The sequence below is a fragment of the Ostrinia nubilalis genome, chromosome 3, assembly GCF_963855985.1.
Source record: "Ostrinia nubilalis chromosome 3, ilOstNubi1.1, whole genome shotgun sequence".
In the NCBI taxonomy this organism is placed as follows: domain Eukaryota; kingdom Metazoa; phylum Arthropoda; class Insecta; order Lepidoptera; family Crambidae; genus Ostrinia; species Ostrinia nubilalis.
In genome coordinates this window covers 14,013,460-14,074,407 of record NC_087090.1, presented here as the reverse complement: position 1 = coordinate 14,074,407, position 60,948 = coordinate 14,013,460, and the positions used below count along the sequence as shown (strand labels likewise).

Here is a 60,948-nt window from a genome sequence, read left to right as displayed (position 1 = left end):
AGATTGAAATGTTTATGTAAAAAAATATAATATGAATAAGCGTGTATTATGTCTTACAAGGCAATAATAAAATACTATAGTACCTTCATGATAAAAACTCTGGCATACTTTTTAAAATGAATTGTATTTTAAATTTTGTCAATCAATCGTGGTCAAATCTACACCATACACTCCATGGTGGAAAATCAACGCCTAAAGTAATATTAGTAAGTTTATACATTGCAGATATTTTGTTCGTGATTGTACATTATATTTGATCATTTATGGACACCTACATCTTAAGTGTTTTTCAATGTGTCATCAAGGCTTCATCAAGCCAATAAAATGGGTAATCATACCAAAGTATTTTTTTTCTTTTAATTATTAAATTTTCCCTCTACAAGTTCGGTAGAAATATAACCAAAGTTAATGTAGAATCATGATCAAGGTTCATCTTTTAGATTTGTGTATTTTTCATACAGTTCAAGCCTTACCATGCCGGAGGTTATATCATGAAGGCACATTTAAATACAAATGCTTTAGACCGAAGTTTCAGCTGACGTACTATTTTTCCTAGAGTCAACCTTTCTACTTCCGCTCCACGACTCCTTGCGTCTTACTTCGTTCTGAAATAATTCCATATAACTTCAAACTTAATGTTATTGTAAGCAATTTAACGTATAACCACATAAAAGTATTTATAAAATGTAATTTCGGAAGCATGCTTGGGTGAACACATTTTTCATGCGACAAAAGTGATATCAAAAGTTATTTATATTATTTAAGATACACATTTAAAGCGCTACATATAAATATTTCGGAATTTTAAAAATTGTTTAAAAATAATACATAGTGTGACATAACTACAAACATCGAAGATGGAAAGAAGGAAATTAAGAAAATACTAGTATTTTACTAATTTACTTACATCATAAGTTTAACGCTGCTTTTTCACTTATATACATAATTTTATTTAATCTATATTAGTATGTCTACAATATACAAAAGAGGATACTTATCTAAAAATAAACAGAAACATTGAAGAATTGCTAGCTAAGTCTATGAGAAAACATTTAATATTTCATTAGAATCGCGATAGGAGTAAAGTAGAATATAAAAAGTTTTATAACTACAAAATACTAACATAATAATATGTATATTTACCTATACACAGGAACCTAATAAAATACTAAGATCCGTATTATGAAATATCACTTAAAGGCGGTAATCTACAAGACTGAAGTTCTAATTCAACCAATAATTTTGAGTATTATTTTATAATACCGACCTAAGTATGAGTAGGCACCGAACGTTTGGATCGTAATATTAATATTATATGAAAAGAACTAATAAAAATATGAAAAGAAGTTTTAGTGAAAGTTTGGTAAAGTCATAATATTGATAATTATTTACAGCTGCTAAGTACGTAGGTACACTGTTGAAAACGTCTTTTTTTTTTCATAAATTCGTTCTCTAATAATTTCTCTATAAAAGAACCTGCATCTCACCTGATGGAAAGTGATGATCAGGCTGAAGGTGTAAGCCAGCTTCACCCGGAATCTGGTATGTGCTTAGTGCCTAACAATGTAAGCAGGTATGTTTTACATTGAGTTAAAAGAAGCTGATAAAAAGTAATCGTCTTTTGTTTCCAGATTATAAAACTATAGAGATTTAGAGTAGGCGCACACCGTTGATTTTTCGTCAGCCGATAGTTTAGTCGGGCAGTTGATCAGCATGGGCATATATGGGAGTGCGCACACTACGCCGATTCGATTTGGCCGATTCTTCATACAATTTAAAATCGGGCACAACTATCGGCCAACTAAAAATCAACGGTGTGCGCCTACTCTTACTATGACTTGACCAACATTTCCCATAAATCTAAAAAGGTTCGCTTAACTTCATGCACGGTGTCGGGTGGGTACCATGCGTGCTCATCAAAACTTGGTATCATTGACGCACACCTTCGTGGAATCCTCTTCATCCGCCTCATCCATGGTTGATAGACGCCTCTCAATCTCGGATAGTGTGGTTTTGGACATCAGTTTCTTGTGCTTGATACTGGAACATTGAAAAAGGTATAAGATTTTTGCTTTTCTTCAGCAGCAAAACTGTTTTGCAATCAAAAGATCCATTAGCGTTTGAATAATTGGATTTTAGATAAACAGTTTAGCTCGTCATAATTATGCTTTATTATACTTTTCTGGATACATTAACTTTGCTGTGATTCAGAAAGGACAATTACTTTGTAATGATAACACTGGGGAACAGTCATTTTGCGGCATGGTAGTTTAGAGTCAATTCTGTATGCGACTAGTGTGCTGAATACTAGAAAAATATTAGATTTGTGAAATTGACTCTAGATCTTGAGATAAATACTATTAACTATTTATATGAAAAAACCAAAATAAAAATACCAATCTGTATAAAAAAAATATTTACACTAAGATCCGATTTAAGAACGATATAAAAATTAAAAATGTATTTGCTTTTCATCAAAATAATAGAAAAAAAACCTACAAAAAGCTTTTTCTGTAAGCTTTTATGTTATGGTTTTGGTCAGGAAAATTCCATAATTATGGCAACAGTAATCAGCCATCATCTGGCGGTCGCATTGACCGTGGATATAATTCTTCCACTATCCTGATGTTCTGGTAGAACCGCTCTGCTTATTCCTCACTGTAATCACCTAGATTATGGGAGAACCTGTCCAAATGGTTATTGTAAAGAAAATACTCAAATAAGCTTCTTATGTGTAAAATTTTTAAAACAATTATCAACCATTGTTTCGATAACGCTAACAACATTAATTCTCATTTCTTAAATGTACCTGGGACCAATACCATTTCAATTTCTCAATTGTCATATTTTGTTCATCATCGCTTTGACGATTCCAAGCCACCATTCACGCTGTGTCCTGTTATGGAGTTTGAGGTAGCAAAATATATTAGCGCCATTAAATCTAATGCAATTGGTAGTGACGGCATCAGCAGGGACATGATCGTGCTTACTCTACAGCAATCGTTACCTGTTATTACCAGTATTATCAATAGCTCAATAGCGACAGGGGTATTTCCTCATCAATGGAAAAGTGCACTGATAACCCCATTGCCGAAAGTCGATCACCCCGCCGAACTAAAGGACCTTCGACCGATAAGCATTCTTCCATTTCTATCAAAAATATTGGAAAAGGCAATACACGCGCAACTGGTTAAATACATAGAAGGCAATAGGCTCCTTCCGTCCCATCAATCTGGTTTCCGAAAAGGCCGTGGTACTGTCACGGCACTTCTCGATGTGACCGATAATATACTTGCCGATCAGGATGATGGACGGGGCACTTTGATGGCACTGCTGGATTTCTCACGTGCATTCGATAGTATAAGCATCCCATTGCTTCTTGCCAAGATGTCTTACTATGGTTTCGACACTCATACAGTTACATGGTTTGCGAGCTATCTGAGTGGCCGGCATCAATCAGTCAAACTTCGAAAGGAAGACGGTTCATACTCGATTTCGGAGCCCAGTGTGGTCAATCGTGGGGTTCCTCAGGGTTCTATATTGGGTCCACTCTTGTTTATTTTATATAGTGCAGACCTGGTACATGTAATCAAACACTGCAAATACCATTGTTATGCAGACGATGTTCAACTTTATATCGCCAGTGACCCAACTGAGATACATGCTGCCTCACGCGCACTGAACGATGATTTGGACGCTATTGCTATCTGGTCAAATGACAACGCTCTGTCACTGAATCCGACTAAGTCTAAGCTTATGGTTCTTGGTTCGTCAAAGTTGACTGAAAGGATTGTGAACGCTGATCCTGTAGTAAAAATTATGGACACAGTTATTGAGATGGTTAAGGAAACGAGAAATCTGGGCATCGTTTTTGACGCTGGTTTGCGCTTCGAGAGCCATGTGCTGGGTCTCGTCAGAAGCTGTTTCTATCGACTGAAGATTTTATACAAGGTCCGTAATCTTTTGTCCGAAAAGTCGCGTATCGTACTCTGCGAATCGCTGGTATTGTCACGACTTAATTATGGTGACCTCGTGTACGGGCCACGCCTCTTGAGTAAAACGAAACGCATGATACAACGTGTGCAAAACGCATGTGCCCGTTTTTGCTTTAATATACCTCCACGAACACATGTATCACTGTTTCTAAATAGTGCGTCCATGCTGAATATGGAATCCCGCAGAAGGCTACATATGGCCACCCTTATGTTCGATCTCGTTTCGCTAGAAAGTCCCGAGTACCTGCATGCTAAACTGAGGTTTTCTGATTTCCATAGGCGTTACGGGCCTGGTCTGCCCAGATCTGCCCGTGTACCCCTAGCGATGCACAAGCACAGAACTGTAGGTTTCACAGGCAGTTTCCGCTACCAGGCTACTAAGTGTTGGAACAATATACCACCTCCAATAAGAGCAGCCAAATCAAAGCATGCATTTAAGACTCTGCTTAAATCTGCATTATTGGAGTCGCAAAAACCTGTAACCCGATTGCGCCTTGGTAGTGGTTTCTGATCTGGTCCAGTGGTTTCATGCGTGGTTGTTTTGTTGAACCCTGGCATAATTTGCATAATTTTTATTTTTATATTATTTTTATCAGTGTATTTTCTCCTTTCCTCTTTATCATAAATATCTTAATCTATTTAGTTATATTTATGTACTTAAACTCACCACACCCCAACCGTCACGTTGACGTGTTACGCGCGTTCTTTCGTCCTTAGGCTATAGCTGAAAATCAGTGGTTTGCTTTTAAGTAAACCAATTACTGAGCTATTGCCGTTTTGCATTGCTGCGACACACATTTCTGTATAAAGTGTGTACCTATATTGTATGTCATAATGATTTTTTTTCTTTTTATTTCTGTCTTACCATACCATGTCATATTGTCCTGAGGGTACTACTTTGTCCTACTTTTGGTACTTTCTGTTTGTAATGTGTGTTTCTGTTATGCAAATAAACGTTTTATCTATCTATCTATCTATCTAACCAATTCTGAAAAGTCTGGTGCTCTATGCCTCCCCAAATATTGTTTGACTACTAAAACAAAGCTTGGCCATGCTTCAGATTCAATTTGTGTTATGTGGTTTACAAATGCAGTGTCTTTTATAAGATTACGGATTTGCGGTCAATCGAATTTATTTTTTCCGTATTCAAACGGACGTTTCAGGACGTAAAGGACTTTAATTTGGCTGACTTTTGATCATTTTAGTGATTAGAAAGCTCAGTTCATATCTTTGGCCTTCCAAATTGAAGTCCTTTACGTCCAGCTTGGCTCCAGTATGGCAAAGAGTCTACACAAGGCTTGCAGACGATATTGGACCCCCAATATTTATTATTTTATGGAAGTTTTATACCAAAATATGTTTGGTAGGTTTTTATCACTACCTCCGTGATCTTATTTCTTTGCTTTTGTAAGTTACAAGCCAAATATTAACAAAAACTGTTGGGGTTGTAAACGTAAAGTTTTCATAATGAACTCATATTTTTGAGACAAAAAGCTCTTTAAAAATTAATTTAAAAGACACAAACTGATAATTTCAAGGTCTAGTAGCTGATTACTAAATTTTTGTAACTACAACTACATAATCAAATTAATATAAGTTTAGGGAGGGTCGTTTAATTTTTTTCATTGATTTCTTGCGTCTCGTTTATCTCAAGAACCAGAGTCAATCCAAAGAAAGTAAATGCACACCATTTATGTCTAATACATGTGTTTACAAAAACCATTAACAAAATAGATGCCGCAGATTTTTTATTTTTTTTGTTCCGCAGTGTAATAAGTTGGTAATTCAAATTGTTATTCTATCTCAAAATATCTATTCATAAAGTTGTCAGTCCATCTAATTTATGATAAATTCTGTGCAAATATTCTAGTAAAAGGAACAGCTTTTACTTTAAAAACATACTTTTTCTTCCCTCCTTTGTGTTTGAAATCCTTCGATTCGCCTTTTTTGTTCTTGTTATCATTATTGACTTGTTTCCATATTCCCGTCTTGTTTACCTCTTCCGATATGTTTATTGACGCTAATGGTATGTTCATTATGTTACCATTGATCAACGGGATTTGTAGGTTTTCCTGGTACGGCGGAGGATTGCTTTTGTTCGTTACCTACAAGCAAAAATCCTGAGCGACACATTTAATCACAAAAAAAACAAAAAAGAACTGGAAAAATTGTGACAAAACTTACCTGTGTGTAAGACTAATAAAGTGACAAAATAAACACTGGACATGGAAAAGAAAACTACAATGGCAAAAATAAAAAGCTCATAAGTGAATAGTAACATACAATTTATTTCGGAGACAGCGAAGTGTACATGAACAACAAAAAATTACGCTAGTAAATGGCAGGATGACTAAGGAAAGAAATGTATCGCCTGATTGATTAGTTGCGGCGGAAAAGGCGCAATATTTTTACATGCCATCCCACCTCTGCGTCTCCCAGCTCCCGTAATTCGTCCTGATTCCGCTTGGTCATTTCTGGCATTACGTCATCCAGGATCTTCATTTCTCGTCGAGTGAAAAAGAAATCCAAAGATTTCCTGATTCCGATCATTACTACCAACATGAGCGGGAACAGAATGGAGGTGGACGAGAACGATTTTATCACCCAAAGGCAAATAAGGCATGTCAATTGGATTGCTGTGAAAATGTGGACTCGACGTATTGGCACCTGAAAGATTGAAAACCAAGACATAAGTGTTGACAAGACACAATGATCAATACATACAAGACTGGGCGTTTTATCAGTTCAGAACATGGAAATCACAATTACCTGTCTCAAGAACATGTGATCAGGTTGATATTTTTGCGGCATGAACATGATCAGAATTCTGTCAAAGAATTGAAGCCCTTTCAAAGATGCAACCCCCATGTATAAGAAAACTCCAAAAAGTACAGGCATCGGTATATGGCTCAATATTGGAGTCAGCACAACTGAACAGCCTATTGTTAAAAATATCAAAATATGGGTCACTCTTTGTTCTCTTACTCCTAAGAATTGGGGCTTTTCTCCTGGAGCTGCACATTCAGATTCTACTTTCAAGGAGTTCACGTGGTTGATGCTTAGAACTGTAGCCGCCACAAACCATGGCAACCCCATAATCGAGCAAATCTGTATCAAGATCGCTAAGACGAACAAGTCCAAATGGTAACCACATCCTTTCTTCAATTTATTCTCTTTCCTATTGACTATCACAGCAGTTATTTGCTGGTCCATGAATATTAATATTGTGCCTAAAAGTGCTGGTAATATAGCAATGATGGCGGACCAAAAAGGGTTTCCATTAAATGGTGTTATGACCCATTCTCGTGTCGGGAGAGTAGGCTTAAATTCAGACGGCACTTCAAGTTTTGGTGTTTTAACACCCACTTTGTAATCTAAGAAGGACATTGATAGGATTGCAATAATTACAGAAAAATCACTGATGACACTTCGGATCTGAAATCAAAAGGGTGAATGTAAATATTCATCATTTTAAACCCAAAGTAATGTAGAAAATATATATTTTACCTTAGATGGGAAAAATAAAGAATTTTTGAAGTCCTTTAAAATTATTGATATCGTAAAAGTTCCCAAGAATAAAATGATCGACATCAAGTATACGTCCGGCACGTAAACTTTCGTATCACATCCTCCTCCTGCCAGAGTACCATTATAAAGCTGAAATGAGTACGAAACATAGTTGTAAAGTTAGAGGATAAAATGGACTTTAATTTGGCGTATAAACTTGATTGGCATACTCAATACTACCTGACAAGACTCCTTGTCGACTAACGACCAATTAAACTGCTCGGGCACTCTGGAGTAATTACTTGGTAAACAGTAGCACTCATAATTGAGAACTTCATCAGGGCGTGTCTTTAGAGGGTATTTCTTGCCGATAGAAATAACATTTTCCACTGCCTGTAACATAATAAGTAAACAACTTAAATGAAATTGATATTTCCGAGCTAGGTCGTAATCATTTTAACTTGTCATTTTATTTTACCTTGTAAATAAATATAAACGCGATTAAAGTAGCAAAGTTTTCTTCGGTAAACCTCGTGATGTAGCAGACTAATGCACTCGCATCTATTGCTACCAGAATTATCAGTATTATAGTTATCCATGTTCCAATACAAAACCTAAATGACATGTAATTCCAACCCAGCTGTCGACAGAATTCAAACACTATAGTTTCGAATACTAATACAGGGCCTGTAGATCCTAAAATTGTCAAAGGTTGTCCTGAAAAAAACCCATAGCCCATGCCGCATACGAATCCTGATACGAGAGATTCCATGGCTGCCATGTTCTTTCCAGTTGCCTCTCCTAACAAACCTCCAAAAGTAATGATAGGAGATAGACAGGCAAAGTAGAGGAAAATCCAGGAAGCTATACATTGTAATGCTAATGCGTCTTTGAAATCCGACCAATACCAGGGCCTTTTCCTTTTTAGATCATTAACTAATCCTCCAAACAGTCTTCCAGTTCTTGCTAACCCTGATTCTTCTCTCTGTCTCTGTTCCTCTTCTTCTTCATCAGGTTCGTCTTTTGGATTATTATCATTTGGCCGTTTTCGGGGGTCTTGAGAAGGGATAGCAGCAGGAGGTTCAATACGTATTGCTGGATCCCATTCTCCGGGAGGTAAGACCGTTACAGCATCCAGAAACTCGTCTATACCAGCTAGCAAGTGATCTCTCTTTTTTGCGCGGTAGGCAACTTCATGAAATATTTCATCCGACATCAATGTAGCCATTGCCCGTCCGATTTCGTGGAAACTAGAATTACTGTTCGGTGGTCCTAATAACACGAACATAAATCGAGTCGGTACTGGTACTTCTGTAAGATCTCCCATTATAGTTCCAGTTTTAAGTCTGACGAAAGCTGAGAGAGTTTTTTCAAGGAAGTCTACTTCACCGACTAATATGTTAGAAGCTTCAGCCCCCGGTGGTATCTTACGCATAAAATTCACGTTGCTTTTGTGGTTTATATCACCGTTCATTGGTAGATCACCAGAACTATGGTTTCTTTGCATTGAAAGACTACTGGGGCTTTTCACCATACCTTCATCATGGCCGGAACCTGGAAGAACATAAAAGGAATTAATGTCAAATTCATTCATGCAATAAACATCAAAAAGCTTGCTGTGGTTTAAAATAATTGTTCAACTTAACCGTGTGCATTCGAATTACGTAACTGTGGTATAAATAATAAATTATTAAATTACACATTGTGATGATTGTAATGTGTCCTGTGTTGTTCAAAATGAAATTAACCTAAATAACTATGATACCGTGAAATATTTACTTAAGGTAGCAATACAACAATTTCAACGCTTGTAGTCAAAAATCCTAATCTAAATGAGATCTATAGCCTGACCAGGAACATAAAAACCCTCGCCATGTTGCGGAAAACTAATGGTACTAATTTCTTTTAATGGCAACAGTAACTGAAAACTTCATTGACATGTCACCTTGCATGTCAGTCTATTGCTGTCAAAGTGTAAACAAACTTTATTTTAAATGTGCGCAATTGATTTTGTGAATTAAATTGCTAAAATCTTTTTATAGTCATGAAAGAAAAGTGGTTCACAATGTGTTAAAGTATTTGTCGAAGAGAAATACTAAGGGTTCGGACAATATTTTCATTGAATAATGTTTTCGACAAAGGTTGTCAAATTGACTGACATGTTTATCGTATAGTACAGTCCACTATGAAAATTAGCTGTGGTTTGTTTCAACTACCTATTTTAAAGTTTTTTGTCACTTTCTAAGTGTTGAATTTTATGGAATTGGGAAAGAAGTACCGAGTTTGAAGCGTTCATGAGCAGACATTGCAGTTGAAAATTCAAGTTCTGAATTTGATTATTGATGAAATAATGATAAAATAAATCCTACTAACTCGATTGATGGTTTCATTTAATTTATTTAAACCAGGTTACCTATAATAATATTTTTTCGTTAATTTATGAAAATAGTACAAGTTTTACAAAACAATAAAACTTGTATTATTGAGCAGAGACGATGCACAGCATCTGGTGAGAGAGATGCGTCTACTTCCGGTGTAGTTTTTTACAATTTTATACCTTGAATGACGTCATTTCCGCAATTATTTAATAGGAATTGATTTGACTTACTCCCGTTTGCCGCCATTTTAGTCACCTGGGGGCGAGCTTGCTCAGAGTTCTTCATAGAGAGCTCACCAGGAGGCCTTCTTGGGATGCTGTGCATCGTCTCTGCTCAATAATACAAGTTTTATTGTTTTGTAAAACTTGTACTATTATTCGGCATGTGACGATGCACAGCATCTGGTGAGAGACTTGTTTATTAGCTCCTGGTGACTACTTACCAATGGCGCTATGTGATGAAAGTTTTCGAGTTTCTGTAACAGAACTAGATTAGAACATGATTAATTTCAGGGTATTAACATGTTTTGTTCTAAATGTCCAGTGAGAGCAGCACTAATATCGCAAAGTAGGAGGGTTTGTACTTTTGTATGTTTGAAATGAATAAACTGGAAAGCTACTGAACTGAATTCAGAAATTCTTTCCTCATTAAAATGCAGATTGAGTGTGTATTGATATAATTTGCCCGCATGGCAGTAAGATTCATGCGAGTCATCAACATAAGTTTATAATACAGGCGTACGATGTGATTGAAGAGTATCCAACATGCATTAGATCTGTTGATTGAAAGTTATTAATTAAATAATATGTTATTTGGTGTATCGGTCGTAGATCAGTTAATAAAAGTGTCTGCCTTATAATATTGCTATTATTGTTCTGCCTACGCCAATATCTCGTCAAATAATTTCATCTATGGCTAAATATCAACCCAAATTAAAGATGCCACAACGAAGTCAACAATACCAGGAGAGGTTTTAAATCCAACAACCTTTATACTGTTTTTATCCATGTAGATTCCTAGTATTACTTGGTGTTGAAAAAAATAAATAATGTGTTATTATATTCCGCTGTTCGCCTCTGCTCGCCTGATTCCAGTAACTTACGCAACCGTAGCAAGGGCATACATAATAATATGTTGTTTTTTGAGATTTGCTGTCATTTTTCCCAGTTGTTTGTATGATGCCGTAACGGTGCCGAACTTACTCGTAGGTCAAGGTTTATTAACTTAATCTTGAAATGATTCAGGTGAGACTATGTTTTGTCATGTCAGCAGCTGATGTAGATGGTAGGAGAAAAATATACATAAGCTAGTCTACGAGAAGCCTCGTAAAGGTCACATTTTAGATACCTACTGTTGGGTTTAAGGCCTTTATCAGGAAGTGAAATTGGTTAAGCTTTTATGCTTAGTAAGAAAATTAAAGTTATCTTTAATATAGTTTTAGATTAGTAATACCAGCCCCCCTAGACAAGTAGCACTTTTTGATCGAATCGAAAATTGGATACGTTATAACTTCATATAGGAAAAAAAAGAAGGCTAATCGACCATCCTTCGACTGGTTTGCGATTTTAAAGTGAATTTTGTCTAGACCCACAGGGCATAAAGGTAGTAGAAGAGTAGATAAACGATTTAGTCTAGCAAATAAATCTTGCTGTCGAGCTTCAAGAGGTAAGTATATAGCTACGACTGTTTTCCTTAGGCCATTAGTTTAACCACCAAGGCCAGGTTATTTTACAAGTTTTTAAAGTGGATTTTTGCCAGGTATGTTTTAGGAACGATACCTTATTACCCCCAACTCAACAAACTAAAAAATTACATGTTACCTGATCCTGACGTGGAGGTCACCATGTGGTAAGAACATGGTGGAGATTCTGTATTTTGAGGGTCGGCCTCGAGCCCTGCTAAGAAAAGCCAGAAAGGTCACTTCGAGGTGCTAAGCAGGTACCTTTTGCTGTGGTGAGAAACGGGACAGCAAAGATTTAGCCTAGTTTACCCACCATAGCCACCCTGGTTGAAGTCGTTGCAAAGGCTGCTGGTGAATCTCTGTGGGGTCTCTGGATATCCAGTTTCCCGAACTTTTGGAATATATACCTTTGGATTTGAACCCAGGAGATGCCACTAAGTAGGTTGTTTTCCCCGTAAATCGACCTAGATCGTCAGATAAATTTGATTGAATCGACCTCCTGGGAGATAATATTTTGCGCTGTCAGAGCTATTTTTACCCGACTGAACCGAAAGGAGGTGATGTTTTTCAAGTTGAAAAGTTAGAGAGACAGTTCCAATAGAGGCTCTGAATGTGCCCCTTCCTCCCTTAGTTTCGAGTATAGGCTATGCTTTGATTGTCCGATAGCAACATTAGTGAACGCACATGAAATGAATAAAAGAATGAGAAATCCCACATCGCTGATTATGATTTCTGATATTTTGTAGACATCCAGATGGTTGTTAAGAGATGCTGAGCTGGAGTCTTGTGTATTGGATCGGTTGTGTGGGGTCGAGTTGTGATGAGCCCTCACTGGAGAACAAGCTTACCATTATAGGCACTTGTTGAGTCGTATAGATTTCGTATTTACCGACAAAACCCTTAGAGATGACGACTTGTTGAACCTGAGTTCACGTAATTGACAAGGTTTAAAGTGTTCCAGAAGATAAAATGTTTCACACTAACCTTCCGTTTTAGTAGTTGCTGTCTCGTCTGGTTTGTCAAAGGTGACGAGGTTTAGTAAGTAGTTTGTGATTGTATCAATGTTTTTCGGTATGCAGTAGAGAACGAGAGATTGATAATTTTAGGGTACCTTGACAAGACATGTGGAGAGGCCGGCGGTGTCTCTGTGATCGGTATCTGCATCCAGATTTAGAATTTAGCATTCAACTACTTCAGATCGGATCAATACTTACATAATTGTATCTACTGATTAGGACGTTTAATAGAATAGGTTGTTTGGTCTGTCCTTCTTGCGAAGGGAAATTGTGAGGAGCAGGCTCATGCTGAGCGGTGCCTTATCTGGTAATTTCAGCACCTGTTTTAACAGGATTTCGGTTTATTTGGTCAGCGTTAGACAGTCAAGAGTGTTAGAACGCTGAATAAAGCACGGCGTTGAAGGGACAAGCACCGGCTTGGAGGTGAATGGCAGACGCATCCCTGGAACCATTGTCAGGTAACAGGTTGACCTCCGCAGTCTGATGACGCCTGCCACTGCCTAAGATACGCTCAAAGGCAGCCTCCGTAGAATTTGCTGAGTGGAAAGTCACTTGACTTTGCTATTCTTATTTGGTCAGCGCTAGACAGTCAAGAGTGTTAAGACGCTGAATAAAGCACGGCGTTGCAGGTGCAGGGGCAAGCACCGGCTTGGAGGTGAATGGCAGACGCATCCCTGGAACCATTGTCAGGTAACAGGTTGACCTCCGCAGTCTGATGACGCCTACCACTGCCCAAGATACGCTCAAAGGCAGCCTCCGTAGAATTTTCTGAGTGGAAAGTCACTTGACTTTGCTATTCTTATTTGGTCAGCGCTAGACAGTCAAGAGTGTTAAGACGCTGAATAAAGCACGGCGTTGCAGGTGCAGGGGCAAGCACCGGCTTGGAGGTGAATGGCAGACGCATCCCTGGAACCATTGTCAGGTAAAAGGTTGACCTCCGCAGAATGATGACGCCTGCCAATGCCCAAGATAGGTACGCTCAAAGGCAGCTTCCATAGAATTTGCTGAGTGGATGGTCATTTGACTTATTGGTCGTCAAGGGGACCTGAAGGGACTGATTTGGAATCCTTGGCTTTTTGTTTTATTAGTATTTGACGATTTGTAAGAACTAATTGTGCACAGCACAGGGTGATTTTGCCGAACAAAAATCCAGCACTGGGAGGGTGCTCCTCGCACAATGCTTATTAGGAATTTTAGCCAGGATACGCTCGTGACATGTTCAAATTCAAATTCAAAAACGTTTATTGCATGTCACATTACAATTTATATGTTGTTGCAAAATAGAAGTATACATGTTCGATGCACTTAGCACATTTTGTCATACTTATTAAGCTTCTTGATTTGCAAAAAACATTAGAATTTAATAATTCAAGCTGTAAGCTGGCTCAGTGTTGGGGGTGGCCACCCAGTCTACTAATAGTTGTAGTTTAAAGTGCTTTGTTGATGTGGTAAAGCATTTGTGGGTGCTTTATTTTATGAGCACAATGAGCCTTTTTAAATGGGTATTTATTAAGAAACTCGTACCAGAAAGAGTTATCGTTCGATTGTGGTGATGCTAACAACGTATTTTGATTGGTAATGTTTGCGATTGGGGCTGACGGGGCCGCCGTTAAAATTGTATAAGATGGTTGTGGGTACGTTATTCAATCTATTTATACAATATGGAGATTCGCGAGAATGCTCATTTGATCGAAAAGAGTGTTAAAGCTATCAGAATCCCACGTACCTCGTTTCATCCGTTTTGAATCTCGCCGGGGTCCGAGTTTCTCCGGTATCCGACGCTCTGGGTCCACCTGCTCGTCGTCCGGAAGACACTCGTCCCCTTTGGCGCCAACCACCATCACGTACATGTCGTTCGCGGTCACACACGCGCGGTCAATTGCACTTTTTAATTTTATTTAATTTTAAACTTAGTATAAGAACGTTGAGAAATAAATTATTTCAGTAAAAATCTGAGCAGAGTTTCTGCTTACGATGTTGCTAGTTTGGAAGTTAAAGACGCTATGAAGAACTCTGAGCAAGCTCGCCCCCAGGTGACTAAAATGGCGGCAAACGGAAGTAAGTCAAATCAATTCCTATTAAATAATTGCGGAAATGACGTCATTCAAGGTATAAAATTGTAAAAAACTACACCGGAAGTAGACGCATCTCTCTCACCAGATGCTGTGCATCGTCACATGCCGAATAATATCAAATTAGCCCGTAATCCTGAATCCTGATACTATTAATTTAACACAGGTACGACTGTACTCAGTGTTGCACTATCAAATGCAATTGAAGCGCCTCTATGCCAGGGTTTTTATGTTCCTGGTCAGGCTATACCTATTGAATTGAACCTAGTTTATTGAACAAATATTCAAGCATGAGCAAAGCTTACAAAAGTGGCAGACTGTTTGAAAACATAACGCAATATAGCTGTAAAATAAACACATCGAATGATTAATATCAGAGGTTGAAATGATTTGAAAGAATCCAATGACACAAAAAGTAAAAAGTAAGGAAAGAAGAAAAACATTGACGAAGACAGTTATAAGGATAAGCGGTTACCCGCATTGGGGATGCCTAGGAAACGATTGAAATCTCCTTTGTGGGAGTGTCCACTTGTAGAACCGCCTTCATCCACTGCAATGGAATACAATGCCAATTTTCAAGAATCTTATATTAATAAAAAATTGTTTCCGACAAACAGTACACGTGGTATCGACACAAACATTATACATATACAAGATAAATATTTAGCGTTCAATGCGTGCGATTCGTGAAGTTTTTACAAATTGGTGTGGTGGGGTTTCTGCACACATTTTACCGTTCCAATCGCTCGCCTGACCGGGCACTGCCAGATACGAGCCTCTGGCATCAGATGCTTGAAGAAGAGCAGTATGGGGCGAAGAGGTGGACCCCCGACAACTCCTCGCACTGGAGCGTCGAGAGCCACCTTCCTGCAAATCTGATAGGATACCGCCACAATACCCATTTAAAATTTATTCTGACTCCATTCCCGGATTTGTTTTGATTCTCCAAAAAACAAACATACTCACTTTTACAAGAAGAATGATTCCGTCCAATGTCAGCAAGAGACCTGATCAAAGGTAGTCGTGACATGTTATTGTGATTTCGCCTCTCATGTTGATGCCTATGTCTTCTTAGCAAAGCGTCTTTCACTTTCTCTCTACTATCATATCCTAAAGATCCGTCAGCTACCATGCTGTCCAGAACATGATCGGCTACTTGTTCTAGAGAATTCGCTTCCATATCCAAGATAACTGATCCGTTTAGTATTAGGCTTCGGAGTTCGAAGAGTGAGTGAAGAGATAACGTAGCCACGTGAGGCTTCGACCATCTATTGCCACCTTCCTCCACGTCTTCTTCAAATTTAATCCATCGTGCTGTTTCTTTCCATTCCAGTTCATCTCCATCCTTAACCAGCTCTTCCATCTCAGAAAACAGGGGATGTGATTCGAGGGTGCCATCATCAAGATCCTCACCAAGTATAAATTGTACTCTTTGCGCTGGTGGTGTTACTGTAAAATGAACACGTAGTTTAATATCAAAATCAGTTCTAAATTTATAAAATGCTGACTCACATTTATAAATCTATCTATCATCTAAAAAAGAAATAAATTTTAAAAATAGATAGAATTTTAAAACTAATTCAGTTGGAGATAATGAAAACCAAAATTTGGAATGGGCAGACGTTGTTTCTAAACATGCGACGTTGATTTCCAAAAGTTCATGCTTATCAGAGCTTCAATGGAAAATATCTACACCACCATTCTATTGCGAAAGATAATATGCTTTTAATGTTTGAACAGTATATTCGCGGAAAAAGTTGCAAGTTAACGTTAACTTAACGATGGTTTTGTATACTGTACAAAATCGTATCCGCAATAGAATGGTGGTTTCAATGAAGACTTAAAACTTTTAAACACAAAGATGGGAGTTCAAATCAGAAATAACGCTAATCTTTTGGTAGTTTCCTTACATGTTTCGCCGTCATCCGTGACGCTCAATCTCCTGACGCGAGCCATTATAGGGGGTCCTACGGATTTTAATAATTTTGCATATTTTCTGGAAAGTCTACAAATTAACATACAAATAGTGTAGAAACTAGATTGAAGTTGAAAGTATGAAATAGGTCGGATCTGCTGCGAGCAGGTACAAAAGATTTCCGATTGAGTTGACTGATCACAATTCAAAATATTGTGTATTATTTACGTAGGTATATTTATTACTAGCGGCCGCCCGCGACTTCGTGCGCGTGGATCTCGTTTTACCCCCCCTTCATCTATCTTACGCGGTTCAGATTTTTTCATACAAATGTTTTTTCCCGCTAACTCCCGTTCCCGTGAGAATTTTGCAATATCCTGTTGTAACTAAGCTATAAGTTTACTAAGGTACCTGCATGCCAAATTTCAAGAGTCTATCTTACGCGGTATAGATTTTTTCATACAAATGTTTTTTCCCACTTACTCCCGTTCCTGTGGGAATTTTGCAATATCCTGTTGTAACTAAGCTTTAAGTTTACTAAGGTACCTGCATGCCAAATTTCAAGCGTCTAACTTAAGCGGTTTAGATTTTTCGTACAAAAGGATTTTCCCGCTAATTCCCGTTCCCGTGGGAATTCCTAAGTATCCTATAACCTGCCCAGGAGTATGAAGAATAATTGTACCATGTTTCGTTAAAATCTGTCAAGTAGTTTTTGTTTCTATAAGGAACATACAGACAGACAGACAGACAGACAAAAATTTTACTGATTGCATTTTTGGCATCAGTATCGATCACTAATCACCCCCTGATAGTTATTTTGAAAATATATTTCATGTACAGAATTGCCCTCTCTACAGATTTATTATAAGTATAGATAAACAGGGACATAGGTGTTGAAAACATAGTAATTTAAACTTTCGTGTAGAGCTAATTAAACGGGCCTTATTTATTTGGTAGTACACATGGAATTTGAAATCCCCTGCAAATTGAGTATTTCTAAGGACTCTTTAATTAATTTACAAGATCATAATATCAATTGCTTTGAACCTTACTACAAATTGATCACCTTTGTTCTCTTCTGAAAAATCCGATCAAAGAGCAATCGCAAACCTTTATGGAAATGTGTAATCAGAATTCGGTTGCTAAGATCCTCTTAACTTTAATTCCTTCTCACAAGGTTATCTACTAAGTATAGAATTTTCATTATTTTGAGTAAATAACGTTGCAACATCAAAGAGTAACGAGCTTTTGTGTACGTCAATAGACCTAATTTACTGTAGAAATCCTTTACTAAATATTCAAGCGGCATACCATAGGTAAAGCAAATGTTTTACATTTTAGGATACACGACACAAATCACATTCCTAAAGAAATCCCTGTGTCAACTGAAATAAGGTTTAATCGTATCAAACTAAACACAATTTCCGCTCCGAATATCTGTGTAGATAGCCCTAAAATTGGTACCTAATTGAATTTTACGCCTTGCTTTCATTCGAATACCGAAACGAGTTTTATTCATAGAAATCTGGGTAATCGATTAGCTCAGGTCTTAGAAGGTCTTGTATTTGGGGCACTGATCATATTTAGAACTTCGATGATTAGCGATATAAATCATAGGCCCATTGGAAGAGAGTTCCAATTGCCTTTCAGGTTATGGTATAATTGGCTGAACATCCAAATCTTGTAAGTAAATGATATCTCACAACTTTAATATTAGTTTATTGTGTTAGACCTGTCATAAGGGCTAAATTGAGACTGATTATGTTTCCGGATAGGATCAGGGTCAGGACTTTTAGGGCTTTGTCGAGACGCAAAGTCTCTTAAGTCTTTAAGTAAAATGATCGTTTAATCCACTGCGGGATGAAACCAAAATAAAGTGATCCCTGGTCCATTACTCTTGTTTTGATAATAGCTAGGTCTTTGATCGAAGAGTGTCCTACTCCTACCACATTGGTCTGATATTGTCTAGGATCTATTGAGGACTTCTGAAAAGACTGAAATGTTTCTCTCACCTGGCCTGTCAGCATCCTTATCCCCATTGCGGTGGTGGTGCTTGTGTTTCCTATGGGAGTGTCGTCGGGCCGGCACGTGGACCCCAACGAAGACTGTATGAGCCCGGTGCCCTAGAAAAAAGATCACAACAACGGTTAGGTTTTAATTTGAGAATTTCTAATTTTGATGACGCACTTGATGAAATACCAGATTGAGTTCTTAAGGAATCGCTTGATTGACATCTGTTAAGACCTTAGAATGCCTCCTATAAGAATTGATTTTCTCTAACACAGACGTCGCGTCGACCGCGTGTACAAATATACATTGAACGAACTTATTACACGCCACACTGCTCCGAGACACTACTATTACATTTCATCAGAAAGTCTGAAGGATGTGCTCTATTTCGAAACCATGACAATTGATATGACAACAAAGAACACTGCGTGTAAAGTGGTGACTGAGTTGTTTCGACGCTTCCTCTCAGCACTTGTCAAATACATGAGTGTCTCGAAGCGCTTATTAGATTATGAGACATGTTATGATGATGACTGACGATTTGTAGAATAAAATTGGTTAGAAGTAAGCAAAGTTGAGCATTAGATAGTTAAGGGACAAGGACGACTGTTGATGAATAAGTTCCATTTTTACCCTTTGCTACTAATGTAACAGCGTTTACACAACCCTGATATTTATTGACATTTCTCGCCCACGTGAGTTTAAAAGTTTATTGAAATAAAATAAGGGATATTTCTTTATGGACAAGCCGTCAGACGCAGGGTTAGGTAGATGACGTAATACTTGGTGTAGAAAAATTATGAAAATATCTAGACTACCACGATAAAAATCTTGTCGAACTTTGCTTAGGTTTGAGGCTGGTGTAGGTACTATGACGAGGTCTAGAACTATTTTTAAACTCAAGCGTAGGTAGACTGAAGTCGTTTATGTATTGTTTGATGGGGCCAACTTACTACAAATAAATGAATCAATAAGAGGATTACTAAATAGTGTGACTGAAGAGTAGAGTTCATGGAAGAGGACAGCGATTCCCCAAGGTAAGACCTGGCTATAGCCACGGGGTTAACGATTTATGTCCCAGCTTTGGTTAGGGTTAATATGGTACCATTCACATGAAAGAAGACGATGAAGATGAATGTGAAAAGTGTGAAGGTAGTGGCTATTTTGATGACTGCCCACACAACACAAATGGAAATAAAATTTTAGGTATGGCAATCCCAAAATGAACTATAGTCTGGTCCGTGAGCACGTAGAATTTTGACCAATGACCCCTAACTACTCATCCTTATCGCTCGCGCCTAATTATGTTGCTATCGCGCTCGCACGCTCACTGCGGGTGACAGTCGCACAGTCGCGACAGCAATATAATTAGTACTCGCGAGCGATAAGGATGGGTAGCTAGGGGTCATTGGACAAAATTCTACGTGCTCACGGACCGGGCTTTAGGAGGGCAAATGATGATGAAGAAACCCTAATATTATGTGTGTGTTTGAGTATGATAAATTACATGCTAATGGATCCTCTTTTATCACATTTAGGCGTTCATATGTATGTAGATTTAGCACTGAATAATTTGGAAAGGTCTCGTTTAGATTGCCGGCACAAATAACTAATTTACGATTCATAGACTAGTCGAAAACGTTTATTTATTCTGCTTTGTGGTAGCCGAATGCAGATTATCTAACATCAATAACTCTCTTCGTTCGTTGCATCCTTTACAATAACGATATTTTGTTTTTTCAACTTAATGATAATTTCAGAGATGAGTGCTTCAGAATAATAACATTCCTTGACGATTTCGTATCGATAAGTGCCTAAATATAGTTCCTGTCCTGTTTCTCTCTCACGCCAGAAAAGATGAATGATGATCTCAAGAGATTCCGACAAAACAGATTTCACGAAATTATATTCGAAGTAGGCATACCTACTTACATTGTGGAAGCTCCACAATATACTGTATGTCGATCCATTCGAATACGTGTCGCTTTTAATTTTGTTATAAGATCAGTGATCTATGGATTTCGCCGGCCGTTTGGTGTAGTGGTTCGAAACGGACTATTATTCCGGAGGTTGCGGGTTCGATTCCCGCACAGTACAAACATTTGTGTGCATGAACATATTTGTTTGTATTGCACTGGGTGTTTACTATGTAATTTCGTTAGCTGCAACCGGAGGTTCCAAGAAAAAGCAAACTTTATTTAATTAAATTTAATTTAAAAGAAAGAAATTACAATAAAAGTAAAATTAGGTAAGCTAGTGATACCGTCTCGATGTGTGAAACAAATATGATTATAAAATAATTAGTAAAATTAATGAAACGTCGCCGCTGTCGTCATGAGAGGCGCATTTTGCTGATGCTGCTCCTCGCGGTCCATAGTGCAGTTGCAATGTTGATTTGGGTAAACTGGGTCAGCGTCGATGTAGCGATCTTCATAGATTAGGCGTACGTAACAATGTATAATATGTATGTATTTACAAAAAAAAAGTATTTAAGTATGTTTATATCCGTTGTCTAGTACCCATAGTACAAGCTTTGCTTAGTTTGGGACTAGAAGCGCAGTGTAAAATGTCCAAGGATATTTATTTTATTTATTTATAATATAGGTACTTAATATGTCGATCCATTCGAATACGTGTCGCTTTTAATTTTGTTATGAGATCGGTGATCTACTATATCATCTCATAGGTATGTACCTACTTACAGAAGAGTGAACTTTCGCCAATTGATTTATTAGGTTTAGGTACAAAAGAAACTAAAAAAGTTTTCCAAAGTAGTCTTGTGTCAGCATAAAATCAGAAGAAAACTTGTAACATTTAGGTACGCCTGTACACAAACATTACTATGAGGTATCACAGTGCGCGTGGACGCACAGGTGACACATGAACCAATCACAGAGCTCTGCTGCTTCACTTAGGCAAGCATCGTTTGTGAATATTACGGGCGTTAGGATATCAAGACCGTTTACCATTTTAGTGGGCGTAGGTATACAAGTCCAAAATAGAGTCTTTATTCGCCTGAAGCAAATTTTCTACTCCAAGTATGCTTGAAAACAACAACACATAATGTATTCAGCTGGTAACTCATTAAGACCGTTCCAGTGGGTGGAGGGCTGTCAATAGAGTGAACAAGTTACCTGGTATTTCTCATTAGATAGATATTAAAAATTAATTAGAATTGCGACAGTAATTGTGTGGGTATTTTAATTAGGTCTTTCAAAGATAATTATTGTGTAAGGCTGACTTCTATTAGTGTCCTGAAAACAATAAGACCTAAATTGAACTAGTACTTTTTAATCATCTTTTTTTAACATTTCAGCTTTGATCAAAGGTAAGACGACTAGCAATTAAAAAGATAATTTAACAAAAATGCCAATCTTTTATCTTTTCAATTTATATATGGGTGATCTTTCTATCCAGGCATGTACCTGTTGTCCGTGAATTGAATACATGATGAGGAAAATTCTATCAGGATCAATGGAAAGAAAGAAAGGTCAACGCTCGGTACAAACAAAACGTTTAAATATTTGATGTTAAAGACCCTTGGACATTTTGGACAATTGTTAAATAGTATCTTTTAATAATGTAAACATTCATTATTGATCCGTGATTGTTTTAAACACGACTCTAAACACGACTATTTCAAATGTTACAGGAAATTATGAATGGCACCGACTTTAGACACCTTTATTTTGCGCTACAACATTGAAATAGCGAAGAATATTGTCTTAAAAGCCAATATGACCTTATTATTTATCCCGCTAACTCCTAGACGCAGACATTTAGAACAGGCAGTCTAATAAAGAACAACATGAGTTTGAAATCATAATTATTATAGCAATTAGTTACCACCCAGTCTTAGTCCGCTTTTTCGTTTTTTTTTTTTGGGAATAATTCAACTTTGATTTTTGTGAAGTCCCATTATAATAGGAAATGTCTTCTCAAATGGTTCTCCATTTCCCAGACTACGGACGATAGCGAGGAACATTTAATTTGGGGGAGAAAAACGAAAATTAATTTAGGTCGGGACAAAATTGATTGATTGTGTTTTGATTAAGCAACGGGACTCAATTATTAAGCGTCCTCTTACAAGAATAACGAACAAAACGATTTTAACCAATAATACTAATATTAATGGGCATTTCTACGGGGACGACCGATCGACCTACTGGGGCGAAAAAAGTACCTTTAAAATTGAAGTACGGACTTGAAAAAAATCACACGTATTAATAGGACTCTTGACTTGATGGAGAGCATATTTAGAAGACCGCCAGGTTTTACATCTCGCCTTGAAAAAATCCGAAAGTTCAAAAACGGGCGAAATTTGGCCTAAAATGGAGTGTCCGGTTTCCAGAATTTACTCGTTTTTGCTTCATAACTTTTGAAATAATAACTTCCCCATTATGAAACCCACATTCACAGAACAAGGGATAGTTAATAAAGCTATATAAATGAGTTTCTTTATTGCAAGTCCTTGGGTTTTAATACAGTAACACATTTAAATTTTGTCCGACGTGTGCGCCTCAATACCGTGATTTTTACTTTTGTGCTCCTATATCACTAACAACGCACAATACTAACACCCACGCCTGATTCCCATAAACTAGCAGTTGCACTCGAGTGGTCAAGCAGTATAAAAGAGGGATCAGTCGCTTTGAGGAGCATTTTTCAGAGGTTTGAAATCACTCAGAATTTTTGGTCACTGGTCATTTCTCAAACCGGTGTGCGATATTAATAATGTTCATGAAGTATTTAATGAGATTACTGCTGAATTAATTAAGTATTTAACTGATATCTGCCATTACGTTTGGTAGAAATCGTTGTAATTTATAATATTTTCGAGTAATTTGATGAAATGTGATTTTTCCTCAATTCCGTGGATCTCAATTCCGCGGGATATGGGGCATCGAATTGAGAAAACACGTACACCGAATTGATATTAAATGAAAATAGATACTTTTATTGTGCTATAAATTGTTTGTGTAACTTAAAATAATAATGAAATCAATAGAGCATAATAATAGGGTGAACTACCAATCATTGGACCGTACCAGTCATTGGACAGAAGACAATAAAACTATTTTTTTGAGGTTTCATTAAAAAAATACACTGTTATTGCTATCTTATTAAAATAATTCTTCCAGGTTCTTCCCTCGACCTTCACCAGATCGTCGGTCTACCTAGTGGGGGCCTACTAGCTCACTGGTTCGTGGTTTCCACTCGACAACTTTTCAGTCCCAACAGACATTATCTGTACGAGCTATGTGCCCCGCCCATATAATATGTGCCATTATTGGCAGGTAGTTGCTAATTGCTCATAAGATAGGCCCCCTTAATTTAATTTATTGTCCGTGGTGCATAATCTTTTTTTAACGGTTTTAAACCTTTGTTTGTCACCTGTCATCCGCTTTGCAATGGAGGGAAGTCGAACCTTAATTTCGAACTCCTCCTATGTTCTTCTGATTAATTTCGTTGCGGGTCCAATGACAGTTTAACTTTCCCCCTGGACAAACTTGACCTTCATTGGTTGGGTTTTTGTGGCGGTCAAGCTGTAGATCCTGGCTACACAGGAGTTGCAGTGGTGGGAACGAGAGGTGGGAATAGTCCCGTATGTGCCCCGCCCACTGCTACTTGATTTATGCAATTTTACGGGCTATGCCGGTCACTTTGGTTCTCTTGCCGATATTCACATTTATGATTCTTATTAGGCTCATAGTAAGCGACCAATTTTAACATCCATACACCATCACTGGCAACACACACTGGTAGAAGACTTTTGTCTTAAGACGCTGTGGTATTTCAGATGTAATAGCGAAGCTTCCCGATCGATGCTTAGCTGAGTTGAATTCAGCGATAGACCTCTTTCTCAAAGTTGGACATAACTATCTGGACTCTTGTCCCAGGTATACACAATTGTCGACTTCGAGTGTAGTCTCCAACCTTCAGAGGAGTGGGTGCAACACGGACATTTGACATGATTTTTGTCTTGTCCATGTTCATTTTGAGACCCACTTGTTGAAAGGCTCTACGGAGGCCATGACTCCGATATCATCCCCGATATCGCGACTCCTTGGTCTTCTGTATAATCTGCCGTAGCGTACCTGTGTATGTACTATAATACTAAAGCCTTTTCGGAAACAAGCTTGTGAGGAAGACTGGAAGTCGTCGAGTCTGCGAGCGAGATGATTCGTAAGGACTCTCGAAAACAGCTTGTAAACACGCCTCATAAGTGAGATGAGTCTATAATGCTATCACCACACTTCTGTGCCATGCCGGAGGCGTTTTTTCTTCGAGAATGACGGAATTGAACTGCTTCTGTCGTATGCCGTAACACCTGGTGCCTTGTTGTATTTCAGCTATTTGAGTGCCATTTTAATCGTGTACAAACTGACGTCCGATATAATATCTTCGGTATAGTGTCAGGTTAATCTAGCTCTTGGGTTTTTCAATATTTGTTTTATGTTTAAGGTTAAGAATAAATAAACAAAGAGACCCTGTGTTATGTATTTATTATTGAAATACATTAGGTATTTCTTCATAATGTCATCAATTCTAAGTTTGCGGAGCGATTTTTATATTTGGAGATTCATTTCTCAATTCCGTGATTCATTTTCTCAATTCGGTACTCTCTCAATTCGATGCTTAACATTTATCATAAACCACTTCACAATATTTAGTGACAATGCTATTTTTACATTCAGAATGGAGTAACATTTATTTTTTTGTATTGAAACTCCTTATAAACCTAAATATAAATTTTAGCACCGAATTGAGAAAAAATACACCGTACAGTAGAAATGCCCTAATCACTTTTACCAAATCATGAGGTAGCTAATTATTCATAATAACCGGCGATTATTCATAATTTTCACATTTATCACATTTACCGTAACATTTACATGAAAGTAGAGATTCATAACTAAAATAAAGCCTTATTTAAACCCTGGTCCGTGAGCACGTAGAATTTTGTCCAATGACCCCAAGCTACCCATCCTTATCGCTCGCGCGTAATTATGTTGCTGTCGCGCTCGCACACTCACTGCGGGCGCGCGTCGCACAGCCGCGACAGCAATATAATTACGCGCGAGCGATAAGGATGGGTAGCTTGGGGTCATTGTACAAAATTCTACGTGCTCACGGACCAGGCTTTAGATTAACCGTGGGACTTTCCTTTTTCCAGTTTTTTTCCCCTTTCCACATTAAAAACAATTGTCGAAATATAAATCCATGTTAATCCGTTCAACGATTTATTTATTTAGGTTATTCCATGTCAATATTCAATAATCCTTATCTTTTATTCCTCCATTATTAAGTAACTTAATGGGAATAGGATCATTGTGCACCCTGAGTACACTGACGAACTGTTGCAAATAACCCTCCTTCTGGCGCGGTCGAGTAAAAAAAGAAACTTCTTTTAGCCTATGGTCTAATACCCGTTTTCACCATCAATCCATAATTTTTAAGTGGTCCGTATGAAAACAAATTTCCTGTTATGTGTTACCATAGGGGTCACTTAAAAATTAAGGATTGATGGTGAAAACGGGCGTAAGTAAGTAAGTATTCTACTGAGTCTAGGATTGTGAATTTAATTGTCACCCACACAATAGAACAGTAAGTTTATATTTCTTTTTGTTTAGAGTTAAGTTTGCTTTAGTTTTTAAAAAGTCTGTTTATTGTGAATAAATATTTGGTTACTGTCCCCATAAAACATAAGTGGCAGTATATTTTACGGAGATTCAGTTCACCGCTAAGACTTAAATGGAAATGCTTGAAGCGTATTCTTAAACCCAGTAGTAACAAGATTTATGTACACCGAAGCGTATCTGCCTGGAATCGATTTAATCTGCCACCCAGGTGTTAAAGTGTCGAGATGCGGATCTAGATATCGGGGTCAGGTGTCTTTACAGCCTAGGTCGACTGAAACGCTTGTAGATTCCTTTGAATGCAGTTTGGTTTCTTTATTTAGGTAAGTACTAGTTTCGCCCGCGTGGATTTCAGTTTGTCAGAGAAAGCTTTTATTCAAGAATCTTGACTCCAAAATACTTAAAATCAAATACATTTTCATATCCCTAAAGGAAAGGTAAATACACTTCTTTTCTGTTCAACCCAGCATGTTTTATCGACACAATAGGTAGCGGCTTAGGTTGTTGTGAAACCCAGTGAAAACGTTGTACTGGTAGTACCTACGAGTAGGTACATACTAAAATTGGCCAAGTGCGTGTCGTGCCACGCGCAGTGTAGGGTTCCGTAGTTGTTTGTCGTTACCACAATATAGGTACCTATTTCAGAAGCGAGCAATTACTTCATCTAAAGTCACTTTTCATATTTTCTTTTAAGGATTTCATTAATTCGTGGGATGAGCCCAACTTTTCATTTAGCTAGTTCATAGAGGCGTTATTTGTTCTATTAAACTTTTACACGGTGGTAAAAGACACTCTTTATTCTTGTTTATAGAGACCATAAAAAGGTGAATAATGCTTTGTATCCTTGTATAAAACGTTAAAGGCTTAGGGGAAAGGTCAGATGTGAAGCCATTCAGTGGATCGTATACACGACATCTTTGAGGTCACACACGTTTCAATGTCCATAATCCGTGAGACCTAGACCTCACTTCAAACTCACTGAAAGGGGCTTACAGACCTGTATTTAGACTACCCACTTATGTCTTAATGCATACCTACTTAAGAAGATTCGACATACGTTACGATTACCTCAGTCAGTAGGTAGAAACGTCATATTACTATTGTTGACACGAGTGAAAATTTTCATCTTTTTCTATCTATTCAGCCATCTGAAATGTCTTATTGACTTACAAATCTTATCTGTGGATATCCAAGCCAATATGAGAACTCATCTGAGAATTGAAACTAGGACTTTGGTTACCTTGGTATGGTTTACAAGTTATTAAGCTTGAAAATATGTATAAAATGAACGGTTATCAATCATGTTTGACCAATGTACCGCGGTCTTTACACATAATAAGTAGTATGATCTTAAAGGCAATTTCACGTTCACACTAAAGCTCATAGTGAGTTTACACATGCCTACTTAGTGGGTGGTTCATATTATTGTACAGACGTCTCTCGTCTGTTTTTGCAACAAAAACATACTGTTTAGTCTTTAAGGTTCGGCTAAACTAAACCAATGCGTACAGCCAGCGTGCGCGATGGCGATCAGTAGAAACTAAGGCCCGGTCTGTGAGCACGTAGAATTTTGTCCAATGACCCCAAGCTACCCATCCTTATCGCTCGCGCGTAATTATATTGCTGTCGCGACTGTGCGACGGGCGCTCGCAGTGAGTGTGCGAGCGCGATAGCAACATAATTCTACGTGCTCACAGACCAGAATATAGTAGTAACGCAATCGCTTACGTAGGCTGCACAGTGCACGCGTTGGTTTGGCCGAACCTTAATTTAGTCCGGATTCGGTTGACTGTACATTAAGTGTGACTACCCGTCTTAGTTCAAACGATATTTGCGTAGGCAAATACACGTAACGTCTTACCCGAATTAATAGTTATAGGGCCCTAGAGATATGTCAATTAATAACGTTACACGCTTGAGTTGTTTGGTGCTGTATTGTAGCTGCTCAGTGGAGAGGCTTTCCTTTGAATTAATGATTTGCCTCTACGGTCAGTGGTTAGGCAGTACTTTGAAGGGACCAGAGGTTCCGAGTTTGAATCTCATGGCAAATCAATTAAGTGTATTATCGGACTGTGTTAGGAATCATACATCATACTCAGAACCTTTTAGAAGAATCCAGCAGCTCATATTCGTCGGCCGTTTGGTGTAGTGGTTCAGAACGGACTACTATGCCGAGAGGTCCCGGGTTCGATTCCCGGCCGGGCAGCAATTGGAATGATGAATTTTAATTTCTGTGACGGGTCTGGGTGTTTTCTATGTATAACTAGCTGACCCGGCGAACTTTGTTCCGCCTTAATGGCAATAAATAAGCAGACTTTTTTTTTAATTTCGAACGGGATAAAAAGTATCCTATGTCCTTCTCCTGGCTCTAAACTACCTCCCTGACAATTTTCAGCTAAATCGGTTCAGCCGTTCTTGAGTTATAAGTGGAGTAACTAACACGACTTTCTTTTATATATGAAGTATTTCTCAAAAAAAATGTACGTAACGAAACGGTAGTAACGAAATAGTAAGGCCATAAGGCTTGTTATACATTGGCGAAATATTGTGAATGCTCTTCATTTATTCAATTCGAAATATTTGTAAGTATGCACCCAAATACGGGGTAATATTAAGGGGTTAGAAATAAAATAAGGGAGTAATCATTCATACAATTTTAATAAAATTATTTTTGTTCCATCATGTTTATCCATTTTGAGTCGTTCTCTGTAAGCTTTTTGCCTTTCGGCATTGGTTTTTGGCGGCATTCCTAAAAAAACAAAAGAAGTAATCACATAAAAACGTAATCTAAATGATTTGATTATTTTTTGCCGGTGGCACTTCTGTAAAGCAGATAGTATCCAATCCTTTTGTAATTGACGCTCTATATTTTTTGAAATAAATTAAGTAGTGAATATTACTATGCTTAGTCAGGTAATAATAGTATACACTCAGCATTATGTTGTACTTTTTCGTAACGTAACGAAATTCGTAAAAAACGTAACGAAATATTAGACAAAATGAGATCAGAAACAAGTATTTTTTTGATAAAAGCTGTTACAGCAAATATAAAAGCTTACTAAATGTTCGTACCACACGTATTACAAAAAATGGTTAAATGAAGACTTACCGTTCTATATAAAATCGCTGATTTTACTTCCTGTTACGAAAACGTAATCCCACAAAACACACACGTTTTCACTGATTTTTGCGATAGATGTAATGGCGGAGACGTCAGGCCAACAGCCATTCAGAGTGCAGCTATTGTTGTCCGTGTAAAATAAAATATGGAACTGTTCAGAAACCATGGGAAAGTAGAAATAATCGTAACTAAAGAGTAAATAACGAAATAGTAAATGAGAGCGACTCATTTTGTTTTTTTGCTTAAATTGCTAATTATTATATCACCCCATAGAAAATCAATTTGATACAGAAACTGCGATTACTGTAGAACGATAATACAAAGAAATTTACAATAATTTAGTTACGTATCGCATTTTATGAAACAAAAACACATGAAAAAGCTAGGGTGGCAAACAGGTTTTTGTATGAAAGGTAAAAAAGGACTATTTTTAAAATATCTAAATATTTGGTAATAAGTAGGATTATAGCTATAATTCTTCGTTATCTTAAAGATTAATATTCATCCTTCAAAATTGTGTGTGTGTTTTTTTTGTGTGATGATTTATAAATATGAAACTTTTGAACTGTTTCAAAGCACACTTTTTTTTTTCAAAATGTACATTTTTTTTGAGAAATACTCATATATAGATATGTCATGTATTTATTTACAAAAAAAAAGTATTTAAGTATGTTTATATCCGTTGTCTAGTACCCATAGTACAAGCTTTGCTTAGTTTGGGGCTAGCGGCGCAGTGTAAATTAATGTCCAATGATGATATTGTACATGTAATAAAAAAGATTGCCAAAGGTAAAATAAAATTAAAGCAGGTAGACAGTACCTTCTTCGTTCGTTGGAGTCTGAATTATATAAAGTTATAAATAAAGTTGTTTATGAATCGGTACAAAAGGTAATAAGTGAGCTAAAAGGGTAGCTCGTGTAACGTACCTATTATAGGTAATGGTACTTCGAAGGAATCACTTGAGAATTTGATCGTAAACGTTCGCAAACAATTTAGGAGAGCTTTACCTTAAAGGACAATATAAAATTGCGATATCGCAACATGATTAAATTCGTTGACATTGGACATTTTCTCGATTTATGTTCAAAGTTTTATCGAGTTACAATCTCGAGTCTCGACCCTTGTAAAGGTTTCACACATTAAAGATATTGGATGATCCAACCGAAGGTATTTTTATGACAAAAATATTTAGATAGGTTAATACCTAATTCGTCGTATCAGTTTATATTTTCTTTCACCTTGGCATTATCAAGTAATTCAATGCTTTAAAAATATCGAATGCCCTATGTAATACCTAGAGCACGTATTTTAAAACCAGACATCCAGATATCCAAACTTTCGCATTTATAATATTAGTAGGATTCCAGTGACGTCACACACAAGTTAGTATGTGATGTCACGCTCTGTTGGTGATGTCACGTCCAGTTATTATTCCATGCAAAAATAACTTTAAGAAACCCAAAAAAGTATTATTTTTACATTTACGTGAATATAATAAGAAGTTTATTATTCTTAATTAGTACATAATTTAATTAAAATACTACTGTAGCAAATAAAAACGCCTGAGCTCTCCGTCGAAATATTTAAAAATATCTGGTGCTAGTGAAATACAAAAAGACTAAGAATTTAAATTCTTATCTTAGATCTAAAGAATAATTTAATTAAATAAGTAATAATTTTTTATAAAACGGTAATTGCTCTGAAAACGTTTAAAATGAAAGAGAAAAGATAAAAAGATCTTACTATTTCTAAATTGCTAATGTTTCTGCTTAACTTTACAGGTCCGACAAAGAAAAACATATAAGTATTTGTTTAGATTGTGATAGTAGGTACCTAACTACCTTTTGACTTCGGCTAGAACCTTTGGTGTGTCACATAATTCCGATCTTGAGTCGTATGATTAAAATATTTAAAAAAATCTAGTAAGTATGATATTATGCAAGTTTTCCCTTAGGTATTTCATCTCTCTTCAAGTATTTTTTCCAAAAAGTCCATGCTATATGTGGTGGATCTTTTAATCGACGAATCATAAAAAGTAAAGTGCACTGCCCGGGAATCGAACCCGGGTCGCAAGAATGGGAATCTTGCATGATACCACTACACCAGCAGTGCTTGTCAACGGTGCGCGAAAATAGAATACACATTAAGTTCCTACTTGGTGTCTCGTCGGTGCTATTTGTTGAGGGTAGGTAAATTATTTTACAAGCTTTTGCTCGTGGTTTCGTGAAATTTGGTCTATCACAGAAAGAAATTGTGTGTCTTTTTAAAACCAGGATAAAAACTACTTATTCTATGATCAAATGGCTGCATAAAGAGAGTGGAGGAAGGCGATGAAACCTTACTGTGACAGATCGAAACGAACGCGGGTGAAGTCGCGGGAAAAGCTAGTAAATTAAAACAGCTAAAAAGACCCAACTATTGTAAGCTATGATAGCACAAATGCCAGAGTTGGAACTAGGCCGGTTTTGTCCCATTACTGCATTGTCAGAGTGATAATGCACTCCAATGTTGGTTCAGAATGAAATGATGGAAGTTTGAAAAGAAGGAATTTTTTTTACATTGAAAAAGAGCGTGAGAGACGAATTCTGTTTGTATCGAAATTGGTGTCCAGAATAGACCTCCAGTTAGGTTTTCATTTGTTTTTTATTCCCAAACATTTTTGCCCATATTGGATCCGTGGCTTCCTGCCAAATACTGACGGTTTTCAGATAAGAACGGTTCGCAAAAACCGTTTTACAAAACTATTTTTAGAACTACAAATACGAAAGTTCTACTTAAAACTGTTCACTTCGTTAGCTGTTGACTTTGTTAACTAGCGTTGTAACTTTTAATGACAGTAGTTAGGTGTTCCAAAACTGCATGAAATTGATGCCACTTGAAATTGGAGCTACATGTGAATATACAAAATTGTTGTAAAGTCGTAATTAAAACTACACTACAACTACGAAGCTACAGTGTTTAGCTGGGTGTGCTGTCATCTGTAATAGGCTCTAGTTTCTTAAAAAAAAAGTATTTTAGTAATATCTTTTCAATACAGGAATTTAATATCTATTTCCATTTTATTTTGCAGTCTTGTTAAAGTAAAGCCACTACCAAACTGTTATGTATAAATTAATTAATGGAAACTTTGGGTACCTACCTATTCAGGACTATAAAGTTATGACGCCAAACTTTTGAAAACCATTTTTAATGGTGTTAAGAGCCATTTCACAAAAATATTCCGCGCGAATTTAGCTACAAACTGTCAACGCAAAGACAAAAGAGTAAAAAGAACGCCGATATGGACAAAAAAATCTTGAGCCGTGACCGTATTAAGACTTGATATAAGTTATTAATTTTTAGGTAGAATAAGGTATTAAAACATGAATAATTAATATAAAATTTTAATCGAGTTTAGGTATTTAGTCTTTCAAAGATTTTTATATTTCGATTAATAAATGAAACACGTATAGGTATAATATGTAAAATATATATTATAGCCCGACCAGGAACATAAAAAGCCTCGCCATGTTGCGGAAAACTAATGGTACTAATTTCTTTTAATGGCAACAGTAACTGAAAACTTCATTGACATGTCACCTTGCATGTCAATAATAAACTGTCTATTGCTGTCAAAGTGTAAACAAACTTTATTTTAAATGTGTGCAATGGATTTGGGAATTAAATTGCTAAAAACTTTTTATAATCGTGAAAGAAAACTGGTTCACAATGTGTTAAATTATTTGTCTAAGAGAAGTACTAAGGGTTCGGACAATATTTTCATTGAATAATGTTTCCGACAAAGGTTGTCAAATTGACTGACATGTTTATCGTATAGTATAGTCCACTATGAAAATTAGCTGTGGTTTGTTTCAACTACCTATTTTAAAGATTTTTGTCACTTTGAAAGTGTTGAATTTTATGGAATTGGGAAAGAAGTACCGAGTTTGAAGCGTTCATGAGCAGACATTGCAGTTCAATATTCAAGTTCTGAATTTGATTATTGATGAATAATAAAATAAATCCTACTAGCTCGATTGATGGTTTCATTTAATTTATTTAGACCAAGTTACCTATATAATCTTTTTTCGTTAATTTATGAAAATATCAAATTAGCCCGTAATCCTGAATCCTGATACATAAAATTAGCCTATTAATTTAACACAGGTACGACTGTACTCAGTGTTGCTCTATCAAATGCAATTAACGCGCCTCTATGCCAGGGTTTTTATGTTCCTGGTCGGGCTATAAGTAAAAAATAAAGACAGTGACATAGTGAAAAAAAAATTTGCCCCCTTACAGCTCCATCATCGGACCCTGGATATCATTTAGGGACGAAGTATTCGTCAAAGCGAATCACACAAGCCCAAACTCCATAGGGTTCTATTGTTTTGTTACGGAGTTGCAATGGAGGTGGCCATTGCAACTCCTCCAGATCCATTATCAGACAGAGCTAAGAAATAAATAAATAAATAAATATTATTATTATTAAACAAATAACTAAAATAATTCATCTAACTATCTTAAATCTTACTAGTCTTACTAATATTATAAATACGAACGTTTGTGTGGATGTCTGGATGTTTGTTACTCTTTCACGCAAAAACTGCTGAACAGATTTTGATGAAACTTTACAGTACAGCAGTACTATCACTCGGGTCGGACGTTCCTATCGCAAAACCGTTGGTTCACTCAGTTCCGATACGACTCTAGTGCTGTGTGTAATAGGGATGATGACTGGGTAATGAAATCGAAATTCTGTTTAGTCCGTCGTTAGCCGTTTTATCTTTTTATTAGTATTCTTTCCATTAGTATTCTTAATAAACGTAGTCTTATCATCCTTACCGATTTCCCGCCTTTTGTATTTATCTGTGCACTAATATTACTATTTATGTATGTTTATCTAGACAATTTTATGCAGCTATTTTATTTATTTTACCAATGGTCCGTGACCCTCACTCGGCATGGGGCACACTGAAAACCAGCGCCGTGGCCTTCGTTACCGTGGGCCACGGCATATGCTGAGTGGGGTCCCGTTGCAGTGGGCATCTTGTTGGTGAATGGGTGGCACTGCTCAGTTTACTCTTGTTTTAATTTTTTTTTTCTTCTTTTATTATTATGTGCCACTGTCATGTCTATGTAATTGCCTGTATTTGTGTGATGTCCATTGTAATAAATGTATCTTTCTTTCTTTCTAATTACAGTATTGTATTGAGTTGAAATGTCGCGTGACGTCACTTTTGAGTAAAAATTCTACTCAAACGTGACGTATCGCGCCATTTCAACTCGATGTAGCACTGTTATTATTTAATAATGAAAGAAAATAAAAAATATGAGTAATATTTTCTAAATAACTGTCTGACGGACAAATAATTGAAATTTTGACATCTAGCCTATTATTCTCTACGAGTGGATTTAATTTTGCCTGAGACCTATGCCATGAACCCTGAACCAGAAGACCCTGTCGCCAGCGACAGCGACGCTTATCCATCCCTAGCATCGACCAGAATTTTATTGTGCGCATACTCTGGAGCATGCTACATACAACTGGCTGTCGAAGAAGCATAGATTTCCCTTGAGTCTACTCCCGCTACCATATGGCACTCCGCTAAAACTCGTGAGGGCGCCAACACTTGCTTTTGTATCGAAAATTAGTATGAGCAGCGCACGTAGTTGCTCTATGCAACCACGCTATTTTAAACCGTGGCCCCTAAGCATGAGATGGGAAACTGCACTCCCTTGAATTCTCTTGAATTTGATGGTGTTAGGGGAATCCTAGGAATGAATACATACCTACTTTCTAATGGAATTACCTCATCAATGTTACGTTTTCACTTGTTATTTTATTGCGATCTGTCCTTGATTTTTCAAACACGTGTCAAAATAAAAAAATAATTTAAATCAAAAACACTAAGGAATATTTAATTTTTTATTGATATCAACCTCGATGCAAGCACAGATTACAGAAACTAAAGGGAGATGTGACAAGGGGGCGGAGCCGGTGTCGCAACAATATGCCCAAAAACAGAACATATTGCTTGTGAAGGCAATAATGACAGCAGCGACGACATAATGTAAACAGTTTACATTGCTTGCATAGTACTAAAGATTATTCGAACATTAAATACTAATACCGCAGTGGATAATGAGCACATATTTTGACTTTGTGTGTGTGAATTCCTAATGCGACACTGAGTTTCGAACTCAGCGCATTACTAAGCATCTCTCTATAAAATATCTCTATGGAAGCAAGTTATCTCCAAAATAACATTCTACACCTATAGAACCTAGTCAGGTAATAATTTTAATAAAATACGAAGCACGTCATCTATCAATAGAATATAATATATTTTAGAAGTTAATAAATATGCATAAAATATAAAAACTTTAGTTAAATCATAGAATTTCTGAAAAACTAGTACTAAAATCGTACTGGAAACAAAAAAAAAAAAAATATGTTATTTATTAAACGTCCAATTTATTAAAGATTTTGGACTAAACTTTTTAAAAATATTTTATAGCCTACATAAAATACGAAAACATTTTGAATTCTAATCGTGAAATAATTTTTTTTCGGAGCCTATTGCCTCCAAACAAACAAATTAGTCCGTTTCAAACCACTACACCAAACGGCCGACTCGAAACAGGGACCACTCGGCATAGTATCAAATGTATTTGGTCGCCGTATAAATCACCGCTTCACGACACGAACGCACGTAAACGTCATGGCGGGAAAAGTGACACAGGTCCTGCCTTGACGGGCGCTCGCGCCATACTAATCGATGTCGGCTTGTGCATTGTAATTTATACTGATATTCACATCAATATTTTGACAAAGTGGTTACTAATATTAAAACAATAACTGTAGAAATCAATACTACAATGAATATTCTTCATTTTGGGATACTTTTATTGCAGTTATTGCTGTGTTTTTAAACTAAAAACCACGATCAAAATGTGACGTTAATCTTCAAATTTGCCAAATTATTTTTAGATTTTACTCAATAATGGTAATGAAATTCAAGAATCTATTTCATTAATGGACTACAAGAATATATGTTTGATGATTACTATATATTTTTAAGCTTATTATATGAGCATAAATAATAGATACAGGACTTTGAAATAGAGTCTGCGGCAATTTTTCCGTAAAATGGTTGTGGGAGATGGGGCACTGAGAATTAAGCAAAAGAGTTTTAGTAAATCCGTTTCATTAATGGTCAACACCAAGGATCGACCTATCTTTCGCAGTTATTAAATAATCTCTGGGTGTTGCTTAAGATAGTAATTCATGCTTCCAAAATCTTAGAAATTCGCACGAAAATGTAAAATGGCTCTTAATAACTACTCAAACATGACTTCACAATTCACAAATCTCATACCTCAAATTGTAGGTAGCTTAAAGGCTGAGTTGCACCACCTAAATTTAACCGTAACTATAACCGGTGTATTTTGTATGAAGTTTGAGAGATTTTTGACGTTTGTTAAAGTTAAAGTAAGATGGATCATTAGAATAAAACAAAATCTTCAAACATTCGTTTCTCGTACAAATGTTTAATATTAATGATTTCTGTTTATAAAAATACTGGAAATTCGTCTTTCGCGGAATATTGGAAATGGTTTCATATTACCTTATTGTTACTGAAGAGTCCCATTTACATAATTTTATTCTGAATCTTTGTTGTGATAACTTGTTTTAAATTGTTTCTTTGTATAATAAAGGTACATTAATATTGTCTGAAATATTTGTTTAATAATGTCATGATTAATTTATTTTTAAAAAGCAAGTTGTATAAAATTCGTTTGAACTCGTATGACGATTTCAAATATAAGAAAATGTTGAGAGAACAACATTGAAAAACAAAAATCCACCCCTTGCTAATAAAAATTTAGGTAGGTACCTACCTCAGGAATCTACTCAAGCGTTTAAAAGGAAAAAATGACATTTCCATACTAAACGGTACTTTAACGGTCCAACTTTTATTAATAAGGTGGCTAGGTAATAATTTTTCCATCTACTAAAGATAAACGTTACAATCAAAATTCTTCAAACTATCTACCTCTTACTTATAAGCTTAAACTTCTTCATAGAACGGAAAACGTCGTTCGCACGTTATGGTGAGCTTATTTTCATCGATTTGGTGGCAAACTCATAATAAATTAAACTTGATAAGGTAATTTCATCTCTATAACCGTATGATAGGGTGGTATTTTCTTTATTCGTGATTGGTATCCCGGTGTATGTTTGGCTCCCTACTTATCCTACAGGAGCTCCCCTCTGACCTAGTTTCGGTTTTCGGGAACTTAGGTAATTGGAATACAAACAATCATACCGGAATATCACTTCATTTTATCAGGATTTGAGAGGTTTTTTATAAAGGTCAAATGTTGACTAAACACTTTTTGTAAAAATTAAAATTTAAGGTGCGTGAAAATTTCGCTTATTTTTTCGACGTGTCTGGAAAATTTTTAGAAACAAAAAGCGAAATGGCTGCCATTTTTTCGTTTCGCTGACTTGTCTGGATTTTTAGGGTTCCGTAGCCAAATGGCAACAAACGGAACCCTTATAGATTCGTCATGTCTCTCTGTCTGTCCGTCTGTCCGTCTGTCCGTCTGTCCGTCTGTCCGTCTGTCCGTCTGTCCGTCTGTCCGTCTGTCCGTCTGTCCGTCTGTCCGTCTGTCCGTCTGTCCGTCTGTCCGTCTGTCCGTCTGTCCGTCTGTCCGTCTGTCCGTCTGTCCGTCCGTATGTCACAGTCATTTTTTTTCCGAAACTATAAGAGCTATACTGTTGAAACTTGGTAGGTAGATGTATTCTGTGAACCGCATTAAGATTTTGATGCAAAAATAATAAAAAAATATTGAGGGCTCATACTTAGAACTGAAACTCAAAAATGTTTTTTTCATCAAACACATACGTGTGGGATAGGTCTTCAAAAATGATATTATCGAGGTTTCTGAATTTTTTTTTTCTAAATCGAATAGTTTGCGTGACAGACGCTTCCAAAGTGGAAAAAAGTTGCCCCCCCCCTCTAAGTTCTAAAATAAGAAAATGAAAAATCTAAAAAAACATATGATGTACATTACTATAAAAACTACCAACGAAAATTGTTTTGAACGAGATCAGATCACGTAAGTAGTTTTTTTTAATACCTCGTAAATCGTAAACAGCATAATACCGCGTAAGCTTTCATACAAATAACTTAAATTTAAAAAAAAATCATAAATCAATGGTACTGAACCCTTTGTGCGTGAGTCCGACACGCACTTGGCCGGTTTTTTCAGTAACAAGCGATGTCGCTACCAGCTGTCAGTTTATTTTGTCATGTTGCGAATAAACCACTACAGAATAAAATAAAGACTCGTGATTTAACGATATTAAGTGAATTGGCCAAATAACAATTTTATTATAAATCTCAAGTAAGTCAAACTAAATTCCACCCGGGCGAAGTCGCGTGCAAAAATCAATGAAATTTTAAGCAATGACATGATTGACAGGTCATAAAGTTCGTCAATCTCTTAAGTATCGGGATTTTCCTTAAGCTTTTCCTGTGTTGAGAGAGAATAAACAGCTGTTATTGTCTAAGATATTGGAATTCTCCTAAAGTTACTTTGGGAAAAGCTATCTATATTAATTATTATCTTTATCACGATTATTAACAAGACGCAGGTTAGCGTACCATCCCTACATTGTCGACATTCCACCAGCTCGCACTAAGCGATTCGATAACTCTTTTATAATGCGAAACAGCTAGGGACTGGAATTCGTTGCCTGCTGCTGTCTTTCCCGAAAACTATAATCCAGGCCTTTTCAAGGTGAGAGTGATTAAGCACTTAGGGCAGATATGTATGTACCATCCTAGACAGCATCTCACTAAACATCAGGTGAGATTACGGTCAAATACCTGCCTTGTTCTGCATAAAAAAATAAAAAAAACCTTTTTACGAACCTTCAAAATCCTGTTCAGTGTAATCGTGATGGGTTTGTTTCCTCGCAGCTGGGTCAGTGGGAGCCTCTTCATCATCAGCCCTGGTCTCCATATTCCACGGCCTGCGAACAAGTAAACAGGTGAGTTTAATATTATTTCATAAACAAAAGAGGTCCACTGTTGGACAAAGGATTTTCACAACGACCACCCCTGCGTTGCTCGCAATAAGGTGCTAAGAACCGGCGCACTTTACGAGATCGTCGTTCCACCTAGTGGGACTAGGCCTGCCTTTAGACAATAACTCGCGGCTCCGTTTCTTTGGGCTCTAGTGGAAACCATCGGGTTTTAGCGGGTAGGCCCCGCCTTTGGTGGGTAGGCAGGGAGAGTCCCACATTATAACCCACTGGCCGTCCCCATCGACCACACCTTCGACGTAAAAAAGGCCTGCCTACATGAGGTTTTTCACTCCATGATGCCCACAAAGGTAACTTACATTAATCCACAACTAAGCCTAGGCGCAGACCACCAACTTTTAGTTGGCCGATAGTAGGGCCCGATTCTAACTTGTATGAAGAATCGGCCGATACCAAATCGGTGTAATGTGCGCACTTTTATACATCTCCATACTGATCAACAGCCCGAACCAACTTGGCTAAATCCAAACGAATGTTAGTACCTAATACGCAGGGCACATAGTACGCAGAACTGACGGCCGATGGGGCAGCAAGGTTCTGGAATGGAGGCCGCGTACCGGAAAACGCAGCGTGGGACGTCCACCCACAAGGTGGACCGACGACCTGATAAAGGTAGCAGGAAGGCGCTGGATGCAGGCTAGGGTGTCCCTTATATGGCCGAAAAAAAATTTTTTTTAGATATTGAAATGCATACCCTCTATTTCTTTTCGTACTACTCAGACATACTTAAATACAAAATTTCATCATCCTACGTCCACATTAACCCGTGCCGACTTAGCTCTGAAGATTTTGAAAAATGCTGGTTTTACCCCTTTCGTTATGTAGCTAAATCAATTAAAATATTTATTTTTTATAAAATATTTATAAAAAGAAGATAACATTACAGATCAGACAATATATTTTACTTTTGAGGGACCCTTTTTTACATTCTGGATACAGATTTCCATGCTCCTGAATATTGGCCTGATTTTTGCTACACTGTGCGTAGCAAAAAAAGCTTTTGCTCTTCCTTTGCAGTGATCAAACCATGAAAATCTTGCATAAGCTTTATAGCTCTTTCAGCTGTATCATTAACTACCCTTAAAGAAGCACTTTTTTGCCTTTAAATAGGCAACATCTTTATCTCATATAGAAATGTGTCTCAGGGGGAAATTATTATCAATTTTCAATCGAGAAAATAAATTTATACTCTTGACAGACAAAAAACCACTCAATGGTTTTCCAGCAACAATAAATAAGGCAGTATTATTATCAATTCATTAAAAACAGGATAAAAATTAGTACAAAGTCCTATTTACCATAGAAATAATCATACCTTCTTCAGATGGAATGTATCTCTTCCCAGAATCATACATACTCTCTCTTTGTACTTTTACTACAATATTGACGGTGTTTGTTCATTACCTTCATCATCAAAGAGTGATTAAATGGCAATTTCTTCTGATATGAAGTACCAAAGATGTTGACTAAACTTACTCAGGGCTGCTTTGGAAATCAATTTGTCAAAACTCTCATATACCTCTTGGAAAGTGGATGTCAAGAGTTCCTTAAGGCTTTCCTCAGAGCTGGTAAGCTGGTCGTGATGTCCTTGCGTTTGTATAGAATCTTGCGTAGTAAGAGATGACGACAAACCTCCGAAACATATTTGCTCTATTTTTTATTTATTTAATTTTCTTTGTCTTGCACTTTCTACTTTCTTAACTAACTTTTTGTCTACACCTTAACACTCTGGACGCCTTGGTTTTATTTGCTTTTGTTAAAATATTTTGTTTGTTTTTAAATCCTCCTCACCGCGGCGCTTATAAATCTTGAATTTTTTAAATATTTTTTCTTGCAATTCCCTTCAAGCAGGGTGAAGATACACAAGTTTTTTTACACAGTTAGGCTCTGGTAGGATTTATAGCTTTTCCCAAAATATAATACACTCCCGAATGATGAGATTAGAGCTTTCAATAACGTTTAATTAACTTCGCAAAATATGTTAAAAAATACTGCAAAAACTTGACGATTAACGGTAACTTAGTGCCTATTATTTGATAAAACGTCCCCGACTAAGAAAATACTTTTTTTATTGCTTCTTAATTCGACAGCCATCTTCTAAATGTCAAACAATAGGTGTTAATCACGAGATTAATTGAGAACAAATGATAAACACCGCGAATACGCACCGCTACTGCCGCGCAACATGTTTCGATGCAAGTCGGCACGGGTTATCGTACTCCAAATAAGGTAAAAATTTATTTACGAGTGTTTTAGAGGCAAACAAACAAAACTAAGACCTATGCGTTACAAATTTAAAACTTTGAAAAATAAGGGACACCCTAATGCAGGCAGCTACCAACCGTGCGATGAGGAAGTCATTGGGGGAGGCCTATGTTCAGCAGTGGACGTCCTGTGGCTGAAGTGATGATGATGATGAAGTCTAGGCGCGGACCACTAACTTTTAGTTGGCCGATAGTTGGGCCTGATTTTAATTTGTATGAAGAATCGGCCGATACCAAATCGGAGTAATGTGCGCACTTTTATACATCTCCATACTGATCAACAGCCCGAACCAACGAGGCTAACGCCCGTATTCACAAACATTACTATGAGGTCTCAAAGTGCGCATGGACGCACAGGGTGACACACGAACAAATCACAGAGCTCTATTCAACGCTGTGTGTTCTAGTTGCTGCTTCACTTAAGCAAGTATCGTTTGTGAATACGGGCGTAAATCCAAATGAATGTTAATACTTAGTTCAATTTTTTTATAAAGTAATCTCATTAAGTATCTTTGACTACAGTTTCTACCAGTTTCTATAGCAATAGATACTTAATAATCGCTATAAACTAATAGACGAGGCTAAACAGCCATCAGCGGAGTCTATCACACTACTAGGCGCGTCTAGTGTGCTAAGTTAATGTTATTCTAATATCATCATTATGGAAACATGAGCATCTGCCTTAGGATCTATTAAGGTAACATTTTCTGCATAACTCATTATCTACTACTAGCTGACCCGGCGAACTTTGTTCCGCCATAATGGCAATAAATAAGCAGACTTTTTTTTTAATTTCGAACGGGATAAAAAGTATCCTATGTCCTTCTCCTGGCTCTAAACTACCTCCCTGACAATTTTCAGCTACCTAAATCGGTTCAGCCGTTCTTGAGTTATAAGTGGAGTAACTAACACGACTTTCTTTTATATATATAGATTTAAGAGTAAGTAGAGGTATTTTTATCAGGTATATTTCTCAATGAAAAAGTTTTTAATTCAGCAGTGCGTTACTATTTGTTGGAAGGTGTTTTATTTAAAACTATGTACACCCTAGTCGGGCTAGTAAAGGATATGATATAGTTTTATATCGTGGCGTCACATTGAATTTTATTAACCGTAGGTATACTCATCGTGAAATTAAACCACCTCGCCAAAATGCAGTCAGAGCAAAGAGATACAAAGATTTCTTCCTATTCATGAAAGAAATGGCAACACTTCCTCTTCCCATTATACCCAATTAGGGTTGTCAGGTCCAAAACCACAAAAGCCGGACTCTGTGTCATATTTAGAATTCATAGAATTAGTGTCATAGCTCACCTCGACTTTCGCCTAGCACGGCAGCCAAATAACAAAAGCTAGAAAGCCAATATTTGGCCGGACAAGACCGTAAAAAGCCAAACACCTGGCAACCCTATATCCAATGCCAAATACAATAACTTGTTAGAAGTATCTACTTCTATAATCAATCTATCTAGATTGATTTCCAGGAGTTTCAGAGTGCTGTTAATACAACCACAGATTGATACATTAGTGCTCGGCAGTAGCTTCATTAGTTGATTAAACGACGTTTCCACGTGTATACCATTGATTGCAGTGGTATGGGATAATGCCTGCTTAATTGATCGCAATGGCCGGCCACTCCCGATTTAATTCTGATTAGGTAATCAGAAGGCTATCTGTGTTGCCTATGGGGGACATAACTATCAGCTGATAGATAATCATGGGGTAAAAGGGGACTAGGAATATGTTTAATGTGTGTAATTTGTGGCTTATTAGTAAAGGCTGATTTACACGTATTAAGGAGTTAAGTAATAAATATTTTTTCTTTCTTTCTTTCTTTCTTTCAAGTAGGTATGTAATTAAATTTTAAGTGATTAATTGCATGTAAACACAGAATTTAGTAGCAAGATTGCAAGTGAAAATTCAGTTGTTTACCCAATTTTAACTTGGAACTTGTGTTGACGTGCAATTTAATCACTTAAAATTAACCCTCCAGTGACACAATGTAATACATATTTGATAGATTTATAGTTTTTGATTCATACATTAAAATTAGCATCACATGTAAGTACCTACTACCCCTGGACAAAGGAAAATAAAATGATAAATACTCGTAATAATATTTCCAAAACCGAATGAATTTAACTTCAGGTCTTATTAATTTGGTAGGTATTAAGAATTTTAATAGAAATCGTTTGTCGTATTCCAAAATAAGACTGTTTACTTAATAAGAGCAGCATAAACTTCTTGTTTACAAAATAAACAAAGAATAACTTATCTAATATTAGGAATGTGTTTACTTTCGAAAATAAGACTTATTAACGAGTTTTGTTTGTACTTTATGAAGCCCGTCATAACGGGTTTAATTAAAGCTGACATCTTTGCCTAATCCATAGCTGAGCAACTTTTAATCTTAACCATATCTTAAATAAATTTCGTCGAATTGGGCCTGAATTAATTAAGCCAGGACTTCGTCTGTAGACGATATCCAATAATTGACAATCTGTTAGATCGATGAAGCTGGACTAGTTCGCCTTTGGAGAATTTAACAATAACACTAATTGCTTTGATTGAAGTTAAATTTTAGTGATAAAGTTAACTAAGTTTTGGAGATAATGTTCAGACAATAACAAAAATAGATTACGAGATATTATTATAGAATATTAAGGTAAGTAGGGTGAGAGCTTAGTGATAAAAACACCTATTGTAAAAGAGCGCTCTCTACCATTTGGTTTAAATAGATCGCCCGGTGCTTTGTCCTGCTGGAAGCTCTTCTGGAAGGACTGGTCTTTTGTTCTAAACGTCCTGCCAGAAGATTATCGCAAGTCCTGCCCGCAGTACGCAATTTGTACGTGTTTGCTTGCTGGTCCTTCCAGCAGTACGGTGACCTTCAAATTTGAACTCATCCTCACCAGAAGTAGTAAACACTTGGTTAGTGTTTATTAAATAAAAAGTCATGTCGTAGAATCATTTTGTTTAACCAGTATTTTACTTTTCTTAATATATTATAAACTTGTTTATCTTCTTTCAACTTAACTAATAGGAACTATAATAAGGAACTTTAAATTAATTACTTTGGTACGTCACTTTGTATTAGAAATTACACCTATCACTTACAAATACACTACAAATTAAAAACAAAAACAAGAAATAAATTATAAATGTTTGATTAGGCTGGAATACTTCACATTCATTATAATATTATCGCCAAAATGTTGCCGACTCCACGCCCGGCGCGTCAAAATGTGTCGCGCGAGCGCGAACGCGCTGCCCCCGTGTATACTCGTGCGCCATCGGGCTCCGACTAACGGTTAGTCGCGTTTTTCGATCTTGGGCACTATTGGGTGAAAGAGAGAGAAACACTCTATTTTTTCGTGTAAATTTGAAATTTGTACAATGTATACTTACGAAACTGTGATCTTTTAATTTTGCGTCCTACCGGAAGTACTTTAAGTCCTGCTGGCAGGACTCCGGGCGATCTATCATTAATTTCAAAATCAACTAAGGCTGGGTTGCACCATCCTACTTTAACTTTGACAAACTTCAAAAATCTGTCAAACTCCATACAAAAAGCACCGGTTATCGTTATAGTTACGGTCAAAGTTAGGCGGTGCAACTCAGCCTATGACAAACAAACAAGTGAATTATTCAATACGTGACATACTTCAATGAAAACTGAAGTAAGTAACTCAAAAAGAAACTTGTGTTTCGCAACAGTACCTACATTTTATGAAAAAATTACACCAAGGCAAACTTACTTTAGCTTAGTTAAAAAGCTTTATGAGCAGGCTCAAATTTTCTTTAGTCTCACACTTTTCATGTTAAATGAGCTTTCATAAATATTAGCCTTGAAAGTTTTAAAGCCTAGCTTCCACATAATAATAAAATAAGTACCAGCAACGAACCAAAAGCCGCGTAATCCGGGCTGAAACGCGTAAAATTGGGTTTATCAAGATTTAGTAGGTATAATGTAAGTAATTAATTTATTAGTTTAATAACCTCGAGATCACGGATTATTGGACCTAGAATATAACTTTATTTATGTAATGAGAATATATTTTATTGTACAGTCAGGGTCAAATAGTTCGTGACACCCACGTCTTTATTACAATCAGACTATGGGTGTGTTCTCCACTTTTTGGCCACTTTGGTTGTCAAACTATTTGACGCTGACTATACACCACACAAAACAAGAAAAGAAAGAAATACTCAAAAGATACAGCATAATTCAGGCGGTCTTATCGCTATGAAGCGATCAAGAGAATGAGAAACATATTTGTTTATTCAATATCTTTAACCGACTTAAAAAAGCAGGAGATTCTCAATTCGGTTGGTATGTCTTTTGAGTAAGTTTATTATTTAATCTCGGAAATCGTTAGTTTATAACCCGTCTGAAACTGTAATGTGTTATTAATAATGTAAGTTCAAATGAAACCCTTCTCAAAGTTTGGCAGTATAGTTAGCGGTTTTTCAGAGAAACAACGCGGTATTTGAAGCAATGTGGTTTTATTTTAGTGTTTACTAAAGTTGAGAGAGTTTAAAGATAAGTATGTATAGTCAAACCACAATTTATATTTTGTGGTGAAACTAAGTAGTATAATGAAGTAAGTTTGACTACTTTGGATAACACGAACTATTTGACGCTGACTGTAGGTACTTCTTCTTCTTCTTCTTCTTTTATTTTGGCCACGACTTGGTTTTGAGAATCATGATTTCGCCATTGTCACTTAAGGCGATTAGAGTCCTCAATCCGCGCCAAATGGGCATTTTGTAAAGCCTACTCCTCTTTTACTGCTGGATAGAAATATTTGAAAAAAATATATGTTATACAACAGTTCAAGGACTACATTTGTGACGTTTGAATTTTCGCTACGTCTCTTTGTTTTGGATTAAAAAAATAAATACGGGACATCGATTTTTTACTTAAATTCCCTACTCCTCCAAAACGGCTATGTTAATTTAAAAGATTTTTGCACGAATAGATTAGGAATTCTTTAATCTTTTTAAATGACACGTTGCGTTTTTCAATCGAACATTACTTTCATTCATAAATTTTACTTTTGATAAATTCCGAACGTTTTGCTGTTGAGGGGGCCTTCGCGGGGTGCGGGCGGCAGTCGGCCGCTGGCCTTCAGACGGGGAGGTTGTGTCACTCGCTGCAAACTGACATTAGCGATCAAAATGAATTTTTTCTTTGGCTGAGTTGCACCACCTGACGTGACCTAACTTTGACCGTAGCTTTGGCGATAACCGGTGTTTTTTGTATGGAGTTAGACAGACTTTTGACGCTTGTCAAAGTTGAAGTAAGATGGTGCAACCCAGCTTTTGTTCGACAATAGATTTTATGTCAGAATTGTTCATAGAGTACGTGCAGTCAGATGATACAATTGAATTATGACGCGCTCAGACGCTATTTTCTACCTGAATAGAATCTATTAGTGTAAAAAAACTATAATTGACTCCAAAACAACTGCACTAGATAAATACAAGTAGAAAAATTATTACGTTATTTATTTACTAGGCATTTGCAATCGGTATCCAAATTAGGAGCTAGTCAGAATCTGTAACTTCATCGATTTACGTGAAGAAAACAATTTATATTTTCAATATGTTTCTTCGCGAAAATACCACAATTAAAAATAACACCTGTAACGCCCCTGGGTCTGCGGGTGTCTATGGGCGACGATAATCATTTACCAACAGGTGATCCGTTTGCTCGTTTGCCTCCTGTCACATTAAACAAAATTAAGATAAAGTGGTATTGAATTGTTCTATAGAGCTTATTAAATAATTTGGATACTGATTACAAAATTAGCCATTTTCGGAGTCGGTGGCAGCCTACCTTTTGGTGAGTCGTTTTGGAGTTGGTTTTAATTTTTAGTGAAATTAATCTATTTCATGCCTTTAGTAGACTATAGGTACTCAGTAGACCTTGTTGTTGCCACTGAAGGTGCATAGGTACACAGTACATTGATACCATATTTTTCATGTTAAGTGCAAATAAACTTCCCTAAATTACCAAACCATGAAACGTACCTATATTATTAAAAAGTTTCGCAGATAAAAACTGAAATCCTCTTATAAGGTGATGAATTTTAGGAGCATGTCATGAAACCAAAATTATTAGCATACAAGAGCTTGTTTTAAAAAAAATCTTTTTATTTATGATGGGGAATTTACTGCGGCGTAGTAGCAGAGATTTTCCGTTTGTAGATCGTAATAATTTCGAAGAATAGGGATGTTTCGTGGATAAAGCAAGAAAGTAGCAATAGTTTGAATTAGTCCGTCGGTGAACTTACCAAAAACAAACTCTAAATGTATTTTTCACATTTTTAAACTTATGAAAATTTAAAGAGATGAAGCGCACCAAAGTTCAGAAGATGAGGCACATGACGGCATGGCATGCTTAAAAATGTGGCGATTTGTGTCGTCACGCGGAATTTCATCGCATCATATCTTCGTAATTACTTCATGATTTTCAAAGTAGCGTACTTACATAACATTAGGTACTTGCTTATACAGGGTGTCCCAAAAACAATGGATAACCCTTCAACCATCGATAGGCCTCGCCATGGTCTCCCTAACGTCCAATTTTGACCCCAGTAAAAATATCACCGTTTTCAAGATTTTTAAGTTTTTGTGCATTTTTAGAAAATTGTAATGAAATTATTTATTTTTATTTTATTTTATTTTTTATTTAGGTATAATAATAAATAAATACAAATCAAACGAGCCTAAACTCGATGGAATCGTTTAATCCCGGAGTTGCTATGGGGCCACTGGCATTCCAGCTCTACCATCAGATCAGCTCCATGTCATCACAATATTGCATTGTCACCCGAATTACATGTATATCCGAAATTTTAACTCAATCAATTGATGAAGGATTTCTAATAAAAAGACAAATACATTTTCAGTTTATTCTTCATAAGTGACACAGAGAGAATGACAATAGACAAAAGCAGAAACATTTGCTTTTTTAGGCCATAGACAATACTAGGTACTAATGCGTTCCAATAGGGATGATGACTGGGTAATGAAATCGAAATTCTATTTAGTCCGTCAGACAGATAATTAGAAAATATTAGACTCATATTTTTTAACTTTTTCCATAATCGAATAATTACAGTATTATATTGAGTTGAAATCTCGCGTGACGTCACATTTGAGTAAAACTTCTACTCAAGCGTGGCGTATCGCGCCATTTCAACTCGATGTAGCACTGTTATTATTTAATTATGAAAGAAAATAAAAAATATGAGTCTAATATTTTCTAATTATCTGTCTGACGGACAAATAATTGAAATTTTGTCATCTAGCCTAGTTGTCGTCAGGAAGTTGGTCTAACTAATTCAGCTTGCAAGATTCCACCCGAACAAACATTTATGTAATTACCTACATACATCATAAATTGCAAGCTAAATAAAAGCTTGTAATAAAGTCGGGTTTGTTCAAATTTCGAGAACGACTGAACCGACAAAAGCATTAGAAAATTTACGAAAAATAAAATAAAATTTTGTCCCGTACAAAATGTTCATGGATTTTGTTATTTTTATTAAATACCTTTACGCCTGCGTTAAATGACACCGACATCAAGGTTCTATTAAAATAATAGGCAGTAATGTATGAAGAAAGAGCTTCTATTCTGTATCTACCTATGCCCGTGTATTTTTGATCGGTGTCAAATCGGAGTTTTTGGTGCGGGGTACAGTCCTATCAACTTAAGCTGAGAATTGCATTTGTGTGAGTGATCGCCAAAAGTACCGTTAGTAAAACACGTACAATTAAAATTATGTTTTATTAAAAGGAAGTCTATAAAACACTTGCTACCAATTGGGCCGATGTAACGACACTTGACACATCCTTTTAAATAAATAAATAAATAAAAACAGGTCCTCGCTCAGCATATGCCAAGGCACGAAGTACCTCGACGCTGATATTCTGCGAGCACCGTTTATAGAGAGGGCGTCCAGCCAGCCTTACAAAATACAACAAAAAGACAAACTTTATAAAATTACAAAATAAAAACAGACTAAAAACTTTTCGTTCACACCTTTAAAATACGTATTCAATTTGCATAAAATTTCTTTCACTTGGCTGCTTAATGGATTTCGTACAGGAAATTCACTTACAGTAGGAGCCATTTCACTAATATTTGGAACACAATTACATAAAATAGACGTATCTGCTACCAGTACCGGGGGTGAAGTGAAGTATGTGAGCGACAAGGAAGCGGTGCGTGGCGGACGCGCCGCGCTTCAGGCCGCTTGCTATAATAAACCATGCGCGGGACGCGCCGCGCTTCAAGCCGATTGCCACTCTAAACTATCGGTGTGCACTCACACAAATGCAATTCTCAGCTTAAGTTGAGAGGACTGTACGCGGTGGTACGCGGGTGTTGCTCGCGGCGTGAAGGTCAAACGCCCAAGGTCATTGAGGACTCTAATCGCCTTAATCAGCTTTGACAAAGTTTACCTGACTGTACTTCCTCACCCACAAGCTTTCAGCTTGAGCGAAGGGTCATATCGTCAAAAGTTTTCACAAAATTTCACATTTTCACAAAAAAGGGACAGTCAGCCGTTTTAAAACAAACTCGAATCTCGAGGGCACCGAGGGTAATTTTAATCATTGTACCTACAAAAGCTGCGTTGTCACTCCCTTACAACTGAGGTGCTAATTTGTTTTTATCCAGCTAAACGTGTCGGCAAATAAACAGAAGGCATTAACAACGTCTAGATAACATCTACGTTTTGTTCGCGTTAACGTAGCGAAATGTTTTAGCACAAAATAGAGTCCTATTTTGTGGCTTTAGGCACGAAATATCTAGTTACATAAGTTGGTACTGTATAAGCGTCGAAAATTTCGGCTATGAAATGATGTATTACATGTATACCTACGAGTATTATTATGTACCTACCTATTTAGTTATTTTTAAATACGCACATTTTTCTAACTAATAACTGGTCGTAGCATTGGCCCTGTGAATGTCATTCTGGCAATAATTAAGTATGTCGTATCACAAAAAAAATGCACACCTGCCACCCAAATCAGAATTCTAAAATGTAACTAAACTATATTCTGATTTATGTTTCACCAAAAAAAAAGCCTATAAAATTGACAATGTGGCTGTGATTTGTGATAATTTCTGATACATACCTTCATTCAACCCTTTTATTGTGCCCGCGGACATGAAATAGCAAAATGTTATTTCTGAGGTTTATACAAAATCTTAAAACCGCATTTTTATTGGTAAACAGCGCCACCTATTATCGTTGTTTACCCAGTCCACGATTTTATCCGTATACCTAAGTATTTTGTTTGGCCCACTTCCCTTAACACGTTGAAAGTCGACTATAAAGCTGAATGAACGTCGTAAAAAGTACATTAATTAGGACCCCTGTAGACCTATAAATTCAGGCATACTGAAGTAACTGGTCAATTTTGAACCCTATCACATTGGCATAAGATGCATCGCGTTGTATCTGTAACTAACTACGATGAGTTTCTAAAAGCAAGATATAATTTAGAGGGTCTAAATTTCGAGGTTTGGTAATTAGTTTTTTAGGCTGAAAGCTGAAAAGGGCGACTCAAAAAGGCAATTTCCTTTCCTAGAAAGGATGAGTAACCCAAAAAATAATATACTAAATTAAAAATCCTAACTTATTCTGTCTCAAACAGAAATTGCTTTTAAAATACTTTTGATAAACCTTTATCTTTTTGTAAGAGTAAAGTCCAATATTATAGTTATGTAGATTTATAAACATGTACCTACTTAGGTATTAACTTGTCAAAAATATTTTTGTAGAACAAGCTACTGCAAAATGACGAATTTACTAAAGTTCAAAAGTGGTATCGAAGGGCTCATATACACATTTACCTAACACCCTGTATATCTTAGTAGGTACCTATTGCCATTTCTTCTTTTATTTCGATATGACTCACATATGACTCACTCTCACAGGCATTATTGGCGTTAGCAAATAGATGATTAACTCAAAGGACGAGGAAGCATTTATCCACAAATGAGACGTGGGAGTTCCCTCAGGAAATTCCTGGTTATTTTTATGAACTAATCAACGGTTAATGCTAGCTGCTAATAAAGATAAACTGCAGGATATAACATAATAAGTAGTTATTGTTGCGATAAATTAAGTCGTAATACAGGGTGTTTGGCGCATCGTGTGCCAAAATGATTTGGCGGATAGAATGGGTCATTTCCTATATTTTCAGCCCCCATAACACGTTCCATGCCAGGCGGCTACTTTTATATTAATTTTTTTAGTAATTTCACCAAAATACCCAAATCGCATCATTTAATTTCGATTAAAAAAAAAACTACTAGACGTAGCCTCAAAGTAAATATTTTGTTTTGACGTGCATTGATGTAGGGTTGCATCAAATCTAAATTTACTGGCAAATATCATCTAGTTTTTTTTTAATTCAGCTTTGAAGTATTCCGAAAAGTTAAAAATAAACTGAACATTTAAGTTTACATAGATATATTTTTTTTTTAAAAGAGATAGCGATCTTCGTATTTTATCAAAACTTATCTAGTCTATCCCCATTCAAACGGTATACTAAGCTTGTTTAAATAATAACAACAACTTCACAAATTCCTTAAATTAGTGCATTGACTCTACTCGGACTGATTTGCGAAATTTGTGTTTATAGCCCCTTTTTGTGTGAATAGCACGTTAAATACCTACAGGTAAAAATTATTTATCTTATGCAATGTAAAAACCTTTTCCCTATCGTTTTTCAATGTGGATTTCTTGAAATTAAAGACGAAAATAATTATTTTGGTCGTTTATTAATTATTACAAATTTTGTTCAAGATGTCCGCCTCGGCAACGTATACACTCACGACATTTTCTTCTAATTTCGACTGTGGTCGTATGCAGGCTTATTTCTCTTTTTTTATTACTACAAAGGCGTTTTCTATTCGTTGTTGTAGTTCTTCTATTGTTTGAACTTCCATTAAGTACACCAGTTCTTTAGCTCGTCCCCAGACGTAAAAATCTAACGGAGTTAGGTCTAGGGAACGTGCAGGCATATACAGTGGTATAGGGCCATCTCTTCCAATCCACGAATAGAAAACGCCTTTGTAGTAATAAAAAAAGAGAAATAAGCCTGCATACGACACCAGTCAAAATTAGAAGAAGATGTCGTGAGTGTATACGTTGCCGAGGCGGACATCTTGAACAAAATTTGTAATAATTAATAAACGATCAAAATAATTATTTTCGTCTTTAATTTCAAGAAATCCACATTGAAAAACGATAGGGAAAAGGTTTTTACATTGCATAAGATAAAAAAATTTACCTGTAGGTATTTAACGTGCTATTCACACAAAAAGGGGCTATAAACACAAATTTCGCAAATCAGTCCGAGTAGAGTCAATGCAGTAATTTAAGGAATTTGTGAAGTTGTTGCTATTATTTAAACAAGCTTAGTATACCGTTTGAATGGGGATAGACTAGAGAAGTTTTGATAAAATCCGAAGATCGCTATCTCTTTTAAAAAAAAAATTATAGCTATGTAAACTTAAATGTTCAGTTCATTTTTTAACTTTTCGGAAAACTTCAAAGCTGAATTAAAAAAAAACTAGATGATGTTTGCCAGTAAATTTAGATTTGATGCAACCCTACATCAATGCACGTCAAAACAAAATATTTACTTTGAGGCTACGTCTAGTAGTTTTTATTTAAATCGAAATTAAATGATGTGATTTGGGTATTTTGGTGAAATTACTAAAAAAAATAATATAAAAGTAGCCGCCTGGCATGGAATGTGTTATGGGGGCTGAAAATATAGGAAATGACCCATTCTATCCGCCAAATCATTTTGGCACACGATGCGCCAAACACCCTGTATATGTACATTATTATCATGATCGTGAAGTCACGGAATCTAATAAAGGGTTATACCTACTACCTACTTCTTTTTAGGTATTATCGTTTTCTGTTTGGGTGGCAGTGTATGTTATGTAAATAAGATATTTTCTTCGTTTTCTAATATGTAAGCTGTAACAACTAAGCCGCCATGGGTGTTTGACATGACTGAATGGCACTCTGGAAGTCGTAAATAAATAAAGAAAGCCTGGAGCACAAAAACAAATGAATAACGCACTCCTCTAAGCGAAGCGTGGTATCATATATCTTTGTTGTCTAGAACATACAATAAAATACACTGAGTGGTTTTACACCAAGTGCATCTCACCTGGGAATCGAACTCGGAACTTCTACCCCTTTATTAATAAAAAGTTACACCTAGGATGAACTTTGGATTAAAATGACATTTCCATACTAAAAGACCATTTAAGCCAGAGTTTAAGTAGGGTGTAACTTTTATAAGGGGGCTAGAGTCGTGAGAGTCCAACTCTCTAGCGCCAGTGGACCATGTTTTGAGTTATTTCTGGAATTCCTAATCTAAATCTAACAATTCCTTCACACTTTTCACTGAAAAAGGGAACCCTTTTATGGTAATATCGCTTCAGGGATACACAATCCAATCTTTCTTGGCCAATCTACTAACAAATGTACGCCTACCAGCTTCTGTAGCGTTATTTCAACCATGACTTGGTTTTAGAGACTTCTTTACTTCGATATAGATAAATAGGTAAGTATTCGTTAAAGGTTTAGCAAATATTTTTTAATAATTAAACGACACTACGCATATATTATTATTTAAAAGTGATTTATTTTCTACACATAGGCTTTTAAAACGCGTTTTCACATTTTGATTTGATTATCTTAAACTTAAAAAACTAAAACTTACTGCACATCAGTCTTGCATCGCAAATACTCGTAAGGATAGTCCTTGAAGTAAACACTTTTGTACACCATTTTAGATATAAATCAGTACACTTCAATTGGATTTTCAAACTGTAACATCTGTTTTCAGGAGTTCGCAGGTGCAAAGAAAAATACACCTTACTACCTCGTAAGTCTTTGAGGTTTTGAAATATTTTCAATAATAATTCTTCATTCGGTTTTATTTATAAGATTTATTAACTCAACTTTATGTCAAGTCTCCAAAGCGATGGATTATTCCAGATGTGATTCGAAATCGTTTTTCTTTATCGAATGTTTCGATTGACGTGACATTTCGATTAGACTTAGGTAAACTTCTTTAATAGAAAATTCCCAAATCGTAATTTAATCTTTTAAAGCTTTCACAGTCACTGCTATTGAGTTATTTATAGGTATTTTGATTACATTTTCCACCACTGAGACTTTAAAAGGCGTTTCTCTAACGTTACAAGTGCGGTTCCAGCACAGTTCAACCGTAAACTCACTTGCGTCTGAGACGGTCGGTCGTTTTAAACAGCTTAACTTTGCCGTCTAGCGATAGGGCTAACGATAATCGGTCGGCTCATTGAGTGGATGATCTTAAATCTCTATCAACACTCGCAATCGCCTTCAGGGAGAAAGCGATTTGGATTGCAATAGCAACTTTAAAGCAAAATTGAATGTGTAGTGAATAAAAATTGGAATTAAGCAATACAAATTGGGATAAAAGATTGTAGTTAATATTAAAATCAGACAATAAAGATTGCATACTTTGCTTTAAAACTTTGTATCTAATTCGGATAAGTGGTCATTTTGTTACATTTATTATGTGATAACTTTTTTGGACCTATTTTTAGATATTAAGTTGATTACTGTCACAGACAGTGCGTCATCGTCTATTTTCGTCATTTTTAGTCCCACCAACTCAATATTGCTAGAGTCTCATAAATTCAAATTAAATGGTCTCCAGTTTCAAAATTATAATAAATATCTTCAAATAAGTTAGCATAATTATTGTGACTATAAACAGTCATAAGAAACTCCCAGGGGCAGTTCCAGCTTAGTTGCTCAGTTTAAAACTTAGGGAGGTATACTTTACCCGAACAAGAGATTCCCTAGACGTCTACAGTTCAATTCTAACTTGGTTAAGACCCTTTCTCAAAAACTTATTTGGTATTGTAAAGAGCGATCTCAGTTCTTATAGAGTTAGAGGTCTTATAGTATCTTAGTTTGCTTTTTGAGGTAAATGTAATCCTTTATCAAAAAAGTTTCTTGAGATAATGTGATTATAAACTATCGTAAAGTGTAATAGGTAAACACTGTAATGTATTTAGGGAAGTAAAATGTAACAGAAATGAGAATAGCCAAAACAGAATAATAAGCTTACGCGCAGACCACCGATTTTTTGTCGGCCGATAGTTTAGTCGGGCAGTTAATCAGTAGGTACAGTATGGGCATGTATGGAAGTGCGCACATTACACCGATTTGCTATCGGCCGATTCTTTATACAAATTAGAATCGGGTCCAACTATCGGCCAACTAAAAACCGTAGACCATAAAAAAATTGTATCTAGAAAATGTTGTTTAAAAAATAAGAGATGTTGGTAATTTAAAACTGCACAAAATAAAATTACTATAGTCACATAATAAATTGTGCTATAGTTTCGTTAACCAGCGTTTACCATTGCTATGTGCTTGTTGGGTCAACCACAATTATTCACAATAAAATTGTCGGCGGAGTTCAACAAACTATAGATTTGAATCGACGGTCCGACACTAACACAAAAAGTATTGTTTTCCCATTATACAAACTACCTATGTACTTTAATCCTTCTTACGATTCCCACAATTAGCTAAAATGAATATTCATTAGGAATATGCGCGATAACTTAAGACATAGTTAATGAAAGCGGGCGTTGAACTCTTGGCGGTCAGGGAAAACTACTTAATTCTGATCGTGGTAGTTAGGATTTAGTACTTAAGTATGATTTGTGCTAAGTGCGTGTTCTTTCTCACTTAGCACTGCGTTAGAGCTAGTGATAAAGTACATCCAGGGCGTAAGGCTAAACGTAGGCGGACAGTAACGAAGAATAACTTCTAAAGGAAATTTTCCGGACGTAAATGGTACCTTTGTTTTAAGCATTGATTTTCTCAAACTGAATAGTATTTTAATTTGATTTCTATTTCTTTTTACCACACATAAAATGGTGACCTATTTGTGTGCTGGTTCAAGATATTATTTTTCAGAATAAACTGAACAGACCACGACACATCAAGATATTGTGCCATATAATGTAGTTGTAATTACTTCGGTTCAGCCAAATGACGTCAACTGCTGGACAAAGGCCTCCCCCAAGGCTTTCCATAACGACCAGTCATATGCTGCCCGCATCCAGGTTCTTCCCGCGTAAATTGTAATTAGTAAGTTTATGCAATTAATTATTATGTATCTCATTCTCAAAGTTGATGAGCTGTCTTGTAGATTGTGAATTTACACTAAAATGCAGAATTTTTGTAATAAAATCTTTTTACCGTAAGATGTCTCAGCGTTACCTTTACGCATCGTCGTTCGAAATATTTTTTAAGCAGAACAAGGCAGGTATTTGACCGCAATCGAACCTGATGTTAAGTGAGATGCTGTCTAGGGTGGTACGAGTACATAACTGCCCTGTAAGTGCTTTTGAAACGCTCGAAATTCTACGACCTACCAGCACACAGCTGGAAGCTTCGTAGCGTTCAATACTAGGTAACCCATATCGGACAATAGAAACGCCGGACGTTCCATACCACGCTGCGTGTACGTGTCACCGTGATGAAGCGCCGTCATTTGGCGCCACGTTTATAATGAGCATCTGTCGTAAAACGAAACGTTCTTGTTGGAGCTAGAGTTTGAAGGCTCTTTTGTAGAGCGTGGTGAAGTGGAGATGAAAATAGATATTGGAAAACGAGGCTTGTTTATTTTATGAAATACCTTTTCATGGACCTAATTCAGAGTTTCTACACAAGGGGTGGTACTTAAGTAGTAAAGTGGAGATAAAAATAGATAAAAAGCGAGGCTTTTTGTAATTTATTAGATGAAATACCTAAATCCTACCTAGTTTCTACAAAACCATGTTTTGCTGGCTGTTCCACCAGCTATCCTCTTATGATTATGAATTTATTAATTTTTTTAATTTTAAAAAATCTTTTGTTAATACTCTTTATGAAGTCCTAGTACACTTTGTTGTCCCAAATAGCTGTTTCCATTCTTTTTTATTAAGGCATAATATAATTTACCACCAAACCAATAACCTTACTAAAGAACACAGTAAGTAGGTACAATCGGTTACCCGTAACAGCCATACCTATCCATCGGTTTCCTACATCATTTTTATACTTTGTTGATTGTATGAACACAATAATATTTACTCGCAACTACATTACCAAGTCCTTTATGTATTACGTTATCAGAAATATTACGTCTGAAACGTTGTTTACTCAGCGGTATCCTGGATGAAAGCCATGTGTCTGCTCCAACTCGCTTGTTCCACAGAAAATGGAACTTACCCCAATATACTTAATGGTCAGAATGGCAAATCAAGCAATACGACAAAAACCAGGGTGAACTCGAACTATTTTATGATAGCACGAAGTTACCATCTGTTACGGACTTGCCTGAATTAATCTGAAAAGTTTTGCCTTTTACGTTTAATAAAATGTTAAAAATCCAAATCGTTACCAGTTTAAGCATCTTCTGATAAAAAATATAAATAAATATTTGTGTACGTGCACAAATCTAATCTTAAGTCATATTGAAGATAGAGAGGATAGAGTATTTGACGTTACGACCTGGTCCAGGGTTCGATTCCTGTTACCTAGGGCACCTATTATATTGTGTTAGGAAATTGGCTTAAATCGACGGCTATCGAAAAGATCATGATCATTATTAAGGGTACTTCAAAAGTTCAAGCGGTGTAAACTACTCAGAGCTATTTCAGACGCTTAGTAGATCATAAAGTCATTATTAAATTTCATAACTTATGAATAATGCGAAAAAGTTGCAAGTCCTCAATGTAGGTAACTATATTAATTTGATTACGATTTGAGTTGGTAGAAATAATAATTAGTACCTATGTAAAAGAGTAAAAACAACTGTGAATTCATGCAATCCCATCACATAATTAGAAATCATTGTTTTAACTGAATACATTAAAATAATAATTGTGTTGAATGCGAAATGAGCTACGATTAGGTTACAAGGGATAATTTGTCTAACATCCAAGAAAATTAATACTTAATGCGATTCATAAGTAGGTACTGAATTCGTGTGAGTTGGTACACGAAGCGTAGTTACTACGTAAAGTGTAATTTTTGTACGTTTTGATGCCATGCTTCGTATATGTTAAAAGTCGACGCCAACATCAAGGTTGTAGCCTCAGTTGTTGCAAATAACTTGATAAATAACTTTAGTTTTGATCGCTATTGTTTATCACCGAAATTCCATGCGAAGTAACTTCGTAGAGTTCTTTAGTTACATTTAGTAAGAAATGAACGTAGTTACCATTTTTTGCTCAAGAGAGGTGCGTGCGCTAGCAGTAAAATTTTTTTGAAAAGCTTAAATAAGCGGGTGAAGCCGGGGTCTACATCAAGTTTAGTCGATAAATCTAACAAAGTACCTAAACAACAGCACTTTACAAAGTGAAAAAATTAAAAGGGTGCATTTTATTTTAAAGTTGATTAGCAAAAAGGACATGAAAAGTTTGCTAAAAAGACATGAAATACTAAACGGAACTCAGTGTCTTCAGCGGAAAAGCACCCTTTTTAGACACGATACCGACTCGTTCATTACATCGAAATGAATAAAGTTTTATTTGTCACTCAAATTCGCTGTCAGGCTGAGCCCGAAAGTTTTCTTAATTTAGGATGAAGGATTTTCTAGTCTAGCTTCTGAGAACTGGTGACGGCAGATGTATTAGTTAGCTAAGTGGCACAATGAGAGGTAGCTTTTTAGTAAGAGTTGTATTGGTGTAGGCGACAAGGCCTGGTACTTCTCTGGACACCTCAGAAATGTCCCGCGTGTGGCACATAACAATCACTTAATTACCTACACTTTTAATTTAGATAGTAAAATATTTTTTGAGCTTACATAAATAATACCGGTATTCACAAACATTACAATGAAGTCTCATAGTGCGCGTGGACGCACAGGGTCCCAAAAACCTATTTATAGACAAATACTTGAGTGGCGGAGAGACACACACGAACCAATGACAGAGCTATATTCAACGCTGTGCGTTCGACAACTAACTAGGTTCTACCTAGATTTGTGCTGTTGTCATTGTCAGTACAAAGAAATGAAAATTGTAAAAAAAAACATAGCTTATTTCACACGTAGTAAATTAAATAATTAGATGAAGCGATGACAAACTTAAAACTCTACTTGATTGCCATTCGCAAATGTCCACTTGTGTGCATAAATTATGCATATAACTGACACGTGTCGTCGCTCCAAATTAGCTTAATTCGAGCTTGGTTCAGCCAATTACTTAAATTGCCCAGTTTAGAGATGAAAAGGATTATACTCGTATATGAATGTGCGACTATGGTCTGGATAATATTTGGACTTGAAATTATATTACAGTTTTTGTTCGCAGTGGTGTTGAACAGTTTGTCAGCAGTAGAGTTGTCAGCTGATCAGTTTGGTGACTGAAATATTTTTAGGAGATGTTTACGACGGTAGACAGATCACTTTAGTTCTACGCACTTTGAGCCCTTAAGCTAATAAAACTCATTGGTTGTTCAGCACAGACTAATATTTATTTGAAAACCCATAGTACACATCACATACAATAGGGCAGCACTGTCAGACATTTTATTATCTATAACAACAGCTGTTAACAACACTATAATTACCTACCAAGCGACTAAACGACAGAAGGTGCAGAAGGAATAGGTACAATATCTGACAACTACCCAGAAAAAAAGGTGGTGTAATCTCAACTCTGATTGCCTATATACCACATTTTATTTGTGCTGTCAATGCTCTTAATGATCACCCTTCAGACCCTTAGGGAACTGCTAATAAAGGACTAATATTATTGAAGACAAATCACCAATTTCGCCAATTAGGATTTGACCTACCCTCGGGGGTAGAAGAAACAAAACCTCTGATTAACACTAGCCTGTAGGGATCAAATCAGAATTCGGCGTAGAGTTTCGACAGGGAAAGATAATTGTAACTAATATTTCTTTATTAAAGTTATACTAGTAATTGGTAAAAGGGGCATGTTTACTCTATCCATACAAACTTGGAACTATTTTTATTTATTTATTTATTATTCATTAATGAGCAATTACATATTTGATCCAAATAGCGTCCTAAGAGGCTAAACTAAGAGGCTGGTTGACTTTTAATTGTTTGACACACTGTTTCCGAGTTGAAAAGCCTGTATTTGAATGATTTTTGACCTAACCTTGGGGAA

General features: G+C 36.4%; 1 protein-coding gene, 1 long non-coding RNA gene and 1 other non-coding gene across 3 annotated transcripts; all 3 read right to left on the bottom strand.

Moving 5' to 3' along the window:
• Positions 1–453: 453 nt before the first annotated feature.
• LOC135088012 (sodium bicarbonate cotransporter 3) lies at positions 454–54,970 on the bottom strand. Its single transcript, XM_063982896.1, has 13 exons — positions 54,474–54,970; positions 39,263–39,363; positions 18,577–18,687; positions 15,616–16,098; positions 15,125–15,199; positions 7,981–9,056; positions 7,743–7,895; positions 7,503–7,652; positions 6,765–7,430; positions 6,420–6,662; positions 5,898–6,100; positions 1,944–2,040; positions 454–605 (listed from the first exon to the last, which is right to left on the bottom strand). The coding sequence occupies exons 1-13, from the start codon at positions 54,539–54,541 to the stop codon at positions 519–521; spliced, it is 3,513 nt and encodes a 1,170-aa protein (XP_063838966.1). The 5' UTR covers positions 54,542–54,970; the 3' UTR covers positions 454–518.
• On the bottom strand, positions 28,854–29,961 carry LOC135088020 (uncharacterized). The gene is made up of 2 exons (XR_010260940.1): positions 29,324–29,961; positions 28,854–28,963 (listed from the first exon to the last, which is right to left on the bottom strand). It is a non-coding gene; the product is annotated as an uncharacterized LOC135088020 (long non-coding RNA).
• On the bottom strand, positions 31,378–31,448 carry Trnag-ccc (transfer RNA glycine (anticodon CCC)). Its single transcript has one exon. It is a non-coding gene; the product is annotated as a tRNA-Gly (tRNA).
• Positions 54,971–60,948: the final 5,978 nt, after the last annotated feature.

What these genes read in the sequence shown, in the direction of transcription:
- LOC135088012 (XM_063982896.1), bottom strand. Translation starts at nt 54,541, where the DNA reads ATGGTGTACAAAAGTGTTTACTTCAAGGACTATCCTTACGAGTATTTG. An exon ending in CGATGCAAGACTGATGTGCA is followed by an intron (nt 39,364 to 54,473) that starts GTAAGTTTTAGT and finishes ACTTGTTCGCAG; the next exon opens with GCCGTGGAATATGGAGACCA. An exon ending in GAATCATTCTTCTTGTAAAA is followed by an intron (nt 15,200 to 15,615) that starts GTGAGTATGTTT and finishes ATTCCATTGCAG; the next exon opens with TGGATGAAGGCGGTTCTACA.